Source organism: Pseudophryne corroboree, unplaced genomic scaffold (assembly GCF_028390025.1).
Source record: "Pseudophryne corroboree isolate aPseCor3 unplaced genomic scaffold, aPseCor3.hap2 scaffold_909, whole genome shotgun sequence".
In the NCBI taxonomy this organism is placed as follows: Eukaryota; Metazoa; Chordata; class Amphibia; order Anura; family Myobatrachidae; genus Pseudophryne; species Pseudophryne corroboree.
Genome location: NW_026970489.1, coordinates 13,000 through 79,594, shown reverse-complemented (window position 1 = coordinate 79,594; position 66,595 = coordinate 13,000). Strand labels below are relative to the sequence as shown.

General features: G+C 43.5%; 35 non-coding genes and 4 pseudogenes across 35 annotated transcripts; 29 read left to right on the top strand and 10 right to left on the bottom strand.

The window, feature by feature from the left end:
* Window positions 1-24,722: 24,722 nt before the first annotated feature.
* On the top strand, window positions 24,723-24,886 carry LOC135045496 (U1 spliceosomal RNA). The gene has a single exon (XR_010237937.1). It is a non-coding gene; the product is annotated as a U1 spliceosomal RNA (small nuclear RNA).
* A 152-nt stretch (window positions 24,887-25,038) lies between these two features.
* LOC135045532 (U1 spliceosomal RNA) lies at window positions 25,039-25,201 on the top strand. Its single transcript, XR_010237971.1, has one exon. It is a non-coding gene; the product is annotated as a U1 spliceosomal RNA (small nuclear RNA).
* A 674-nt stretch (window positions 25,202-25,875) lies between these two features.
* LOC135045501 (U1 spliceosomal RNA) lies at window positions 25,876-26,039 on the top strand. The gene has a single exon (XR_010237942.1). It is a non-coding gene; the product is annotated as a U1 spliceosomal RNA (small nuclear RNA).
* Window positions 26,040-26,191: 152 nt separating this feature from the next.
* LOC135045441 (U1 spliceosomal RNA) lies at window positions 26,192-26,354 on the top strand. The gene has a single exon (XR_010237897.1). It is a non-coding gene; the product is annotated as a U1 spliceosomal RNA (small nuclear RNA).
* Window positions 26,355-27,028: 674 nt separating this feature from the next.
* LOC135045457 (U1 spliceosomal RNA) lies at window positions 27,029-27,192 on the top strand. The gene has a single exon (XR_010237913.1). It is a non-coding gene; the product is annotated as a U1 spliceosomal RNA (small nuclear RNA).
* A 152-nt stretch (window positions 27,193-27,344) lies between these two features.
* LOC135045464 (U1 spliceosomal RNA) lies at window positions 27,345-27,480 on the top strand (annotated as a pseudogene).
* Window positions 27,481-28,315: 835 nt separating this feature from the next.
* LOC135045460 (U1 spliceosomal RNA) lies at window positions 28,316-28,479 on the top strand. Its single transcript, XR_010237916.1, has one exon. It is a non-coding gene; the product is annotated as a U1 spliceosomal RNA (small nuclear RNA).
* Window positions 28,480-29,149: 670 nt separating this feature from the next.
* LOC135045507 (U1 spliceosomal RNA) lies at window positions 29,150-29,313 on the top strand. The gene has a single exon (XR_010237947.1). It is a non-coding gene; the product is annotated as a U1 spliceosomal RNA (small nuclear RNA).
* Window positions 29,314-29,465: 152 nt separating this feature from the next.
* On the top strand, window positions 29,466-29,629 carry LOC135045474 (U1 spliceosomal RNA). The gene has a single exon (XR_010237921.1). It is a non-coding gene; the product is annotated as a U1 spliceosomal RNA (small nuclear RNA).
* Window positions 29,630-32,053: 2,424 nt separating this feature from the next.
* LOC135045446 (U1 spliceosomal RNA) lies at window positions 32,054-32,217 on the top strand. Its single transcript, XR_010237902.1, has one exon. It is a non-coding gene; the product is annotated as a U1 spliceosomal RNA (small nuclear RNA).
* Window positions 32,218-32,369: 152 nt separating this feature from the next.
* LOC135045531 (U1 spliceosomal RNA) lies at window positions 32,370-32,532 on the top strand. Its single transcript, XR_010237970.1, has one exon. It is a non-coding gene; the product is annotated as a U1 spliceosomal RNA (small nuclear RNA).
* Window positions 32,533-33,206: 674 nt separating this feature from the next.
* Window positions 33,207-33,370, top strand: LOC135045500 (U1 spliceosomal RNA). The gene has a single exon (XR_010237941.1). It is a non-coding gene; the product is annotated as a U1 spliceosomal RNA (small nuclear RNA).
* Window positions 33,371-33,522: 152 nt separating this feature from the next.
* Window positions 33,523-33,685, top strand: LOC135045535 (U1 spliceosomal RNA). The gene has a single exon (XR_010237974.1). It is a non-coding gene; the product is annotated as a U1 spliceosomal RNA (small nuclear RNA).
* A 674-nt stretch (window positions 33,686-34,359) lies between these two features.
* Window positions 34,360-34,523, top strand: LOC135045530 (U1 spliceosomal RNA). The gene has a single exon (XR_010237969.1). It is a non-coding gene; the product is annotated as a U1 spliceosomal RNA (small nuclear RNA).
* A 152-nt stretch (window positions 34,524-34,675) lies between these two features.
* Window positions 34,676-34,811, top strand: LOC135045463 (U1 spliceosomal RNA; annotated as a pseudogene).
* A 701-nt stretch (window positions 34,812-35,512) lies between these two features.
* LOC135045522 (U1 spliceosomal RNA) lies at window positions 35,513-35,676 on the top strand. Its single transcript, XR_010237961.1, has one exon. It is a non-coding gene; the product is annotated as a U1 spliceosomal RNA (small nuclear RNA).
* A 152-nt stretch (window positions 35,677-35,828) lies between these two features.
* On the top strand, window positions 35,829-35,991 carry LOC135045458 (U1 spliceosomal RNA). The gene has a single exon (XR_010237914.1). It is a non-coding gene; the product is annotated as a U1 spliceosomal RNA (small nuclear RNA).
* Window positions 35,992-36,665: 674 nt separating this feature from the next.
* Window positions 36,666-36,829, top strand: LOC135045521 (U1 spliceosomal RNA). The gene has a single exon (XR_010237960.1). It is a non-coding gene; the product is annotated as a U1 spliceosomal RNA (small nuclear RNA).
* A 151-nt stretch (window positions 36,830-36,980) lies between these two features.
* Window positions 36,981-37,143, top strand: LOC135045523 (U1 spliceosomal RNA). The gene has a single exon (XR_010237962.1). It is a non-coding gene; the product is annotated as a U1 spliceosomal RNA (small nuclear RNA).
* Window positions 37,144-37,817: 674 nt separating this feature from the next.
* Window positions 37,818-37,981, top strand: LOC135045499 (U1 spliceosomal RNA). Its single transcript, XR_010237940.1, has one exon. It is a non-coding gene; the product is annotated as a U1 spliceosomal RNA (small nuclear RNA).
* A 152-nt stretch (window positions 37,982-38,133) lies between these two features.
* LOC135045482 (U1 spliceosomal RNA) lies at window positions 38,134-38,297 on the top strand. The gene has a single exon (XR_010237923.1). It is a non-coding gene; the product is annotated as a U1 spliceosomal RNA (small nuclear RNA).
* Window positions 38,298-38,971: 674 nt separating this feature from the next.
* On the top strand, window positions 38,972-39,135 carry LOC135045492 (U1 spliceosomal RNA). Its single transcript, XR_010237933.1, has one exon. It is a non-coding gene; the product is annotated as a U1 spliceosomal RNA (small nuclear RNA).
* A 152-nt stretch (window positions 39,136-39,287) lies between these two features.
* Window positions 39,288-39,423, top strand: LOC135045469 (U1 spliceosomal RNA; annotated as a pseudogene).
* Window positions 39,424-40,278: 855 nt separating this feature from the next.
* LOC135045526 (U1 spliceosomal RNA) lies at window positions 40,279-40,441 on the bottom strand. Its single transcript, XR_010237965.1, has one exon. It is a non-coding gene; the product is annotated as a U1 spliceosomal RNA (small nuclear RNA).
* A 468-nt stretch (window positions 40,442-40,909) lies between these two features.
* Window positions 40,910-41,072, top strand: LOC135045452 (U1 spliceosomal RNA). Its single transcript, XR_010237908.1, has one exon. It is a non-coding gene; the product is annotated as a U1 spliceosomal RNA (small nuclear RNA).
* A 674-nt stretch (window positions 41,073-41,746) lies between these two features.
* Window positions 41,747-41,910, top strand: LOC135045509 (U1 spliceosomal RNA). The gene has a single exon (XR_010237949.1). It is a non-coding gene; the product is annotated as a U1 spliceosomal RNA (small nuclear RNA).
* A 142-nt stretch (window positions 41,911-42,052) lies between these two features.
* Window positions 42,053-42,215, top strand: LOC135045529 (U1 spliceosomal RNA). The gene has a single exon (XR_010237968.1). It is a non-coding gene; the product is annotated as a U1 spliceosomal RNA (small nuclear RNA).
* A 674-nt stretch (window positions 42,216-42,889) lies between these two features.
* LOC135045440 (U1 spliceosomal RNA) lies at window positions 42,890-43,053 on the top strand. Its single transcript, XR_010237896.1, has one exon. It is a non-coding gene; the product is annotated as a U1 spliceosomal RNA (small nuclear RNA).
* A 152-nt stretch (window positions 43,054-43,205) lies between these two features.
* LOC135045444 (U1 spliceosomal RNA) lies at window positions 43,206-43,368 on the top strand. The gene has a single exon (XR_010237900.1). It is a non-coding gene; the product is annotated as a U1 spliceosomal RNA (small nuclear RNA).
* Window positions 43,369-44,196: 828 nt separating this feature from the next.
* On the bottom strand, window positions 44,197-44,359 carry LOC135045451 (U1 spliceosomal RNA). The gene has a single exon (XR_010237907.1). It is a non-coding gene; the product is annotated as a U1 spliceosomal RNA (small nuclear RNA).
* A 468-nt stretch (window positions 44,360-44,827) lies between these two features.
* LOC135045525 (U1 spliceosomal RNA) lies at window positions 44,828-44,990 on the top strand. Its single transcript, XR_010237964.1, has one exon. It is a non-coding gene; the product is annotated as a U1 spliceosomal RNA (small nuclear RNA).
* Window positions 44,991-45,818: 828 nt separating this feature from the next.
* Window positions 45,819-45,981, bottom strand: LOC135045456 (U1 spliceosomal RNA). The gene has a single exon (XR_010237912.1). It is a non-coding gene; the product is annotated as a U1 spliceosomal RNA (small nuclear RNA).
* A 152-nt stretch (window positions 45,982-46,133) lies between these two features.
* Window positions 46,134-46,297, bottom strand: LOC135045491 (U1 spliceosomal RNA). The gene has a single exon (XR_010237932.1). It is a non-coding gene; the product is annotated as a U1 spliceosomal RNA (small nuclear RNA).
* A 674-nt stretch (window positions 46,298-46,971) lies between these two features.
* LOC135045471 (U1 spliceosomal RNA) lies at window positions 46,972-47,134 on the bottom strand. Its single transcript, XR_010237919.1, has one exon. It is a non-coding gene; the product is annotated as a U1 spliceosomal RNA (small nuclear RNA).
* Window positions 47,135-47,286: 152 nt separating this feature from the next.
* On the bottom strand, window positions 47,287-47,450 carry LOC135045498 (U1 spliceosomal RNA). Its single transcript, XR_010237939.1, has one exon. It is a non-coding gene; the product is annotated as a U1 spliceosomal RNA (small nuclear RNA).
* A 674-nt stretch (window positions 47,451-48,124) lies between these two features.
* Window positions 48,125-48,287, bottom strand: LOC135045528 (U1 spliceosomal RNA). Its single transcript, XR_010237967.1, has one exon. It is a non-coding gene; the product is annotated as a U1 spliceosomal RNA (small nuclear RNA).
* Window positions 48,288-48,438: 151 nt separating this feature from the next.
* LOC135045515 (U1 spliceosomal RNA) lies at window positions 48,439-48,602 on the bottom strand. Its single transcript, XR_010237955.1, has one exon. It is a non-coding gene; the product is annotated as a U1 spliceosomal RNA (small nuclear RNA).
* A 701-nt stretch (window positions 48,603-49,303) lies between these two features.
* LOC135045462 (U1 spliceosomal RNA) lies at window positions 49,304-49,439 on the bottom strand (annotated as a pseudogene).
* A 152-nt stretch (window positions 49,440-49,591) lies between these two features.
* On the bottom strand, window positions 49,592-49,755 carry LOC135045494 (U1 spliceosomal RNA). The gene has a single exon (XR_010237935.1). It is a non-coding gene; the product is annotated as a U1 spliceosomal RNA (small nuclear RNA).
* Window positions 49,756-66,595: the final 16,840 nt, after the last annotated feature.

The window sequence follows — 66,595 nt, the reverse complement described above, 5'->3', positions numbered from 1 at the left end:
TTATAGCCCTGAATTTTCCAATGCCTAGCTCTTTGCAAAAGAGAGATATCGGCAAGGAAAAGCTGTATTGTACCTTTGCATTTTTCTCCCAAACGAAAGACACTAGAATGAAAATTTTAAAGCCTCCTGTTAGTGCTTCATCTACACGTTATAGCCCTGAATTTTCCAATGCCTATCTCTTTGCAAAAGAGAGATATCGGCAAGGAAAAGCTGTATTGTACCTTTGCATTTTTCTCCCAAACGAAGGACACTAGAATGAAAATTTTAAAGCCTCCTATTAGTGCTTCATCTACACGTTATAGCCCTGAATTTTCCAATGCCTATCTCTTTGCAAAAGAGAGATATCGGCAAGGAAAAGCTGCATTGTACTTTTACATTTTTCTCCCAAACGAAAGACACTAGAATGAAAATTTTAAAGCCTCCTGTTAGTGCTTCATCTACACGTTATAGCCCTGAATTTTCCAATGCCTATCTCTTTGCAAAAGAGAGATATCGGCAAGGAAAAGCTGCATTGTACTTTTACATTTTTCTCCCAAACGAAAGACACTAGAATGAAAATTTTAAAGCCTCCTTTTAGTGCTTCATCTACACGTTATAGCCCTGAATTTTCCAATGCCTAGCTCTTTGCAAAAGAGAGATATTGGCAAGGAAAAGCTGTATTGTACCTTTGCATTTTTCTCCCAAACGAAGGACACTAGAATGAAAATTTTAAAGCCTCCTGTTAGTGCTTCATCTACACGTTATAGCCCTGAATTTTCCAATGCCTATCTCTTTGCAAAAGAGAGATATCGGCAAGGAAAAACTGTATTGTACCTTTGCATTTTTCTCCCGAACGAAAGACACTAGAATGAAAATTTTAAAGCCTCCTGTTAGTGCTTCATCTACACGTTATAGCCCTGAATTTTCCAATGCCTAGCTCTTTGCAAAAGAGAGATATCGGCAAGGAAAAGCTGTATTGTACCTTTGCATTTTTCTCCCAAACGAAAGACACTAGAATGAAAATTTTAAAGCCTCCTGTTAGTGCTTCATCTACACGTTATAGCCCTGAATTTTCCAATGCCTATCTCTTTGCAAAAGAGAGATATCGGCAAGGAAAAGCTGTATTGTACCTTTGCATGTTTCTCCCAAACGAAGGACACTAGAATGAAAATTTTAAAGCCTCCTATTAGTGCTTCATCTACACGTTATAGCCCTGAATTTTCCAATGCCTATCTCTTTGCAAAAGAGAGATATCGGCAAGGAAAAGCTGTATTGTACCTTTGCATTTTTCTCCCAAACGAAGGACACTAGAATGAAAATTTTAAAGCCTCCTGTTAGTGCTTCATCTACACGTTATAGCCCTGAATTTTCAAATGCCTATCTCTTTGCAAAAGAGAGATATCGGCAAGGAAAAGCTGTATTGTACCTTTGCATTTTTCTCCCAAACGAAAGACACTAGAATGAAAATTTTAAAGCCTCCTGTTAGTGCTTCATCTACACGTTATAGCCCTGAATTTTCCAATGCCTATCTCTTTGCAAAAGAGAGATATCGGCAAGGAAAAACTGTATTGTACCTTTGCATTTTTCTCCCAAACGAAAGACACTAGAATGAAAATTTTAAAGCCTCCTGTTAGTGCTTCATCTACACGTTATAGCCCTGAATTTTCCAATGCCTATCTCTTTGCAAAAGAGAGATATCGGCAAGGAAAAGCTGTATTGTACCTTTGCATTTTTCTCCCAAACGAAGGACACTAGAATGAAAATTTTAAAGCCTCCTGTTAGTGCTTCATCTACACGTTATAGCCCTGAATTTTCCAATGCCTATCTCTTAGCAAAAGAGAGATATCAGCAAGGAAAAGCTGTATTGTACCTTTGCATTTTTCTCCCAAACGAAAGACACTAGAATGAAAATTTTAAAGCCTCCTGTTAGTGCTTCATATACACTTTATAGCCCTGAATTTTCTCATGCCTATCTCTTTGCAAAAGAGAGATATCGGCAAGGAAAAGCTGCATTGTACTTTTACATTTTTCTCCCAAACGAAAGACACTAGAATGAAAATTTTAAAGCCTCCTGTTAGTGCTTCATCTACACGTTATAGCCCTGAATTTTCCAATGCCTATCTCTTTGCGAAAGAGAGATATCGGCAAGGAAAAGCGGCATTGTACTTTTACATTTTTCTCCCAAACGAAAGACACTAGAATGAAAATTTTAAAGCCTCCTTTTAGTGCTTCATCTACACGTAATAGCCCTGAATTTTCCAATGCCTATCTCTTTGCAAAAGAGAGATATCGGCAAGGAAATGCTGTATTGTACCTTTGCATTTTTCTCCCAAACGAAAGACACTAGAATGAAAATTTTAAAGCCTCCTGTTAGTGCTTCATCTACACGTTATAGCCCTGAATTTTCCAATGCCTAGCTCTTTGCAAAAGAGAGATATTGGCAAGGAAAAGCTGTAATGTACCTTTGCATTTTTCTCCCAAACGAAGGACACTAGAATGAAAATTTTAAAGCCTCCTGTTAGTGCTTCATCTACACGTTATAGCCCTGAATTTTCCAATGCCTATCTCTTTGCAAAAGAGAGATATCGGCAAGGAAAAGCAGCATTGTACTTTTGCATTTTTCTCCCAAACGAAAGACACTAGAATGAAAATTTTAAAGCCTCCTATTAGTGCTTCATCTACACGTTATAGCCCTGAATTTTCCAATGCCTAGCTCTTTGCAAAAGAGAGATATCGGCAAGGAAAAGCTGTATTGTACCTTTGCATTTTTCTCCCAAACGAAAGACACTAGAATGAAAATTTTAAAGCCTCCTGTTAGTGCTTCATCTACACGTTATAGCCCTGAATTTTCCAATGCCTATCTCTTTGCAAAAGAGAGATATCGGCAAGGAAAAGCTGTATTGTACCTTTGCATGTTTCTCCCAAACGAAGGACACTAGAATGAAAATTTTAAAGCCTCCTATTAGTGCTTCATCTACACGTTATAGCCCAGATTTTTCCAATGCCTATCTCTTTGCAAAAGAGAGATATCGGCAAGGAAAAGCTGTATTGTACCTTTGCATTTTTCTCCCAAACGAAGGACACTAGAATGAAAATTTTAAAGCCTCCTGTTAGTGCTTCATCTACACGTTATAGCCCTGAATTTTCAAATGCCTATCTCTTTGCAAAAGAGAGATATCGGCAAGGAAAAGCTGTATTGTACCTTTGCATTTTTCTCCCAAACGAAAGACACTAGAATGAAAATTTTAAAGCCTCCTGTTAGTGCTTCATCTACACGTTATAGCCCTGAATTTTCCAATGCCTATCTCTTTGCAAAAGAGAGATATCGGCAAGGAAAAACTGTATTGTACCTTTGCATTTTTCTCCCAAACGAAAGACACTAGAATGAAAATTTTAAAGCCTCCTGTTAGTGCTTCATCTACACGTTATAGCCCTGAATTTTCCAATGCCTATCTCTTTGCAAAAGAGAGATATCGGCAAGGAAAAGCTGTATTGTACCTTTGCATTTTTCTCCCAAACGAAGGACACTAGAATGAAAATTTTAAAGCCTCCTGTTAGTGCTTCATCTACACGTTATAGCCCTGAATTTTCCAATGCCTATCTCTTAGCAAAAGAGAGATATCAGCAAGGAAAAGCTGTATTGTACCTTTGCATTTTTCTCCCAAACGAAAGACACTAGAATGAAAATTTTAAAGCCTCCTGTTAGTGCTTCATATACACTTTATAGCCCTGAATTTTCTCATGCCTATCTCTTTGCAAAAGAGAGATATCGGCAAGGAAAAGCTGCATTGTACTTTTACATTTTTCTCCCAAACGAAAGACACTAGAATGAAAATTTTAAAGCCTCCTGTTAGTGCTTCATCTACACGTTATAGCCCTGAATTTTCCAATGCCTATCTCTTTGCAAAAGAGAGATATCGGCAAGGAAAAGCGGCATTGTACTTTTACATTTTTCTCCCAAACGAAAGACACTAGAATGAAAATTTTAAAGCCTCCTTTTAGTGCTTCATCTACACGTAATAGCCCTGAATTTTCCAATGCCTATCTCTTTGCAAAAGAGAGATATCGGCAAGGAAATGCTGTATTGTACCTTTGCATTTTTCTCCCAAACGAAAGACACTAGAATGAAAATTTTAAAGCCTCCTGTTAGTGCTTCATCTACACGTTATAGCCCTGAATTTTCCAATGCCTAGCTCTTTGCAAAAGAGAGATATTGGCAAGGAAAAGCTGTAATGTACCTTTGCATTTTTCTCCCAAACGAAGGACACTAGAATGAAAATTTTAAAGCCTCCTGTTAGTGCTTCATCTACACGTTATAGCCCTGAATTTTCCAATGCCTATCTCTTTGCAAAAGAGAGATATCGGCAAGGAAAAGCAGCATTGTACTTTTGCATTTTTCTCCCAAACGAAAGACACTAGAATGAAAATTTTAAAGCCTCCTATTAGTGCTTCATCTACACGTTATAGCCCTGAATTTTCCAATGCCTAGCTCTTTGCAAAAGAGAGATATTGGCAAGGAAAAGCTGTAATGTACCTTTGCATTTTTCTCCCAAACGAAGGACACTAGAATGAAAATTTTAAAGCCTCCTGTTAGTGCTTCATCTACACGTTATAGCCCTGAATTTTCCAATGCCTATCTCTTTGCAAAAGAGAGATATCGGCAAGGAAAAGCTGTATTGTACCTTTGCATTTTTCTCCCAAACGAAGGACACTAGAATGAAAATTTTAAAGCCTCCTGTTAGTGCTTCATCTACACGTTATAGCCCTGAATTTTCAAATGCCTATCTCTTTGCAAAAGAGAGATATCGGCAAGGAAAAGCTGTATTGTACCTTTGCATTTTTCTCCCAAACGAAAGACACTAGAATGAAAATTTTAAAGCCTCCTGTTAGTGCTTCATCTACACGTTATAGCCCTGAATTTTCCAATGCCTATCTCTTTGCAAAAGAGAGATATCGGCAAGGAAAAACTGTATTGTACCTTTGCATTTTTCTCCCAAACGAAAGACACTAGAATGAAAATTTTAAAGCCTCCTGTTAGTGCTTCATCTGCACGTTATAGCCCTGCATTTTCCAATGCCTATCTCTTTGCAAAAGAGAGATATCGGCAAGGAAAAGCAGCATTGTACTTTTGCATTTTTCTCCCAAACGAAAGACACTAGAATGAAAATTTTAAAGCCTCCTGTTAGTGCTTCATCTACACGTTATAGCCCTGAATTTTCCAATGCCTAGCTCTTTGCAAAAGAGAGATATTGGCAAGGAAAAGCTGTATTGTACCTTTGCATTTTTCTCCCAAACGAAAGACACTAGAATGAAAATTTTAAAGTCTACTGTTAGTGCTTCATCTACACGTTATAGCCCTGAATTTTCCAATGCCTAGCTCTTTGCAAAAGAGAGATATCGGCAAGGAAAAGCTGTATTGTACCTTTGCATTTTTCTCCCAAACGAAAGACACTAGAATGAAAATTTTAAAGCCTCCTGTTAGTGCTTCATCTACACGTTATAGCCCTGAATTTTCCAATGCCTATCTCTTTGCAAAAGAGAGATATCGGCAAGGAAAAGCTGTATTGTACCTTTGCATGTTTCTCCCAAACGAAGGACACTAGAATGAAAATTTTAAAGCCTCCTATTAGTGCTTCATCTACACGTTATAGCCCTGAATTTTCCAATGCCTATCTCTTTGCAAAAGAGAGATATCGGCAAGGAAAAGCTGTATTGTACCTTTGCATTTTTCTCCCAAACGAAGGACACTAGAATGAAAATTTTAAAGCCTCCTGTTAGTGCTTCATCTACACGTTATAGCCCTGAATTTTCAAATGCCTATCTCTTTGCAAAAGAGAGATATCGGCAAGGAAAAGCTGTATTGTACCTTTGCATTTTTCTCCCAAACGAAAGACACTAGAATGAAAATTTTAAAGCCTCCTGTTAGTGCTTCATCTACACGTTATAGCCCTGAATTTTCCAATGCCTATCTCTTTGCAAAAGAGAGATATCGGCAAGGAAAAACTGTATTGTACCTTTGCATTTTTCTCCCAAACGAAAGACACTAGAATGAAAATTTTAAAGCCTCCTGTTAGTGCTTCATCTGCACGTTATAGCCCTGCATTTTCCAATGCCTATCTCTTTGCAAAAGAGAGATATCGGCAAGGAAAAGCAGCATTGTACTTTTGCATTTTTCTCCCAAACGAAAGACACTAGAATGAAAATTTTAAAGCCTCCTGTTAGTGCTTCATCTACACGTTATAGCCCTGAATTTTCCAATGCCTAGCTCTTTGCAAAAGAGAGATATTGGCAAGGAAAAGCTGTATTGTACCTTTGCATTTTTCTCCCAAACGAAAGACACTAGAATGAAAATTTTAAAGTCTACTGTTAGTGCTTCATCTACACGTTATAGCCCTGAATTTTCCAATGCCTAGCTCTTTGCAAAAGAGAGATATCGGCAAGGAAAAGCTGTATTGTACCTTTGCATTTTTCTCCCAAACGAAAGACACTAGAATGAAAATTTTAAAGCCTCCTGTTAGTGCTTCATCTACACGTTATAGCCCTGAATTTTCCAATGCCTATCTCTTTGCAAAAGAGAGATATCGGCAAGGAAAAGCTGTATTGTACCTTTGCATTTTTCTCCCAAACGAAGGACACTAGAATGAAAATTTTAAAGCCTCCTGTTAGTGCTTCATCTACACGTTATAGCCCTGAATTTTCCAATGCCTAGCTCTTTGCAAAAGAGAGATATTGGCAAGGAAAAGCTGTAATGTACCTTTGCATTTTTCTCCCAAACGAAGGACACTAGAATGAAAATTTTAAAGCCTCCTGTTAGTGCTTCATCTACACGTTATAGCCCTGAATTTTCCAATGCCTATCTCTTTGCAAAAGAGAGATATCGGCAAGGAAAAGCAGCATTGTACTTTTGCATTTTTCTCCCAAACGAAAGACACTAGAATGAAAATTTTAAAGCCTCCTATTAGTGCTTCATCTACACGTTATAGCCCTGAATTTTCCAATGCCTAGCTCTTTGCTAAAGAGAGATATCGGCAAGGAAAAGCTGTATTGTACCTTTGCATTTTTCTCCCAAACGAAAGACACTAGAATGAAAATTTTAAAGCCTCCTGTTAGTGCTTCATCTACACGTTATAGCCCTGAATTTTCCAATGCCTATCTCTTTGCAAAAGAGAGATATCGGCAAGGAAAAGCTGTATTGTACCTTTGCATGTTTCTCCCAAACGAAGGACACTAGAATGAAAATTTTAAAGCCTCCTATTAGTGCTTCATCTACACGTTATAGCCCTGAATTTTCCAATGCCTATCTCTTTGCAAAAGAGAGATATCGGCAAGGAAAAGCTGTATTGTACCTTTGCATTTTTCTCCCAAACGAAGGACACTAGAATGAAAATTTTAAAGCCTCCTGTTAGTGCTTCATCTACACGTTATAGCCCTGAATTTTCAAATGCCTATCTCTTTGCAAAAGAGAGATATCGGCAAGGAAAAGCTGTATTGTACCTTTGCATTTTTCTCCCAAACGAAAGACACTAGAATGAAAATTTTAAAGCCTCCTGTTAGTGCTTCATCTACACGTTATAGCCCTGAATTTTCCAATGCCTATCTCTTTGCAAAAGAGAGATATCGGCAAGGAAAAACTGTATTGTACCTTTGCATTTTTCTCCCAAACGAAAGACACTAGAATGAAAATTTTAAAGCCTCCTGTTAGTGCTTCATCTACACGTTATAGCCCTGAATTTTCCAATGCCTAGCTCTTTGCAAAAGAGAGATATTGGCAAGGAAAAGCTGTATTGTACCTTTGCATTTTTCTCCCAAACGAAAGACACTAGAATGAAAATTTTAAAGTCTACTGTTAGTGCTTCATCTACACGTTATAGCCCTGAATTTTCCAATGCCTAGCTCTTTGCAAAAGAGAGATATCGGCAAGGAAAAGCTGTATTGTACCTTTGCATTTTTCTCCCAAACGAAAGACACTAGAATGAAAATTTTAAAGCCTCCTGTTAGTGCTTCATCTACACGTTATAGCCCTGAATTTTCCAATGCCTATCTCTTTGCAAAAGAGAGATATCGGCAAGGAAAAGCTGTATTGTACCTTTGCATTTTTCTCCCAAACGAAGGACACTAGAATGAAAATTTTAAAGCCTCCTATTAGTGCTTCATCTACACGTTATAGCCCTGAATTTTCCAATGCCTATCTCTTTGCAAAAGAGAGATATCGGCAAGGAAAAGCTGTATTGTACCTTTGCATTTTTCTCCCAAACGAAGGACACTAGAATGAAAATTTTAAAGCCTCCTTTTAGTGCTTCATCTACACGTTATAGCCCTGAATTTTCCAATGCCTATCTCTTAGCAAAAGAGAGATATCGGCAAGGAAAAGCTGTATTGTACCTTTGCATTTTTCTCCCAAACGAAAGACACTAGAATGAAAATTTTAAAGCCTCCTGTTAGTGCTTCATATACACGTTATAGCCCTGAATTTTCCAATGCCTATCTCTTTGCAAAAGAGAGATATCGGCAAGGAAAAGCTGCATTGTACTTTTACATTTTTCTCCCAAACGAAAGACACTAGAATGAAAATTTTAAAGCCTCCTGTTAGTGCTTCATCTACACGTTATAGCCCTGAATTTTCCAATGCCTATCTCTTTGCAAAAGAGAGATATCGGCAAGGAAAAGCTGCATTGTACTTTTACATTTTTCTCCCAAACGAAAGACACTAGAATGAAAATTTTAAAGCCTCCTTTTAGTGCTTCATCTACACGTTATAGCCCTGAATTTTCCAATGCCTAGCTCTTTGCAAAAGAGAGATATTGGCAAGGAAAAGCTGTATTGTACCTTTGCATTTTTCTCCCAAACGAAGGACACTAGAATGAAAATTTTAAAGCCTCCTGTTAGTGCTTCATCTACACGTTATAGCCCTGAATTTTCCAATGCCTATCTCTTTGCAAAAGAGAGATATCGGCAAGGAAAAACTGTATTGTACCTTTGCATTTTTCTCCCGAACGAAAGACACTAGAATGAAAATTTTAAAGCCTCCTGTTAGTGCTTCATCTACACGTTATAGCCCTGAATTTTCCAATGCCTAGCTCTTTGCAAAAGAGAGATATTGGCAAGGAAAAGCTGTATTGTACCTTTGCATTTTTCTCCCAAACGAAAGACACTAGAATGAAAATTTTAAAGTCTACTGTTAGTGCTTCATCTACACGTTATAGCCCTGAATTTTCCAATGCCTATCTCTTTGCAAAAGAGAGATATCGGCAAGGAAAAGCTGTATTGTACCTTTGCATTTTTCTCCCAAACGAAAGACACTAGAATGAAAATTTTAAAGCCTCCTGTTAGTGCTTCATATACACGTTATAGCCCTGAATTTTCCAATGCCTATCTCTTTGCAAAAGAGAGATATCGGCAAGGAAAAGCTGTATTGTACCTTTGCATTTTTCTCCCAAACGAAAGACACTAGAATGAAAATTTTAAAGCCTCCTGTTAGTGCTTCATCTACACGTTATAGCCCTGAATTTTCCAATGCCTATCTCTTTGCAAAAGAGAGATATCGGCAAGGAAAAGCTGTATTGTACCTTTGCATTTTTCTCCCAAACGAAGGACACTAGAATGAAAATTTTAAAACCTCCTATTAGTGCTTCATCTACACGTTATAGCCCTGAATTTTCCAATGCCTATCTCTTTGCAAAAGAGAGATATCGGCAAGGAAAAGCTGTATTGTACCTTTGCATTTTTCTCCCAAACGAAGTACACTAGAATGAAAATGTTAAAGCCTCCTGTTAGTGCTTCATCTACACGTTATAGCCCTGAATTTTCCAATGCCTATCTCTTTGCAAAAGAGAGATATCGGCAAGGAAAAGCTGTATTGTACCTTTGCATTTTTCTCCCAAACGAAAGACACTAGAATGAAAATTTTAAAGCCTACTGTTAGTGCTTCATCTACACGTTATAGCCCTGAATTTTCCAATGCCTAGCTCTTTGCAAAAGAGAGATATCGGCAAGGAAATGCTGTATTGTACCTTTGCATTTTTCTCCCAAACGAAAGACACTAGAATGAAAATGTTAAAGCCTACTGTTAGTGCTTCATCTACACGTTATAGCCCTGAATTTTCCAATGCCTAGCTCTTTGCAAAAGAGAGATATCGGCAAGGAAAAGCTGTATTGTACCTTTGCATTTTTCTCCCAAACGAAAGACACTAGAATGAAAATTTTAAAGCCTCCTGTTAGTGCTTCATCTACACGTTATAGCCCTGAATTTTCCAATGCCTATCTCTTTGCAAAAGAGAGATATCAGCAAGGAAAAGCTGTATTGTACCTTTGCATTTTTCTCCCAAACGAAGGACACTAGAATGAAAATTTTAAAGCCTCCTATTAGTGCTTCATCTACACGTTATAGCCCTGAATTTTCCAATGCCTATCTCTTTGCAAAAGAGAGATATCGGCAAGGAAAAACTGTATTGTACCTTTGCATTTTTCTCCCAAACGAAAGACACTAAAATGAAAATTTTAAAGCCTCCTGTTAGTGCTTCATCTACACGTTATAGCCCTGAATTTTCCAATGCCTATCTCTTTGCAAAAGAGAGATATCGGCAAGGAAAAGCTGTATTGTACCTTTGCATTTTTCTCCCAAACGAAAGATACTAGAATGAAAATTTTAAATCCTACTGTTAGTGCTTCATCTGCACGTTATAGCCCTGAATTTTCCAATGCCTAGCTCTTTGCAAAAGAGAGATATCGGCAAGGAAAAGCTGTATTGTACCTTTGCATTTTTCTCCCAAACGAAAGACACTAGAATGAAAATTTTAAAGCCTACTGTTAGTGCTTCATCTACACGTTATAGCCCTGAATTTTCCAATGCCTAGCTCTTTGCAAAAGAGAGATATCGGCAAGGAAAAGCTGTATTGTACCTTTGCATTTTTCTCCCAAACGAAAGACACTAGAATGAAAATTTTAAAGCCTCCTGTTAGTGCTTCATCTACACGTTATAGCCCTGAATTTTCCAATGCCTATCTCTTTGCAAAAGAGAGATATCGGCAAGGAAAAGTGTATTGTACTTTTGCATTTTTCTCCCAAACGAAAGACACTAGAATGATAATTTTAGTGCTTCATCTACACGTTATAGCCCTGCATTTTCCAATGCCTATCTCTTTGCAAAAGAGAGATATCGGCAAGGAAAAGCTGCATTGTACTTTTGCATTTTTCTCCCAAACGAAAGACACTAGAATGAAAATTTTAAAGCCTCCTGTTAGTGCTTCATCTACACGTTATAGCCCTGAATTTTCCAATGCCTATCTCTTTGCAAAAGAGAGATATCGGCAAGGAAAAGCTGTATTGTGCCTTTGCATTTTTCTCCCAAACGAAAGACACTAGAATGAAAATGTTAAAGCCTACTGTTAGTGCTTCATCTACACGTTATAGCCCTGAATTTTCCAATGCCTAGCTCTTTGCAAAAGAGAGATATCGGCAAGGAAAAGCTGTATTGTACCTTTGCATTTTTCTCCCAAACGAAAGACACTAGAATGAAAATTTTAAAGCCTCCTGTTAGTGCTTCATCTACACGTTATAGCCCTGAATTTTCCAATGCCTATCTCTTTGCAAAAGAGAGATATCGGCAAGGAAAAGCTGTATTGTACCTTTGCATTTTTCTCCCAAACGAAGGACACTAGAATGAAAATGTTAAAGCCTCCTATTAGTGCTTCATCTACACGTTATAGCCCTGAATTTTCCAATGCCTATCTCTTTGCAAAAGAGAGATATCGGCAAGGAAAAACTGTATTGTACCTTTGCATTTTTCTCCCAAACGAAAGACACTAGAATGAAAATTTTAAAGCCTCCTGTTAGTGCTTCATCTACACGTTATAGCCCTGAATTTTCCAATGCCTATCTCTTTGCAAAAGAGAGATATCGGCAAGGAAAAGCTGTATTGTACCTTTGCATTTTTCTCCCAAACGAAAGACACTAGAATGAAAATTTTAAATCCTACTGTTAGTGCTTCATCTACACGTTATAGCCCTGAATTTTCCAATGCCTAGCTCTTTGCAAAAGAGAGATATCGACAAGGAAAAGCTGTATTGTACCTTTGCATTTTTCTCCCAAACGAAGGACACTAGAATGAAAATTTTAAAGCCTCCTTTTAGTGCTTCATCTACACGTTATAGCCCTGAATTTTCCAATGCCTATCTCTTAGCAAAAGAGAGATATCGGCAAGGAAAAGCTGTATTGTACCTTTGCATTTTTCTCCCAAACGAAAGACACTAGAATGAAAATTTTAAAGCCTCCTGTTAGTGCTTCATATACACGTTATAGCCCTGAATTTTCCAATGCCTATCTCTTTGCAAAAGAGAGATATCGGCAAGGAAAAGCTGCATTGTACTTTTACATTTTTCTCCCAAACGAAAGACACTAGAATGAAAATTTTAAAGCCTCCTGTTAGTGCTTCATCTACACGTTATAGCCCTGAATTTTCCAATGCCTATCTCTTTGCAAAAGAGAGATATCGGCAAGGAAAAGCTGCATTGTACTTTTACATTTTTCTCCCAAACGAAAGACACTAGAATGAAAATTTTAAAGCCTCCTTTTAGTGCTTCATCTACACGTTATAGCCCTGAATTTTCCAATGCCTAGCTCTTTGCAAAAGAGAGATATTGGCAAGGAAAAGCTGTATTGTACCTTTGCATTTTTCTCCCAAACGAAGGACACTAGAATGAAAATTTTAAAGCCTCCTGTTAGTGCTTCATCTACACGTTATAGCCCTGAATTTTCCAATGCCTATCTCTTTGCAAAAGAGAGATATCGGCAAGGAAAAACTGTATTGTACCTTTGCATTTTTCTCCCGAAAGAAAGACACTAGAATGAAAATTTTAAAGCCTCCTGTTAGTGCTTCATCTACACGTTATAGCCCTGAATTTTCCAATGCCTAGCTCTTTGCAAAAGAGAGATATTGGCAAGGAAAAGCTGTATTGTACCTTTGCATTTTTCTCCCAAACGAAAGACACTAGAATGAAAATTTTAAAGTCTACTGTTAGTGCTTCATCTACACGTTATAGCCCTGAATTTTCCAATGCCTATCTCTTTGCAAAAGAGAGATATCGGCAAGGAAAAGCTGTATTGTACCTTTGCATTTTTCTCCCAAACGAAAGACACTAGAATGAAAATTTTAAAGCCTCCTGTTAGTGCTTCATATACACGTTATAGCCCTGAATTTTCCAATGCCTATCTCTTTGCAAAAGAGAGATATCGGCAAGGAAAAGCTGTATTGTACCTTTGCATTTTTCTCCCAAACGAAAGACACTAGAATGAAAATTTTAAAGCCTCCTGTTAGTGCTTCATCTACACGTTATAGCCCTGAATTTTCCAATGCCTATCTCTTTGCAAAAGAGAGATATCGGCAAGGAAAAGCTGTATTGTACCTTTGCATTTTTCTCCCAAACGAAGGACACTAGAATGAAAATTTTAAAACCTCCTATTAGTGCTTCATCTACACGTTATAGCCCTGAATTTTCCAATGCCTATCTCTTTGCAAAAGAGAGATATCGGCAAGGAAAAGCTGTATTGTACCTTTGCATTTTTCTCCCAAACGAAGTACACTAGAATGAAAATGTTAAAGCCTCCTGTTAGTGCTTCATCTACACGTTATAGCCCTGAATTTTCCAATGCCTATCTCTTTGCAAAAGAGAGATATCGGCAAGGAAAAGCTGTATTGTACCTTTGCATTTTTCTCCCAAACGAAAGACACTAGAATGAAAATTTTAAAGCCTACTGTTAGTGCTTCATCTACACGTTATAGCCCTGAATTTTCCAATGCCTAGCTCTTTGCAAAAGAGAGATATCGGCAAGGAAATGCTGTATTGTACCTTTGCATTTTTCTCCCAAACGAAAGACACTAGAATGAAAATGTTAAAGCCTACTGTTAGTGCTTCATCTACACGTTATAGCCCTGAATTTTCCAATGCCTAGCTCTTTGCAAAAGAGAGATATCGGCAAGGAAAAGCTGTATTGTACCTTTGCATTTTTCTCCCAAACGAAAGACACTAGAATGAAAATTTTAAAGCCTCCTGTTAGTGCTTCATCTACACGTTATAGCCCTGAATTTTCCAATGCCTATCTCTTTGCAAAAGAGAGATATCAGCAAGGAAAAGCTGTATTGTACCTTTGCATTTTTCTCCCAAACGAAGGACACTAGAATGAAAATTTTAAAGCCTCCTATTAGTGCTTCATCTACACGTTATAGCCCTGAATTTTCCAATGCCTATCTCTTTGCAAAAGAGAGATATCGGCAAGGAAAAACTGTATTGTACCTTTGCATTTTTCTCCCAAACGAAAGACACTAAAATGAAAATTTTAAAGCCTCCTGTTAGTGCTTCATCTACACGTTATAGCCCTGAATTTTCCAATGCCTATCTCTTTGCAAAAGAGAGATATCGGCAAGGAAAAGCTGTATTGTACCTTTGCATTTTTCTCCCAAACGAAAGATACTAGAATGAAAATTTTAAATCCTACTGTTAGTGCTTCATCTGCACGTTATAGCCCTGAATTTTCCAATGCCTAGCTCTTTGCAAAAGAGAGATATCGGCAAGGAAAAGCTGTATTGTACCTTTGCATTTTTCTCCCAAACGAAAGACACTAGAATGAAAATTTTAAAGCCTACTGTTAGTGCTTCATCTACACGTTATAGCCCTGAATTTTCCAATGCCTAGCTCTTTGCAAAAGAGAGATATCGGCAAGGAAAAGCTGTATTGTACCTTTGCATTTTTCTCCCAAACGAAAGACACTAGAATGAAAATTTTAAAGCCTCCTGTTAGTGCTTCATCTACACGTTATAGCCCTGAATTTTCCAATGCCTATCTCTTTGCAAAAGAGAGATATCGGCAAGGAAAAGTGTATTGTACTTTTGCATTTTTCTCCCAAACGAAAGACACTAGAATGATAATTTTAGTGCTTCATCTACACGTTATAGCCCTGCATTTTCCAATGCCTATCTCTTTGCAAAAGAGAGATATCGGCAAGGAAAAGCTGCATTGTACTTTTGCATTTTTCTCCCAAACGAAAGACACTAGAATGAAAATTTTAAAGCCTCCTGTTAGTGCTTCATCTACACGTTATAGCCCTGAATTTTCCAATGCCTATCTCTTTGCAAAAGAGAGATATCGGCAAGGAAAAGCTGTATTGTACCTTTGCATTTTTCTCCCAAACGAAGGACACTAGAATGAAAATTTTAAAGCCTCCTGTTAGTGCTTCATCTACACGTAATAGCCCTGAATTTTCCAATGCCTATCTCTTTGCAAAAGAGAGATATCGGCAAGGAAATGCTGTATTGTACCTTTGCATTTTTCTCCCAAACGAAAGACACTAGAATGAAAATTTTAAAGCCTCCTGTTAGTGCTTCATCTACACGTTATAGCCCTGCATTTTCCAATGCCTATCTCTTTGCAAAAGAGAGATATCGGCAAGGAAAAGTTGCATTGTACTTTTGCATTTTTCTCCCAAACGAAAGACACTAGAATGAAAATTGTAAAGCCTCCTGTTAGTGCTTCATCTACACGTTATAGCCCTGCATTTTCCAATGCCTATCTCTTTGCAAAAGAGAGATATCGGCAAGGAAAAGCTGTATTGTACCTTTGCATTTTTCTCCCAAACGAAAGACACTAGAATGAAAATGTTAAAGCCTACTGTTAGTGCTTCATCTACACGTTATAGCCCTGAATTTTCCAATGCCTATCTCTTTGCAAAAGAGATATATCGGCAAGGAAAAGCTGTATTGTACCTTTGCATTTTTCTCCCAAACGAAAGACACTAGAATGAAAATTTTAAAGCCTCCTGTTAGTGCTTCATCTACACGTTATAGCCCTGAATTTTCCAATGCCTAGCTCTTTGCAAAAGAGAGATATCGGCAAGGAAAAGCTGTATTGTACCTTTGCATTTTTCTCCCAAAAGAAAGACACTAGAATGAAAATTTTAAAGCCTCCTGTTAGTGCTTCATCTACACGTTATAGCCCTGAATTTTCCAATGCCTATCTCTTTGCAAAAGAGAGATATCGGCAAGGAAAAGCTGTATTGTACCTTTGCATTTTTCTCCCAAACGAAGGACACTAGAATGAAAATTTTAAAGCCTCCTATTAGTGCTTCATCTACACGTTATAGCCCTGAATTTTCCAATGCCTATCTCTTTGCAAAAGAGAGATATCGGCAAGGAAAAGCTGTATTGTACCTTTGCATTTTTCTCCCAAACGAAGTACACTAGAATGAAAATTTTAAAGCCTCCTGTTAGTGCTTCATCTACACGTTATAGCCCTGAATTTTCCAATGCCTATCTCTTTGCAAAAGAGAGATATCGGCAAGGAAATGCTGTATTGTACCTTTGCATTTTTCTCCCAAACGAAAGACACTAGAATGAAAATTTTAAAGCCTCCTGTTAGTGCTTCATCTACACGTTATAGCCCTGCATTTTCCAATGCCTATCTCTTTGCAAAAGAGAGATATCGGCAAGGAAAAGCTGCATTGTACTTTTGCATTTTTCTCCCAAACGAAAGACACTAGAATGAAAATTTTAAAGCCTCCTGTTAGTGCTTCATCTACACGTTATAGCCCTGAATTTTCCAATGCCTAGCTCTTTGCAAAAGAGAGATATTGGCAAGGAAAAGCTGTATTGTACCTTTGCATTTTTCTCCCAAACGAAAGACACTAGAATGAAAATTTTAAAGCCTCCTGTTAGTGCTTCATCTACACGTTATAGCCCTGAATTTTCCAATGCCTATTTCTTTGCAAAAGAGAGATATCGGCAAGGAAAAGCTGTATTGTACCTTTGCATTTTTCTCCCAAACGAAAGACACTAGAATGAAAATTTTAAAGCCTACTGTTAGTGCTTCATCTACACGTTATAGCCCTGAATTTTCCAATGCCTAGCTCTTTGCAAAAGAGAGATATCGGCAAGGAAAAGCTGTATTGTACCTTTGCATTTTTCTCCCAAACGAAAGACACTAGAATGAAAATTTTAAAGCCTCCTGTTAGTGCTTCATCTACACGTTATAGCCCTGAATTTTCCAATGCCTATCTCTTTGCAAAAGAGAGATATCGGCAAGGAAAAGCTGTATTGTACCTTTGCTTTTTTCTCCCAAACGAAAGACACTAGAATGAAAATTTTAAAGCCTCCTATTAGTGCTTCATCTACACGTTATAGCCCTGAATTTTCCAATGCCTATCTCTTTGCAAAAGAGAGATATCGGCAAGGAAAAGCTGTATTGTACCTTTGCATTTTTCTCCCAAACGAAGTACACTAGAATGAAAATTTTAAAGCCTCCTGTTAGTGCTTCATCTACACGTTATAGCCCTGAATTTTCCAATGCCTATCTCTTTGCAAAAGAGAGATATCGGCAAGGAAATGCTGTATTGTACCTTTGCATTTTTCTCCCAAACGAAAGACACTAGAATGAAAATTTTAAAGCCTCCTGTTAGTGCTTCATCTACACGTTATAGCCCTGCATTTTCCAATGCCTATCTCTTTGCAAAAGAGAGATATCGGCAAGGAAAAGCTGCATTGTACTTTTGCATTTTTCTCCCAAACGAAAGACACTAGAATGAAAATTTTAAAGCCTCCTGTTAGTGCTTCATCTACACGTTATAGCCCTGAATTTTCCAATGCCTAGCTCTTTGCAAAAGAGAGATATTGGCAAGGAAAAGCTGTATTGTACCTTTGCATTTTTCTCCCAAACGAAAGACACTAGAATGAAAATTTTAAAGCCTCCTGTTAGTGCTTCATCTACACGTTATAGCCCTGAATTTTCCAATGCCTATTTCTTTGCAAAAGAGAGATATCGGCAAGGAAAAGCTGTATTGTACCTTTGCATTTTTCTCCCAAACGAAAGACACTAGAATGAAAATTTTAAAGCCTACTGTTAGTGCTTCATCTACACGTTATAGCCCTGAATTTTCCAATGCCTAGCTCTTTGCAAAAGAGAGATATCGGCAAGGAAAAGCTGTATTGTACCTTTGCATTTTTCTCCCAAACGAAAGACACTAGAATGAAAATTTTAAAGCCTCCTGTTAGTGCTTCATCTACACGTTATAGCCCTGAATTTTCCAATGCCTATCTCTTTGCAAAAGAGAGATATCGGCAAGGAAAAGCTGTATTGTACCTTTGCTTTTTTCTCCCAAACGAAAGACACTAGAATGAAAATTTTAAAGCCTCCTATTAGTGCTTCATCTACACGTTATAGCCCTGAATTTTCCAATGCCTATCTCTTTGCAAAAGAGAGATATCGGCAAGGAAAAGCTGCATTGTACTTTTGCATTTTTCTCCCAAACGAAAGACACTAGAATGAAAATTTTAAAGCCTCCTGTTAGTGCTTCATCTACACGTTATAGCCCTGAATTTTCCAATGCCTAGCTCTTTGCAAAAGAGAGATATTGGCAAGGAAAAGCTGTATTGTACCTTTGCATTTTTCTCCCAAACGAAAGACACTAGAATGAAAATTTTAAAGCCTCCTGTTAGTGCTTCATGTACGCGGTATAGCCCTGAATTTTCCAATGCCTAGCTCTTTGCAAAAGAGAGATATCGGCAAGGAAAAGCTGTATTGTACCTTTGCATTTTTCTCCCAAACGAAAGACACTAGAATGAAAATTTTAAAGCCTCCTGTTAGTGCTTCATCTACACGTTATAGCCCTGAATTTTCCAATGCCTATCTCTTTGCAAAAGAGAGATATCGGCAAGGAAATGCTGTATTGTACCTTTGCATTTTTCTCCCAAACGAAAGACACTAGAATGAAAATTTTAAAGCCTCCTGTTAGTGCTTCATCTACACGTTATAGCCCTGCATTTTCCAATGCCTATCTCTTTGCAAAAGAGAGATATCGGCAAGGAAAAGCTGCATTGTACTTTTGCATTTTTCTCCCAAACGAAAGACACTAGAATGAAAATTTTAAAGCCTCCTGTTAGTGCTTCATCTACACGTTATTGCCCTGAATTTTCCAATGCCTAGCTCTTTGCAAAAGAGAGATATTGGCAAGGAAAAGCTGTATTGTACCTTTGCATTTTTCTCCCAAACGAAAGACACTAGAATGAAAATTTTAAAGCCTCCTGTTAGTGCTTCATCTACACGTTATAGCCCTGAATTTTCCAATGCCTATCTCTTTGCAAAAGAGAGATATCGGCAAGGAAAAACTGTATTGTACCTTTGCATTTTTCTCCCAAACGAAAGACACTAGAATGAAAATTTTAAAGCCTCCTGTTAGTGCTTCATCTACACGTTATAGCCCTGAATTTTCCAATGCCTATCTCTTTGCAAAAGAGAGATATCGGCAAGGAAAAGCTGTATTGTACCTTTGCATTTTTCTCCCAAACGAAGGACACTAGAATGAAAATTTTAAAGCCTCCTATTAGTGCTTCATCTACACGTTATAGCCCTGAATTTTCCAATGCCTATCTCTTTGCAAAAGAGAGATATCGGCAAGGAAAAGCTGTATTGTACCTTTGCATTTTTCTCCCAAACGAAGTACACTAGAATGAAAATGTTAAAGCCTCCTGTTAGTGCTTCATCTACACGTTATAGCCCTGAATTTTCCAATGCCTATCTCTTTGCAAAAGAGAGATATCGGCAAGGAAATGCTGTATTGTACCTTTGCATTTTTCTCCCAAACGAAAGACACTAGAATGAAAATTTTAAAGCCTCCTGTTAGTGCTTCATCTACACGTTATAGCCCTGCATTTTCCAATGCCTATCTCTTTGCAAAAGAGAGATATCGGCAAGGAAAAGCTGCATTGTACTTTTGCATTTTTCTCCCAAACGAAAGACACTAGAATGAAAATTTTAAAGCCTCCTGTTAGTGCTTCATCTACACGTTATAGCCCTGAATTTTCCAATGCCTATCTCTTTGCAAAAGAGAGATATCGGCAAGGAAAAGCTGTATTGTACCTTTGCATTTTTCTCCCAAACGAAAGACACTAGAATGAAAATGTTAAAGCCTACTGTTAGTGCTTCATCTACACGTTATAGCCCTGAATTTTCCAATGCCTATCTCTTTGCAAAAGAGATATATCGGCAAGGAAAAGCTGTATTGTACCTTTGCATTTTTCTCCCAAACGAAAGACACTAGAATGAAAATTTTAAAGCCTCCTGTTAGTGCTTCATCTACACGTTATAGCCCTGAATTTTCCAATGCCTAGCTCTTTGCAAAAGAGAGATATCGGCAAGGAAAAGCTGTATTGTACCTTTGCATTTTTCTCCCAAAAGAAAGACACTAGAATGAAAATTTTAAAGCCTCCTGTTAGTGCTTCATCTACACGTTATAGCCCTGAATTTTCCAATGCCTATCTCTTTGCAAAAGAGAGATATCGGCAAGGAAAAGCTGTATTGTACCTTTGCATTTTTCTCCCAAACGAAGGACACTAGAATGAAAATTTTAAAGCCTCCTATTAGTGCTTCATCTACACGTTATAGCCCTGAATTTTCCAATGCCTATCTCTTTGCAAAAGAGAGATATCGGCAAGGAAAAGCTGTATTGTACCTTTGCATTTTTCTCCCAAACGAAGTACACTAGAATGAAAATTTTAAAGCCTCCTGTTAGTGCTTCATCTACACGTTATAGCCCTGAATTTTCCAATGCCTATCTCTTTGCAAAAGAGAGATATCGGCAAGGAAATGCTGTATTGTACCTTTGCATTTTTCTCCCAAACGAAAGACACTAGAATGAAAATTTTAAAGCCTCCTGTTAGTGCTTCATCTACACGTTATAGCCCTGCATTTTCCAATGCCTATCTCTTTGCAAAAGAGAGATATCGGCAAGGAAAAGCTGCATTGTACTTTTGCATTTTTCTCCCAAACGAAAGACACTAGAATGAAAATTTTAAAGCCTCCTGTTAGTGCTTCATCTACACGTTATAGCCCTGAATTTTCCAATGCCTAGCTCTTTGCAAAAGAGAGATATTGGCAAGGAAAAGCTGTATTGTACCTTTGCATTTTTCTCCCAAACGAAAGACACTAGAATGAAAATTTTAAAGCCTCCTGTTAGTGCTTCATCTACACGATATAGCCCTGAATTTTCCAATGCCTATCTCTTTGCAAAAGAGAGATATCGGCAAGGAAAAGCTGTATTGTACCTTTGCATTTTTCTCCCAAACGAAGGACACTAGAATGAAAATTTTAAAGCCTCCTGTTAGTGCTTCATCTACACGTTATAGCCCTGAATTTTCCAATGCCTATTTCTTTGCAAAAGAGAGATATCGGCAAGGAAAAGCTGTATTGTACCTTTGCATTTTTCTCCCAAACGAAAGACACTAGAATGAAAATTTTAAAGCCTACTGTTAGTGCTTCATCTACACGTTATAGCCCTGAATTTTCCAATGCCTAGCTCTTTGCAAAAGAGAGATATCGGCAAGGAAAAGCTGTATTGTACCTTTGCATTTTTCTCCCAAACGAAAGACACTAGAATGAAAATTTTAAAGCCTCCTGTTAGTGCTTCATCTACACGTTATAGCCCTGAATTTTCCAATGCCTATCTCTTTGCAAAAGAGAGATATCGGCAAGGAAAAGCTGTATTGTACCTTTGCTTTTTTCTCCCAAACGAAAGACACTAGAATGAAAATTTTAAAGCCTCCTATTAGTGCTTCATCTACACGTTATAGCCCTGAATTTTCCAATGCCTATCTCTTTGCAAAAGAGAGATATCGGCAAGGAAAAGCTGCATTGTACTTTTGCATTTTTCTCCCAAACGAAAGACACTAGAATGAAAATTTTAAAGCCTCCTGTTAGTGCTTCATCTACACGTTATAGCCCTGAATTTTCCAATGCCTAGCTCTTTGCAAAAGAGAGATATTGGCAAGGAAAAGCTGTATTGTACCTTTGCATTTTTCTCCCAAACGAAAGACACTAGAATGAAAATTTTAAAGCCTCCTGTTAGTGCTTCATGTACGCGGTATAGCCCTGAATTTTCCAATGCCTAGCTCTTTGCAAAAGAGAGATATCGGCAAGGAAAAGCTGTATTGTACCTTTGCATTTTTCTCCCAAACGAAAGACACTAGAATGAAAATTTTAAAGCCTCCTGTTAGTGCTTCATCTACACGTTATAGCCCTGAATTTTCCAATGCCTATCTCTTTGCAAAAGAGAGATATCGGCAAGGAAATGCTGTATTGTACCTTTGCATTTTTCTCCCAAACGAAAGACACTAGAATGAAAATTTTAAAGCCTCCTGTTAGTGCTTCATCTACACGTTATAGCCCTGCATTTTCCAATGCCTATCTCTTTGCAAAAGAGAGATATCGGCAAGGAAAAGCTGCATTGTACTTTTGCATTTTTCTCCCAAACGAAAGACACTAGAATGAAAATTTTAAAGCCTCCTGTTAGTGCTTCATCTACACGTTATTGCCCTGAATTTTCCAATGCCTAGCTCTTTGCAAAAGAGAGATATTGGCAAGGAAAAGCTGTATTGTACCTTTGCATTTTTCTCCCAAACGAAAGACACTAGAATGAAAATTTTAAAGCCTCCTGTTAGTGCTTCATCTACACGTTATAGCCCTGAATTTTCCAATGCCTATCTCTTTGCAAAAGAGAGATATCGGCAAGGAAAAACTGTATTGTACCTTTGCATTTTTCTCCCAAACGAAAGACACTAGAATGAAAATTTTAAAGCCTCCTGTTAGTGCTTCATCTACACGTTATAGCCCTGAATTTTCCAATGCCTATCTCTTTGCAAAAGAGAGATATCGGCAAGGAAAAGCTGTATTGTACCTTTGCATTTTTCTCCCAAACGAAGGACACTAGAATGAAAATTTTAAAGCCTCCTATTAGTGCTTCATCTACACGTTATAGCCCTGAATTTTCCAATGCCTATCTCTTTGCAAAAGAGAGATATCGGCAAGGAAAAGCTGTATTGTACCTTTGCATTTTTCTCCCAAACGAAGTACACTAGAATGAAAATGTTAAAGCCTCCTGTTAGTGCTTCATCTACACGTTATAGCCCTGAATTTTCCAATGCCTATCTCTTTGCAAAAGAGAGATATCGGCAAGGAAAAGCTGTATTGTACCTTTGCATTTTTCTCCCAAACGAAAGACACTAGAATGAAAATTTTAAAGCCTCCTGTTAGTGCTTCATCTACACGTTATAGCCCTGAATTTTCCAATGCCTATCTCTTTGCAAAAGAGAGATATCGGCAAGGAAATGCTGTATTGTACCTTTGCATTTTTCTCCCAAACGAAAGACACTAGAATGAAAATTTTAAAGCCTCCTGTTAGTGCTTCATCTACACGTTATAGCCCTGCATTTTCCAATGCCTATCTCTTTGCAAAAGAGAGATATCGGCAAGGAAAAGCTGCATTGTACTTTTGCATTTTTCTCCCAAACGAAAGACACTAGAATGAAAATTTTAAAGCCTCCTGTTAGTGCTTCATCTACACGTTATAGCCCTGAATTTTCCAATGCCTAGCTCTTTGCAAAAGAGAGATATTGGCAAGGAAAAGCTGTATTGTACCTTTGCATTTTTCTCCCAAACGAAAGACACTAGAATGAAAATTTTAAAGCCTACTGTTAGTGCTTCATCTACACGTTATAGCCCTGAATTTTCCAATGCCTAGCTCTTTGCAAAAGAGAGATATCGGCAAGGAAAAGCTGTATTGTACCTTTGCATTTTTCTCCCAAACGAAAGACACTAGAATGAAAATTTTAAAGCCTCCTGTTAGTGCTTCATCTACACGTTATAGCCCTGAATTTTCCAATGCCTATCTCTTTGCAAAAGAGAGATATCGGCAAGGAAAAGCTGTATTGTACCTTTGCTTTTTTCTCCCAAACGAAAGACACTAGAATGAAAATTTTAAAGCCTCCTATTAGTGCTTCATCTACACGTTATAGCCCTGAATTTTCCAATGCCTATCTCTTTGCAAAAGAGAGATATCGGCAAGGAAAAGCTGCATTGTACTTTTGCATTTTTCTCCCAAACGAAAGACACTAGAATGAAAATTTTAAAGCCTCCTGTTAGTGCTTCATCTACACGTTATAGCCCTGAATTTTCCAATGCCTAGCTCTTTGCAAAAGAGAGATATTGGCAAGGAAAAGCTGTATTGTACCTTTGCATTTTTCTCCCAAACGAAAGACACTAGAATGAAAATTTAAAAGCCTCCTGTTAGTGCTTCATCTACACGGTATAGCCCTGAATTTTCCAATGCCTAGCTCTTTGCAAAAGAGAGATATCGGCAAGGAAAAGCTGTATTGTACCTTTGCATTTTTCTCCCAAACGAAAGACACTAGAATGCAAACTACAGGTAGTGCTGCAGGGCCCACACCCTTTTACTTGCCTTACAGAGCAGCTCTGGAGCTGTTACAGTGCCCAGCTGCTGCAAGAAATCAGCTTGAATGCTTCAGGGGATGGGGCATGACCAAAGGAGGGGGGAGGTGTTTAATGCGAACTAGGGGTCATCCAAGCACTGCAAAAGGCCGCCATGCCCTGCATGCCCCTTTTCTCTTTTCATATGCAGATGAGGGTTCCAGTCAACTTTGGCCCACTGCTTGGATAACATCACCGTATGCAAATCCGTCTGCTGCAGACCTTCCCCCAGGAGTGCTTGTACTAGTTGTTGCATATGGTTTGATATTTGATGGTGCTTCAGTATTAGGCAGCCTTCCGCCCTCCCATGTTCATCTGAAAAGATGTGGTCTCCCTGCAGTTGTTGTCCCCAGATGAGAGTTCACTTGTGCTGCCTCAGTTGAATCTCCTTTACTTGACAGAGATGTGCCTGAGCAGCTGCCCTCACCAGCCCTATCCCAAATCATACTTATTTTGCATAGGAGATACCATGGTCATGAAGATTGTTCTCCAAGGGTGAGGTTCATTCATTGCATTCTGGGTATGCTGACCCCTGTGATTTTCCCAAATGTGGGAAACTCGACTGCATTATTTGTGGTAGTGGGGGACTGTGTTTGTGCTTTCCTCTGGTCAGCTCTGGTAAAAGTCAGATTTCTTTGTCTCAGATCTTCCTCTAGCCTTGTTCTTCTTTCGAGAGTTCCCTTGTGCTGCCTCAGTTGGATCTCTTTCACTTGACAGGGGGGTGCCCGAACAGCGACCCTCCCCAGCTCTAGCCCAACTCCTACTTACCTGCCAGGTGAGATACTATGATCATGAAGGTGCTTCTCCCAGGGCAAGGCTCACCCATTGCACTCTGGGTGTGCTGCCCCTGCGATTTCCCCAAATGTGGGAAACTTGACTGCATAATTTGTGTTTCCCCTGGTCGGCTCTCGTATAATTCAGATCTCTTTGTCTCAGGTCTCTCTCCAGCCTAGTTTGCTGTCTGTTTCCACTTCTCTTTTCTTCAACCGCTCCCTTCTATACCCTTGTGCACTATCCTGACTTCTCCTCCCGTCTGCTTACTTTGTGCCTTCCAATGCACAATGCAAACTACAGGTAGTGCTGCAGGGCCCACACCCTTTTACTTGCCTTACAGAGCAGCTCTGGAGCTGTTACAGTGCCCAGCTGCTGCAAGAAATCAGCTTGAATGCTTCAGGGGATGGGGCATGGCCAACATGAGCCCCACACCAAAGGAGGGTGGAGGTGTTTAATGCGAACTAGGGGTCATCCAAGCACCGCAAAAGGCCGCCATGCCCTGCACGCCCCTTTTCTCTTTTCATATGCAGATGAGGGTTGAAGCCAACTTTGACCCACTGCTTGGATGACATCACCGTATGCAAATCCGTCTTCTGCAGAACTTCCCCCAGGAATGCTTGCACTAGTTGTTGCATTTGGTTTGTTGTTTGGGGGTGCTTCAGTATTAGGCAGCCTTCTGCCCTCCCATGTTCATCTGAAAATATGTGTTCTCCCTGCAGTTGTTGTCCCCAGATGAGAGATCCCTTGTGCTGCCTCAGTTGAATCTCCTTTACTTGACAGAGATGTGCATGAGCAGCGGCCCTCCCCAGCCCTATTCCAAATCATACTTATTTTGCATAGGAGATACCATGGTCATGAAGATTGTTCTCCCAGGGTGAGGTTCATTCATTGCATTTTGGGTATGCTGACCCCTGTGATTTCCCCAAATGTGGGAAACTTGACTGCATTATTTGTGGTAGTGGGGGACTGTGTTTGTGCTTTCCTCTGGTCAGCTCTGGTAAAAGTCAGATTTCTTTGTCTCAGATTTTCCTCTAGCCTTGTTCTTCTTTCGAGAGTTCCATTGTGCTGCCTCAGTTGGATCTCCTTCACTTGACAGGGGGGTACCCGAGCAGCGACCCTCCCCAGCTCTAGCCCAACTCCTACTTACCTGCCAGGTGAGATACTATGATCATGAAGGTGCTTCTCCCAGGGCAAGGCTCACCCATTGCACTCTGGGTGTGCTGCCCCTGCGATTTCCCCAAATGTGGGAAACTTGACTGCATAATTTGTGTTTCCCCTGGTCGGCTCTCGTATAATTCAGATCTATTTGTCTCAGGTCTCTCTCCAGCCTAGTTTGCTGTCTGTTTCCACTTCTCTTTTCTTCAGCCGCTCCCTTCTATACCCTTGTGCACTATCCTGACTTCTCCTCCCGTCTGCTTACTTTGTGCCTTCCAATGCACAATGCAAACTACAGGTAGTGCTGCAGGGCCCACACCCTTTTACTTGCCTTACAGAGCAGCTCTGGAGCTGTTACAGTGCCCAGCTGCTGCAAGAAATCAGCTTGAATGCTTCAGGGGATGGGGCATGGCCAACATGAGCCCCACACCAAAGGAGGGGGGAGGTGTTTAATGCGAACTAGGGGTCATCCAAGCACTGCAAAAGGCCGCCATGCCCTGCATGCCCCTTTTCTCTTTTCATATGCAGATGAGGGTTCCAGTCAACTTTGGCCCACTGCTTGGATAACATCACCGTATGCAAATCCGTCTGCTGCAGACCTTCCCCCAGGAGTGCTTGTACTAGTTGTTGCATATGGTTTGATATTTGATGGTGCTTCAGTATTAGGCAGCCTTCCGCCCTCCCATGTTCATCTGAAAAGATGTGGTCTCCCTGCAGTTGTTGTCCCCAGATGAGAGTTCACTTGTGCTGCCTCAGTTGAATCTCCTTTACTTGACAGAGATGTGCCTGAGCAGCTGCCCTCACCAGCCCTATCCCAAATCATACTTATTTTGCATAGGAGATACCATGGTCATGAAGATTGTTCTCCCAGGGTGAGGTTCATTCATTGCATTCTGGGTATGCTGACCCCTGTGATTTTCCCAAATGTGGGAAACTCGACTGCATTATTTGTGGTAGTGGGGGACTGTGTTTGTGCTTTCCTCTGGTCAGCTCTGGTAAAAGTCAGATTTCTTTGTCTCAGATCTTCCTCTAGCCTTGTTCTTCTTTCGAGAGTTCCCTGGTGCTGCCTCAGTTGGATCTCCTTCACTTCACAGGGGGGAACCCGAGCAGCGACCCTCCCCAGCTCTAGCCCAACTCCTACTTACCTGCCAGGTGAGATACTATGATCATGAAGGTGCTTCTCCCAGGGCAAGGCTCAACCATTGCACTCTGGGTGTGCTGCTCCTGCGATTTCCCCAAATGTGGGAAACTTGACTGCATAATTTGTGTTTCCCCTCGTCGGCTCTCGTATAATTCAGATCTCTTTGTCTCAGGTCTCTCTCCAGCCTAGTTTGCTGTCTGTTTCCACTTCTCTTTTCTTCAGCCGCTCCCTTCTATACCCTTGTGCACTATCCTGACTTCTCCTCCCGTCTGCTTACTTTGTGCCTTCCAATGCACAATGCAAACTACAGGTAGTGCTGCAGGGCCCACACCCTTTTACTTGCCTTACAGAGCAGCTCTGGAGCTGTTACAGTGCCCAGCTGCTGCAAGAAATCAGCTTGAATGCTTCAGGGGCTGGGGCATAGCCAACATGAGCCCCACACCAAAGGAGGGTGGAGGTGTTTAATGCAAACTAGGGGTCAGCCAAGCGCCGCAAAAGGCCACCATGCCCTGCACGCCCCTTTTCTCTTTTCATATGCAGACGAGGGTTGAAGCCAACTTTGACCCACTGCTTGGATGACATCACCATATGCAAATCCATCTGCGGCAGGCCTTCCCCCAGGAATGCTTGCACTAGTTGTTGCATTTGGTTTGTTGTTTGGGGGTGCTTCAGTATTAGGCAGCCTTCTGCCCTCCCATGTTCATCTTCAGGGGATGGGGCATGGCCAACATGAGCCCCACACCAAAGGAGGGTGGAGGTGTTTAATGCGAACTAGGGGTCATCCAAGCACCGCAAAAGGCCGCCATGCCCTGCACGCCCCTTTTCTCTTTTCATATGCAGATGAAGGTTGAAGCCAACTTTGACCCACTGCTTGGATGACATCACCGTATGCAAATCCGTCTTCTGCAGAACTTCACTTGACAGGGGGGTGCCCGAGCAGCGACCCTCCCCATCTCTAGCCCAACTCCTACTTACCTGCCAGGTGAGATACTATGATCAGGAAGGTGCTTCTCCCAGGGCAAGGCTCACCCATTGCACTCTGGGTGTGCTGCTCCTACGATTTCCCCAAATGTGGGACACTTGACTGCATAATTTGTGTTTCCTCTAGTCGGCTACTCGTATAATTCAGATCTCTTTGTCTCAGGTCTCTCTCCAGCCTAGTTTGCTGTCTGTTTCCACTTCTCTTTTCTTGAGCCGCTGCCTTCTATGCCCTTGTGCACTCTCCTGACTTCTCCTGTCTGCTTACTTTGTGCCTTCCAACGCACAATGCAAACTACAGGTAGTGCTGCAGGGCCCACACCCTTTTACTTGCCTTTCAGAGCAGCTCTGGAGCTGTTACAGTGCCCAGCTGCTGCAAGAAATCAGCTTGAATGCTTCAGGGGCTGGGGCATAGCCAACATGAGCCCCACACCGACGGAGGGTGGAGGTGTTTAATGCGAACTAAGGGTCATCCAAGCGCCGCAAAAGGCCGCCATGCCCTGCATACCCCTTTTCTCTTTTCATATGCAGATGAGGGTTCCAGCCAACTTTGGCCCACTGCTTGGATGACATCACCGTATGCAAATCCGTCTTCTGCAGACCTTCCCCCAGGAATGCTTGTACTAGTTGTTGCATTTGGTTTGTTGTTTGGGGTGCTTCAGTATTAGGCAGCCTTCAGCTCTCCCATGTTCATCTGAAAATATGTGTTCTCCCTGCAGTTGTTGTCCCCAGATGAGAGTTCCCTTGTGCTGCCTCAGTTGAATCTCCTTTACTTGAAAGAGATGTGCCTGAGCAGCGGCCCTCCCCAGCCCTATCCCAAATCATACTTATTTTGCATAGGAGATACCATGGTCATGAAGATTGTTCTCCCAGGGTGAGGTTCATTCATTGCATTCTGGGTATGCTGACCCCTGTGATTTCCCCAAATGTGGGAAACTCGACTGCATTATTTGTGGTAGTGGGGGACTGTGTTTGTGCTTTCCTCTGGTCAGCTCTGGTAAAAGTCAGATTTCTTTGTCTCAGATCTTCCTCTAGCCTTGTTCTTTTTTTGAGAGTTTCCTTGTGCTGCCTCAGTTGGATCTCCTTCACTTGACAGGGGGGTGCCCGAGCAGCGACCCTCCCCAGCTCAAGCCCAACTCCTACTTACCTGCCAAGTGAGATACTATGATCAGGAAGGTGCTTCTACCAGGGCAAGGCTCACCCATTGCACTCTGGGTGTGCTGCTCCTACGATTTCCCCAAATGTGGGACACTTGACTGCATAATTTGTGTTTCCTCTGGTCGGCTACTCGTATAATTCAGATCTCTTTGTCTCAGGTCTCTCTCCAGCCTAGTTTGCTGTCTGTTTCCACTTCTCTTTTCTTGAGCCCCTGCCTTCTATGCCCTTGTGCACTCTCCTGACTTCTCCTGTCTGCTTACTTTGTGCCTTCCAATGCACAATGCAAACTACAGGTAGTGCTGCAGGGCCAACACCCTTTTACTTGCCTTACAGAGCAGCTCTGGAGCTGTTACAGTGCCCAGCTGCTGCAAGAAATCAGCTTGAATGCTTCAGGGGCTGGGGCATAGCCAACATGAGCAGCAAGATGCAGCACTGGACTATTAGTAATGTACTGTTGTATGCTGAGCACCACAATGCAGCACAAGACAATGAGCAGTGATACTGAGCACTGATGAGGATACTACTGAGAACTGACACTGAGCAGGAGAGACACACTACTAGTATTACTGAGCAGCAATAAGTAACCACTGATACTGGGCACTGATATTGAGATTTCCACTGAGAGAACATAGCCACGTCCTCTCCGCTCTCTCTTCAATGCACGAGTAAAAATGGCGGCAACGCGCAGCTCTTTATATGGAATCCGAATCTCGCGAGAATCCGACAGCGGGATGATGACATTTTCCCTTGTTCAGGTTTTCCGAGTCAGGCGGGAACAACCGAGCCTGCCACGGACCAGTGTAAACCACGTGGAGTTCGTCGGGAATTCGGTTCTCGGAGTACCGAACCCGCTCCTCTATATATACTATATTACTATGTTACTGTAGTATACAGAACACCACAATGCAATGAGCAGTGATAGTGAGCACTGATGAGGATACTAGAACTGACACTGAGCAGCAAGATGCAGCACTGGACTATTAGTAATGTACTGTAGTATGCTGAGCACCACAATGCAGCACAAGACAATGAGCAGTGATACTGAGCACTGATGAGGATACTACTGAGAACTGACACTGAGCAGGAGAGACACACTACTAGTATTACTGAGCAGCAATAAGTAACCACTGATACTGAGCACTGATATTGAGATTTCCACTGAGAGAACATAGCCACGTCCTCTCCGCTCTCTCTTCAATGCACGAGTAAAAATGGCAGCAACGCACAGCTCTTTATATGGAATCCGAATCTCGCAAGAATCCGACAGCGGGATGATGACATTTTCCCTTGTTCAGGTTTTCCGAGTCAGGCGGGAACAACCGAGCCTGCCTCGGACCAGTGTAAACCACGTGGAGTTCGTGGGGAATTCGGTTCTCGGAGAACCGAACCCGCTCCTCTCTACCTTATACCCATCAATTTTTTTATTTTCAATCTAAGCCCCTGCAGTTTTCTGTAAGCATCTGCTTCGCTATGATGATCAACAAGTCACAAGGGCAAACACTCAGGGCTTGAGGCGTAGATCTTAGGACCAGCTGCTACAAGCATGGCAGAGGTGTCACTATCACTGGTGACACCCAGAAAGGTGGCGAGGGAGATTGTAATGCAGTGCGCGCAGATAAACAGCGCAATGGTAAAAAGGAGGCATGGTTTCATAGGTAGGGGCGTGGCCTGGTGGCCTGAATCTACATTTTGTTGCTCCGGGTGTCCCGGGGGTTGGGGGCTGCACCCGGGGACTAGTGTGTGAGCTGTGCTGGCTCCTGCACAGTGACAGGGCATGGCCACCCAGCATGACGCCTCCCTTCTTGACCATGCTGTAATTGCAGTCGCACTGCAGTTCAGCGTGATCATAAAAAATGGTGTAGGCTCCTGCTGGTGCAGGCTGTAGAGAAAAGCTGCTGTGACCACGCCCCCTGTGTCTCCTCCGTTGCAGACCCCATTTTGAAGCCTTGCCCCCGGACTAAGAGAAAAGTATGCCCTTGCGCACTATCCTGACTTCTCCTCCCGTCTGCTTAATTTGTGCCTTCCAACGCACAATGCGAACAACAGGTGGTGCTGCAGGGCCCACACCCTTTTACTTGCCTTACAGAACAGCTCTGGAGCTGTTACAGTGCCCAGCTGCTGCAAGAAATCAGCTTGAATGCTTCAGGGGATGGGGCATGGCCAACATGAGCCCCACACCAAAGGAGGGTGGGGGTGTTTAATGCGAACTAGGGGTCATCCAAGCACTGCAAAAGGCCGCCATGCCCTGCATGCCCCTTTTCTCTTTTCATATGCAGATGAGGGTTCCAGTCAACTTTGGCCCACTGCTTGGATAACATCACCGTATGCAAATCCGTCTGCTGCAGACCTTCCCCAAGGAGTGCTTGTACTAGTTGTTGCATATGGTTTGATATTTGATGGTGCTTCAGTATTAGGCAGCCTTCCGCCCTCCCATGTTCATCTGAAAAGATGTGGTCTCCCTGCAGTTGTTGTCCCCAGATGAGAGTTCCCTTGTGCTGCCTCAGTTGAATCTCCTTTACTTGACAGAGATGTGCCTGAGCAGCGGCCCTCACCAGCCCTATCCCAAATCATACTTATTTTGCATAGGAGATACCATGGTCATGAAGATTGTTCTCCCAGGGTGAGGTTCATTCATTGCATTCTGGGTATGCTGACCCCTGTGATTTTCCCAAATGTGGGAAACTCGACTGCATTATTTGTGGTAGTGGGGGACTGTGTTTGTGCTTTCCTCTGGTCAGCTCTGGTAAAAGTCAGATTTCTTTGTCTCAGATCTTCCTCTAGCCTTGTTCTTCTTTCGAGAGTTCCCTTGTGCTGCCTCAGTTGGATCTCTTTCACTTGACAGGGGGGTGCCCGAACAGCGACCCTCCCCAGCTCTAGCCCAACTCCTACTTACCTGCCAGGTGAGATACTATGATCATGAAGGTGCTTCTCCCAGGGCAAGGCTCACCCATTGCACTCTGGGTGTGCTGCCCCTGCGATTTCCCCAAATGTGGGAAACTTGACTGCATAATTTGTGTTTCCCCTGGTCGGCTCTCGTATAATTCAGATCTCTTTGTCTCAGGTCTCTCTCCAGCCTAGTTTGCTGTCTGTTTCCACTTCTCTTTTCTTCAACCGCTCCCTTCTATACCCTTGTGCACTATCCTGACTTCTCCTCCCGTCTGCTTACTTTGTGCCTTCCAATGCACAATGCAAACTACAGGTAGTGCTGCAGGGCCCACACCCTTTTACTTGCCTTACAGAGCAGCTCTGGAGCTGTTACAGTGCCCAGCTGCTGCAAGAAATCAGCTTGAATGCTTCAGGGGATGGGGCATGGCCAACATGAGCCCCACACCAAAGGAGGGTGGAGGTGTTTAATGCGAACTAGGGGTCATCCAAGCACCGCAAAAGGCCGCCATGCCCTGCACGCCCCTTTTCTCTTTTCATATGCAGATGAGGGTTGAAGCCAACTTTGACCCACTGCTTGGATGACATCACCGTATGCAAATCCGTCTTCTGCAGAACTTCCCCCAGGAATGCTTGCACTAGTTGTTGCATTTGGTTTGTTGTTTGGGGGTGCTTCAGTATTAGGCAGCCTTCTGCCCTCCCATGTTCATCTGAAAATATGTGTTCTCCCTGCAGTTGTTGTCCCCAGATGAGAGTTCCCTTGTGCTGCCTCAGTTGAATCTCCTTTACTTGACAGAGATGTGCATGAGCAGCGGCCCTCCCCAGCCCTATTCCAAATCATACTTATTTTGCATAGGAGATACCATGGTCATGAAGATTGTTCTCCCAGGGTGAGGTTCATTCATTGCATTTTGGGTATGCTGACCCCTGTGATTTCCCCAAATGTGGGAAACTTGACTGCATTATTTGTGGTAGTGGGGGACTGTGTTTGTGCTTTCCTCTGGTCAGCTCTGGTAAAAGTCAGATTTCTTTGTCTCAGATTTTCCTCTAGCCTTGTTCTTCTTTCGAGAGTTCCATTGTGCTGCCTCAGTTGGATCTCCTTCACTTTACAGGGGGGTACCCGAGCAGCGACCCTCCCCAGCTCTAGCCCAACTCCTACTTACCTGCCAGGTGAGATACTATGATCATGAAGGTGCTTCTCCCAGGGCAAGGCTCACCCATTGCACTCTGGGTGTGCTGCCCCTGCGATTTCCCCAAATGTGGGAAACTTGACTGCATAATTTGTGTTTCCCCTGGTCGGCTCTCGTATAATTCAGATCTATTTGTCTCAGGTCTCTCTCCAGCCTAGTTTGCTGTCTGTTTCCACTTCTCTTTTCTTCAGCCGCTCCCTTCTATACCCTTGTGCACTATCCTGACTTCTCCTCCCGTCTGCTTACTTTGTGCCTTCCAATGCACAATGCAAACTACAGGTAGTGCTGCAGGGCCCACACCCTTTTACTTGCCTTACAGAGCAGCTCTGGAGCTGTTACAGTGCCCAGCTGCTGCAAGAAATCAGCTTGAATGCTTCAGGGGATGGGGCATGGCCAACATGAGCCCCACACCAAAGGAGGGGGGAGGTGTTTAATGCGAACTAGGGGTCATCCAAGCACTGCAAAAGGCCGCCATGCCCTGCATGCCCCTTTTCTCTTTTCATATGCAGATGAGGGTTCCAGTCAACTTTGGCCCACTGCTTGGATAACATCACCGTATGCAAATCCGTCTGCTGCAGACCTTCCCCCAGGAGTGCTTGTACTAGTTGTTGCATATGGTTTGATATTTGATGGTGCTTCAGTATTAGGCAGCCTTCCGCCCTCCCATGTTCATCTGAAAAGATGTGGTCTCCCTGCAGTTGTTGTCCCCAGATGAGAGTTCACTTGTGCTGCCTCAGTTGAATCTCCTTTACTTGACAGAGATGTGCCTGAGCAGCTGCCCTCACCAGCCCTATCCCAAATCATACTTATTTTGCATAGGAGATACCATGGTCATGAAGATTGTTCTCCCAGGGTGAGGTTCATTCATTGCATTCTGGGTATGCTGACCCCTGTGATTTTCCCAAATGTGGGAAACTCGACTGCATTATTTGTGGTAGTGGGGGACTGTGTTTGTGCTTTCCTCTGGTCAGCTCTGGTAAAAGTCAGATTTCTTTGTCTCAGATCTTCCTCTAGCCTTGTTCTTCTTTCGAGAGTTCCCTGGTGCTGCCTCAGTTGGATCTCCTTCACTTCACAGGGGGGAACCCGAGCAGCGACCCTCCCCAGCTCTAGCCCAACTCCTACTTACCTGCCAGGTGAGATACTATGATCATGAAGGTGCTTCTCCCAGGGCAAGGCTCAACCATTGCACTCTGGGTGTGCTGCTCCTGCGATTTCCCCAAATGTGGGAAACTTGACTGCATAATTTGTGTTTCCCCTCGTCGGCTCTCGTATAATTCAGATCTCTTTGTCTCAGGTCTCTCTCCAGCCTAGTTTGCTGTCTGTTTCCACTTCTCTTTTCTTCAGCCGCTCCCTTCTATACCCTTGTGCACTATCCTGACTTCTCCTCCCGTCTGCTTACTTTGTGCCTTCCAATGCACAATGCAAACTACAGGTAGTGCTGCAGGGCCCACACCCTTTTACTTGCCTTACAGAGCAGCTCTGGAGCTGTTACAGTGCCCAGCTGCTGCAAGAAATCAGCTTGAATGCTTCAGGGGCTGGGGCATAGCCAACATGAGCCCCACACCAAAGGAGGGTGGAGGTGTTTAATGCAAACTAGGGGTCAGCCAAGCGCCGCAAAAGGCCACCATGCCCTGCACGCCCCTTTTCTCTTTTCATATGCAGACGAGGGTTGAAGCCAACTTTGACCCACTGCTTGGATGACATCACCATATGCAAATCCATCTGCGGCAGGCCTTCCCCCAGGAATGCTTGCACTAGTTGTTGCATTTGGTTTGTTGTTTGGGGGTGCTTCAGTATTAGGCAGCCTTCTGCCCTCCCATGTTCATCTGAAAATATATGTTCTCCCTGCAGTTGTTGTCCCAAGATGAGAGTTCCCTTGTGCTGCCTCAGTTGAATCTCCTTTACTTGACAGAGATGTGCATGAGCAGCGGCCCTCCCCAGCCCTATTCCAAATCATACTTATTTTGCATAGGAGATACCATGGTCATGAAGATTTTTCTCCCAGGGTGAGGTTCATTCATTGCATTTTGGGTATGCTGACCCCTGTGATTTCCCCAAATGTGGGAAACTTGACTGCAATATTTGTGGTAGTGGGAGACTGTGTTTGTGCTTTCCTCTGGTCAGCTCTGGTAAAAGTCAGATTTCTTTGTCTCAGATTTTCCTTTAGCCTTGTTCTTTTTTCGAGAGTTCCCTTGTGCTGCCTCAGTTGGATCTCCTTCACTTTACAGGGGGGTACCCGAGCAGCGACCCTCCCCAGCTCTAGCCCAACTCCTACTTACCTGCCAGGTGAGATACTATGATCATGAAGGTGCTTCTCCCAGGGCAAGGCTCACCCATTGTACTCTGGGTGTGCTGCTCCTGTGATTTCCCCAAATGTGGGAAACTTGACTGCATAATTTGTGTTTCCCCTGGTCGGCTCTCGTATAATTCAGATCTCTTTGTCTCAGGTCTCTCTCCAGCCTAGTTTGCTGTCTGTTTCCACTTCTCTTTTCTTCAGCCGCTCCCTTCTATACCCTTGTGCACTATCCTGACTTCTCCTCCCGTCTGCTTACTTTGTGCCTTCCAATGCACAATGCAAACTACAGGTAGTGCTGCAGGGCCCACACCCTTTTACTTGCCTTACAGAGCAGCTCTGGAGCTGTTACAGTGCCCAGCTGCTGCAAGAAATCAGCTTGAATGCTTCAGGGGATGGGGCATGGCCAACATGAGCCCCACACCAAAGGAGGGTGGAGGTGTTTAATGCGAACTAGGGGTCATCCAAGCACCGCAAAAGGCCGCCATGCCCTGCACGCCCCTTTTCTCTTTTCATATGCAGATGAGGGTTGAAGCCAACTTTGACCCACTGCTTGGATGACATCACCGTATGCAAATCCGTCTTCTGCAGAACTTCCCCCAGGAATGCTTGCACTAGTTGTTGCATTTGGTTTGTTGTTTGGGGGTGCTTCAGTATTAGGCAGCCTTCTGCCCTCCCATGTTCATCTGAAAATATGTGTTCTCCCTGCAGTTGTTGTCCCCAGATGAGAGTTCCCTTGTGCTGCCTCAGTTGAATCTCCTTTACTTGACAGAGATGTGCATGAGCAGCGGCCCTCCCCAGCCCTATTCCAAATCATACTTATTTTGCATAGGAGATACCATGGTCATGAAGATTATTCTCCCAGGGTGAGGTTCATTCATTGCATTATGGGTATGCTGACCCCTGTGATTTCCCCAAATGTGGGAAACTCGCCTGCTTTATTTGTGGTAGTGGGGGACTGTGTTTGTGTTTTCCTCTGGTCAGCTCTGGTAAAAGTCAGATTTCTTTGTTCAGATCTTCCTCTAGCCTTGTTCTTCTTTCGAGAGTTCCCTTGTGCTGCCTCAGTTGGATCTCCTTCACTTGACAGGGGGGTGCCCAAGCAGAGACCCTCCCCAGCTCTAGCCCAACTCCTACTTACCTGCCAGGTGAGATACTATGATCATGAAGGTGCTTCTCCCAGGGCAAGGCTCACCCATTGCACTCTGGGTGTGCTGCCCCTGCGATTTCCCCAAATGTGGGAAACTTGACTGCATAATTTGTGTTTCCCCTGGTCGGCTCTCGTGTAATTCAGATCTCTTTGTCTCAGGTCTCTCTCCAACCTAGTTTGCTGTCTGTTTCCACTTCTCTTTTCTTCAGCCGCTCCCTTCTATACCCTTGTGCACTATCCTGACTTCTCCTCCCGTCTGCTTACTTTGTGCCTTCCAATGCACAATGCAAACTACAGGTAGTGCTGCAGGGCCCACACCCTTTTACTTGCCTTACAGAGCAGCTCTGGAGATGTTACAGTGCCCAGCTGCTGCAAGAAATCAGCTTGAATGCTTCAGGGGATGGGGCATGGCCAACATGAGCCCCACACCAAAGGAGGGTGGAGGTGTTTAATGCGAACTAGGGGTCATCCAAGCACCGCAAAAGGCCGCCATGCCCTGCACGCTCCTTTTCTCTTTTCATATGCAGATGAGGGTTGAAGCCAACTTTGACCCACTGCTTGGATGACATCACCGTATGCAAATCCGTCTTCTGCAGAACTTCCCCCAGGAATGCTTGCACTAGTTGTTGCATTTGGTTTGTTGTTTGGGGGTGCTTCAGTATTAGGCAGCCTTCTGCCCTCCCATGTTCATCTGAAAATATGTGTTCTCCCTGCAGTTGTTGTCCCCAGATGAGAGTTCCCTTGTGCTGCCTCAGTTGAATCTCCTTTACTTGACAGAGATGTGCATGAGCAGCGGCCCTCCCCAGCCCTATTCCAAATCATACTTATTTTGCATAGGAGATACCATGGTCATGAAGATTGTTCTCCCAGGGTGAGGTTCATTCATTGCATTTTGGGTATGCTGACCCCTGTGATTTCCCCAAATGTGGGAAACTTGACTGCATTATTTGTGGTAGTGGGGGACTGTGTTTGTGCTTTCCTCTGGTCAGCTCTGGTAAAAGTCAGATTTCTTTGTCTCAGATTTTCCTCTAGCCTTGTTCTTCTTTCGAGAGTTCCCTTGTGCTGCCTCAGTTGGATCTCCTTCAGTTTACAGGGGGGTACCCGAGCAGCGATCCTCCCCAGCTCTAGCCCAACTCCTACTTACCTGCCAAGGTGAGATACTATGATCATGAAGGTGCTTCTCCCAGGGCAAGGCTCACCCATTGCACTCTAGGTGTGCTGCTCCTGCGATTTCCCCAAATGTGGGAAACTTGACTGCATAATTTGTGTTTCCCCTGGTCGGCTCTCGTATAATTCAGATCTCTTTGTCTCAGGTCTCTCTCCAGCCTAGTTTGCTGTTTGTTTCCACTTCTCTTTTCTTGAGCCGCTCCCTTCTATGCCCTTGCGCACTATCCTGACTTCTCCTCCTGTCTGCTTACTTTGTGCCTTCCAACGCACAATGCGAACTACAGGTAGTGCTGCAGGGCCCACACCCTTTTACTTGCCTTACAGAGCAGCTCTGGAGCTGTTACAGTGCCCAGCTGCTGCAAGAAATCAGCTTGAATGCTTCAGGGGCTGGGGCATAGCCAACATGAGCCCCACACCAAAGGAGGGTGGAGGTGTTTAATGCAAACTAGGGGTCAGCCAAGTGCCGCAAAAGGCCACCATGCCCTGCACGCCCCTTTTCTCTTTTCATATGCAGACGAGGGTTGAAGCCAACTTTGACCCACTGCTTGGATGACATCACCATATGCAAATCCATCTGCGGCAGGCCTTCCCCCAGGAATGCTTGCACTAGTTGTTGCATTTGGTTTGTTGTTTGGGGGTGCTTCAGTATTAGGCAGCTTTCTGCCCTCCCATGTTCATCTGAAAATATATGTTCTCCCTGCAGTTGTTGTCCCCAGATGAGAGTTCCCTTGTGCTGCCTCAGTTGAATCTCCTTTACTTGACAGAGATGTGCATGAGCAGCGGCCCTCCCCAGCCCTATTCCAAATCATACTTATTTTGCATAGGAGATACCATGGTCATGAAGATTTTTCTCCCAGGGTGAGGTTCATTCATTGCATTTTGGGTATGCTGACCCCTGTGATTTCCCCAAATGTGGGAAACTCAACTGCATTATTTGTGGTAGTGGGGGACTGTGTTTGTGCTTTCCTCTGGTCAGCTCTAGTAAAAGTCAGATTTCTTTGTCTCACATTTTCCTCTAGCCTTGTTCTTCTTTCGAGAGTTCCCTTGTGCTGCCTTTGTTGGATCTCCTTCACTTTACAGGGGGGTACCCGAGCAGCGACCCTCCCCAGCTCTAGCCCAACTCCTACTTACCTGCCAGGTGAGATACTATGATCATTAAGGTGCTTCTCCCAGGGCAAGGCTCACCCATTGTACTCTGGGTGTGCTGCTCCTGCGATTTCCCCAAATGTGGGAAACTTGACTGCATAATTTGTGTTTCCCCTCGTCGGCTCTCGTATAATTCAGATCTCTTTGTCTCAGGTCTCTCTCCAGCCTAGTTTGCTGTCTGTTTCCACTTCTCTTTTCTTCAGCCGCTCCCTTCTATACCCTTGTGCACTATCCTGACTTCTCCTCCCGTCTGCTTACTTTGTGCCTTCCAATGCACAATGCAAACTACAGGTAGTGCTGCAGGGCCCACACCCTTTTACTTGCCTTACAGAGCAGCTCTGGAGCTGTTACAGTGCCCAGCTGCTGCAAGAAATCAGCTTGAATGCTTCAGGGGCTGGGGCATAGCCAACATCAGCCCCACACCGAAGGAGGGTGGAGGTGTTTAATGCAAACTAGGGGTCAGTCAAGCGCCGCAAAAGGCCACCATGCCCTGCACGCCCCTTTTCTGTTTTCATATGCAGATGAGGGTTGAAGCCAACTTTGACCCACTGCTTGGATGACATCACCATATGCAAATCCATCTGCGGCAGGCCTTCCCCCAGGAATGCTTGCACTAGTTGTTGCATTTGGTTTGTTGTTTGGGGGTGCTTCAGTATTAGGCAGCCTTCTGCTGCACCCTGCTTTGGTGTGGGGCTCATGTTGGCCATGCCCCATCCCCTGAAGCTTTCAAGCAGATTTCTTGCAGCAGCTGGGCACTGTAACAGCTCAAGAGCTGCTCTGTAAGGCAAGTAAAAGGGTGTGGGCCCTGCAGCACTACCTGTAGTTTGCATTGTGCATTGGAAGGCACAAAGTAAGCAGACGGGAGGAGAAGTCAGGATAGTGCACAAGGGTATAGAAGGGAGCGGCTGAAGAAAAGAGAAGTGGAAACAGACAGCAAACTAGGCTGGAGAGAGATCTGAGACAAAGAGATCTGAATTATACGATAGCCGACCAGGGGAAACACAAATTATGCAGTCAAGTTTCCCACATTTGGGGAAATCGCAGGGGCAGCACACCCAGAGTGCAATGGGTGAGCCTTGCCCTGGGAGAAGCACCTTCATGATCATAGTATCTCACCTGGCAGGTAAGTATGAGTTGGGCTAGAGCTGGGGAGGGTCGCTGCTCGGGCACCCCCCTGTTAAGTGAAGGAGATCCAACTGAGGCAGCACAAGGGAACTCTCAAAAGAAGAACAAGGCTAGAGGAAGATCTGAAACAAAGAAATCTGACTTTTACCAGAGCTGACCAGAAGAAAACACAAACACAGTCCCCCACTACCACAAATAAAGCAGTCGAGGTGAGGTTCATTCATTGCATTTTGGGTATGCTGACCCCTGTGATTTCCCCAAATGTGGGAAACTCGACTGCTTTATTTGTGGTAGTGGGGGACTGTGTTTGTGTTTTCTTCTGGTCAGCTCTGGTAAAAGTCAGATTTCTTTGTTTCAGATCTTCCTCTAGCCTTGTTCTTCTTTTGAGAGTTCCCTTGTGCTGCCTCAGTTGGATCTCCTTCACTTAACAGGGGGGTGCCCGAGCAGCGACCCTCCCCAGCTCTAGCCCAACTCCTACTTACCTGCCAGGTGAGATACTATGATCATGAAGGTGCTTCTCCCAGGGCAAGGCTCACCCATTGCACTCTGGGTGTGCAGCCCCTGCGATTTCCCCAAATGTGGGAAACTTGACTGCATAATTTGTGTTTCCCCTGGTCGGCTCTCGTATAATTCAGATCTCTTTGTCTCAGATCTCTCTCCAGCCTAGTTTGCTGTCTGTTTCCACTTCTCTTTTCTTCAGCCGCTCCCTTCTATACCCTTGTGCACTATCCTGACTTCTCCTCCCGTCTGCTTACTTTGTGCCTTCCAATGCACAATGCAAACTACAGGTAGTGCTGCAGGGCCCACACCCTTTTACTTGCCTTACAGAGCAGCTCTGGAGCTGTTGCAGTGCCAAGCTGCTGCAAGAAATCAGCTTGAATGCTTCAGGGGCTGGGGCATAGCCAACATGAGCCCCACACCGAAGAAGGGTGGAGGTGTTTAATGCAAACTAGGGGTCAGACAAGCGCAGCAAAAGGCCACCATGCCCTGCACGCCCCTTTTCTGTTTTCATATGCAGACGAGGGTTGAAGCCAACTTTGACCCACTGCTTGGATGACATCACCATATGCAAATCCATCTGCGGCAGGCCTTCCCCCAGGAATGCTTGCACTAGTTGTTGCATTTGGTTTGTTGTTTGGGGGTGCTTCAGTATTAGGCAGCCGTCTGCCCTCCCATGTTCATCTGAAAATATGTGTTCTCCCTGCAGTTGTTGTCCCTAGATGAGAGTTCCCTTGTGCTGCCTCAGTTGAATCTCCTTAACTTGACAGAGATGTGCCTGAGCAGCGGCCCTCCCCAGCTCTATCCCAAATCATACTTATTTTGCATAGGAGATACCATGGTCATGAAGATTATTCTCCCAGGGTGAGGTTCATTCATTGCATTCTGGGTATGCTGACCCCTGTGATTTCCCCAAATGTGGGAAACTCGACTGCTTTATTTGTGGTAGTGGGGGACTGTGTTTGTGTTTTCCTCTGGTCAGCTCTGGTAAAAGTCAGATTTCTTTGTTTCAGAGCCTTGTTCTTCTTTTGAGAGTTCCCTTGTGCTGCCTCAGTTGGATCTCCTTCACTTGACAGGGGGGTGCCCGAGCAGAGACCCTCCCCAGCTCTAGCCCAACTCCTACTTACCTGCCAGGTGAGATACTATGATCATGAAGGTGCTTCTCCCAGGGCAAGGCTCACCCATTGCACTCTGGGTGTGCTGCCCCTGCGATTTCCCCAAATGTGGGAAACTTGACTGCATAATTTGTGTTTCCCCTGGTCGGCTCTCGTATAATTCAGATCTCTTTGTCTCAGGTCTCTCTCCAGCCTAGTTTGCTGTCTGTTTCCACTTCTCTTTTCTTCAGCCGCTCCCTTCTATACCCTTGTGCACTATCCTGACTTCTCCTCCCGTCTGCTTACTTTGTGCCTTCCAATGCACAATGCAAACTACAGGTAGTGCTGCAGGGCCCACACCCTTTTACTTGCCTTACAGAGCAGCTCTGGAGCTGTTACAGTGCCCAGCTGCTGCAAGAAATCTGCTTGAATGCTTCAGGGGATGGGGCATGGCCAACATGAGCCCCACACCAAAGGAGGGTGGAGGTGTTTAATGCGAACTAGGGGTCATCCAAGCACCGCAAAAGGCCGCCATGCCCTGCACGCCCCTTTTCTCTTTTCATATGCAGATGAGGGTTGAAGCCAACTTTGACCCACTGCTTGTATGACATCACCGTATGCAAATCCGTCTTCTGCAGAACTTCCCCCAGGAATGCTTGCACTAGTTGTTGCATTTGGTTTGTTGTTTGGGGGTGCTTCAGTATTAGGCAGCCTTCTGCCCTCCCATGTTCATCTGAAAATATGTGTTCTCCCTGCAGTTGTTGTCCCCAGATGAGAGTTCCCTTGTGCTGCCTCAGTTGAATCTCCTTTACTTGACAGAGATGTGCATGAGCAGCGGCCCTCCCCAGCCCTATTCCAAATCATACTTATTTTGCATAGGAGATACCATGGTCATGAAGATTGTTCTCCCAGGGTGAGGTTCATTCATTGCATTTTGGGTATGCTGACCCCTGTGATTTCCCCAAATGTGGGAAACTCAACTGCATTATTTGTGGTAGTGGGGGACTGTGTTTGTGCTTTCCTCTGGTCAGCTCTGGTAAAAGTCAGATTTCTTTGTCTCAGATTTTCCTCTTGCCTTGTTCTTCTTTCGAGAGTTCCCTTGTGCTGCCTCAGTTGGATCTCCTTCACTTGACAGGGGGGTACCCGAGCAGCGACCCTCCCCAGCTCTAGCCCAACTCCTACTTACCTGCCAGGTGAGATACTATGATCATGAAGGTGCTTCTCCCAGGGCAAGGCTCACCCATTGCACTCTGGGTGTGCTGCTCCTGCGATTTCCCCAAATGTGGGAAACTTGACTGCATAATTTGTGTTTCCCCTGGTCGGCTCTCGTATAATTCAGATCTCTTTGTCTCAGGTCTCTCTCCAGCCTAGTTTGCTGTCTGTTTCCACTTCTCTTTTCTTCAGCCGCTCCCTTCTATACCCTTGTGCACTATCCTGACTTCTCCTCCCGTCTGCTTACTTTGTGCCTTCCAATGCACAATGCAAACTACAGGTAGTGCTGCAGGGCCCACACCCTTTTACTTGCCTTACAGAGCAGCTCTGGAGCTGTTAAAGTGCCCAGCTGCTGCAAGAAATCAGCTTGAATGCTTCAGGGGCTGGGGCATAGCCAACATGAGCCCCACACCGAAGGAGGGTGGAGGTGTTTAATGCAAACTAGGGGTCGGTCAAGCGCCGCAAAAGGCCACCATGCCCTGCACGCCCCTTTTCTGTTTTCATATGCAGACGAGGGTTGAAGCCAACTTTGACCCACTGCTTGGATGACATCACCATATGCAAATCCATCTGCGGCAGGCCTTCCCCCAGGAATGCTTGCACTAGTTGTTGCATTTGTTTTGTTGTTTGGGGGTGCTTCAGTATTAGTCAGCCTTCTGCTCCACCCTCCTTTGGTGTGGGGCTCATGTTGGCCATGTCCCATCCCCTGAAGCATTCAAGCAGATTTCTTGCAGCAGCTGGGCACTGTAACAGCTCCAGAGCTGCTCTGTAAGGCAAGTAAAAGGGTGTGGGCCCTGCAGCACTACCTGTAGTTTGCATTGTGCATTGGAAGGCACAAAGTAAGCAGACGGGAGGAGAAGTCAGGATAGTGCACAAGGGTATAGAAGGGAGCGGCTGAAGAAAAGAGAAGTGGAAACAGACAGCAAACTAGGCTGGAGAGAGATCTGAGACAAAGAGATCTGAATTATACGAGAGCCGACCAGGGGAAACACAAATTATGCAGTCAAGTTTCCCACATTTGGGGAAATCGCAGGGGCTGCACACCCAGAGTGCAATGGGTGAGCCTTGCCCTGGGAGAAGCACCTTCATGATCATAGTATCTCACCTGGCAGGTAAGTAGGAGTTGGGCTAGAGCTGGGGAGGGTCGCTGCTCGGGCACCCCCCTGTTAAGTGAAGGAGATCCAACTGAGGCAGCACAAGGGAACTCTCAAAAGAAGAACAAGGCTAGAGGAAGATCTGAAACAAAGAAATCTGACTTTTACCAGAGCTGACCAGAAGAAAACACAAACACAGTCCCCCACTACCACAAATAAAGCAGTCGAGTTTCCCACATTTGGGGAAATCACAGGGGTCAGCATACCCAAAATGCAATGAATGAACCTCACCTCGACTGCTTTATTTGTGGTAGTGGGGGACTGTGTTTGTGTTTTCTTCTGGTCAGCTCTGGTAAAAGTCAGATTTCTTTGTTTCAGATCTTCCTCTAGCCTTGTTCTTCTTTTGAGAGTTCCCTTGTGCTGCCTCAGTTGGATCTCCTTCACTTAACAGGGGGGTGCCCGAGCAGCGACCCTCCCCAGCTCTAGCCCAACTCATACTTACCTGCCAGGTGAGATACTATGATCATGAAGGTGCTTCTCCCAGGGCAAGGCTCACCCATTGCACTCTGGGTGTGCTGCCCCTGCGATTTCCCCAAATGTGGGAAACTTGACTGCATAATTTGTGTTTCCCCTGGTCGGCTATCGTATAATTCAGATCTCTTTGTCTCAGATCTCTCTCCAGCCTAGTTTGCTGTCTGTTTCCACTTCTCTTTTCTTCAGCCGCTCCCTTCTATACCCTTGTGCACTATCCTGACTTCTCCTCCCGTCTGCTTACTTTGTGCCTTCCAATGCACAATGCAAACTACAGGTAGTGCTGCAGGGCCCACACCCTTTTACTTGCCTTACAGAGCAGCTCTTGAGCTGTTACAGTGCCCAGCTGCTGCAAGAAATCTGCTTGAAAGCTTCAGGGGATGGGGCATGGCCAACATGAGCCCCACACCAAAGCAGGGTGCAGCAGAAGGCTGCCTAATACTGAAGCACCCCCAAACAACAAACCAAATGCAACAACTAGTGCAAGCATTCCTGGGGGAAGGCCTGCCGCAGATGGATTTGCATATGGTGATGTCATCCAAGCAGTGGGTCAAAGTTGGCTTCAACCCTCATCTGCATATGAAAACAGAAAAGGGGCGTGCAGGGCATGGTGGCCTTTTGCGGCGCTTGACTGACCCCTAGTTTGCATTAAACACCTCCACCCTCCTTCGGTGTGGGGCTGATGTTGGCTATGCCCCAGCCCCTGAAGCATTCAAGCTGATTTCTTGCAGCAGCTGGGCACTGTAACAGCTCCAGAGCTGCTCTGTAAGGCAAGTAAAAGGGTGTGGGCCCTGCAGCACTACCTGTAGTTTGCATTGTGCATTGGAAGGCACAAAGTAAGCAGACGGGAGGAGAAGTCAGGATAGTGCACAAGGGTATAGAAGGGAGCGGCTGAAGAAAAGAGAAGTGGAAACAGACAGCAAACTAGGCTGGAGAGAGACCTGAGACAAAGAGATCTGAATTATACGAGAGCCGACCAGGGGAAACACAAATTATGCAGTCAAGTTTCCCACATTTGGGGAAATCGCAGGAGCAGCACACCCAGAGTACAATGGGTGAGCCTTGCCCTGGGAGAAGCACCTTAATGATCATAGTATCTCACCTGGCAGGTAAGTAGGAGTTGGGCTAGAGCTGGGGAGGGTCGCTGCTCGGGTACCCCCCTGTAAAGTGAAGGAGATCCAACAAAGGCAGCACAAGGGAACTCTCGAAAGAAGAACAAGGCTAGAGGAAAATGTGAGACAAAGAAATCTGACTTTTACTAGAGCTGACCAGAGGAAAGCACAAACACAGTCCCCCACTACCACAAATAATGCAGTTGAGTTTCCCACATTTGGGGAAATCACAGGGGTCAGCATACCCAAAATGCAATGAATGAACCTCACCCTGGGAGAAAAATCTTCATGACCATGGTATCTCCTATGCAAAATAAGTATGATTTGGAATAGGGCTGGGGAGGGCCGCTGCTCATGCACATCTCTGTCAAGTAAAGGAGATTCAACTGAGGCAGCACAAGGGAACTCTCATCTGGGGACAACAACTGCAGGGAGAACATATATTTTCAGATGAACATGGGAGGGCAGAAAGCTGCCTAATACTGAAGCACCCCCAAACAACAAACCAAATGCAACAACTAGTGCAAGCATTCCTGGGGGAAGGCCTGCCGCAGATGGATTTGCATATGGTGATGTCATCCAAGCAGTGGGTCAAAGTTGGCTTCAACCCTCGTCTGCATATGAAAAGAGAAAAGGGGCGTGCAGGGCATGGTGGCCTTTTGCGGCACTTGGCTGACCCCTAGTTTGCATTAAACACCTCCACCCTCCTTTGGTGTGGGGCTCATGTTGGCTATGCCCCAGCCCCTGAAGCATTCAAGCTGATTTCTTGCAGCAGCTGGGCACTGTAACAGCTCCAGAGCTGCTCTGTAAGGCAAGTAAAAGGGTGTGGGCCCTGCAGCACTACCTGTAGTTCGCATTGTGCGTTGGAAGGCACAAAGTAAGCAGACAGGAGGAGAAGTCAGGATAGTGCGCAAGGGCATAGAAGGGAGCGGCTCAAGAAAAGAGAAGTGGAAACAGACAGCAAACTAGGCTGGAGAGAGACCTGAGACAAAGAGATCTGAATTATACGAGAGCCGACCAGGGGAAACACAAATTATGCAGTCAAGTTTCCCACATTTGGGGAAATCGCAGGAGCAGCACACCTAGAGTGCAATGGGTGAGCCTTGCCCTGGGAGAAGCACCTTCATGATCATAGTATCTCACCTGGCAGGTAAGTAGGAGTTGGGCTAGAGCTGGGGAGGATCGCTGCTCGGGTACCCCCCTGTAAACTGAAGGAGATCCAACTGAGGCAGCACAAGGGAACTCTCGAAAGAAGAACAAGGCTAGAGGAAAATCTGAGACAAAGAAATCTGACTTTTACCAGAGCTGACCAGAGGAAAGCACAAACACAGTCCCCCACTACCACAAATAATGCAGTCAAGTTTCCCACATTTGGGGAAATCACAGGGGTCAGCATACCCAAAATGCAATGAATGAACCTCACCCTGGGAGAACAATCTTCATGACCATGGTATCTCCTATGCAAAATAAGTATGATTTGGAATAGGGCTGGGGAGGGCCGCTGCTCATGCACATCTCTGTCAAGTAAAGGAGATTCAACTGAGGCAGCACAAGGGAACTCTCATCTGGGGACAACAACTGCAGGGAGAACACATATTTTCAGATGAACATGGGAGGGCAGAAGGCTGCCTAATACTGAAGCACCCCCAAACAACAAACCAAATGCAACAACTAGTGCAAGCATTCCTGGGGGAAGTTCTGCAGAAGACGGATTTGCATACGGTGATGTCATCCAAGCAGTGGGTCAAAGTTGGCTTCAACCCTCATCTGCATATGAAAAGAGAAAAGGAGCGTGCAGGGCATGGCGGCCTTTTGCGGTGCTTGGATGACCCCTAGTTCGCATTAAACACCTCCACCCTCCTTTGGTGTGGGGCTCATGTTGGCCATGCCCCATCCCCTGAAGCATTCAAGCTGATTTCTTGCAGCAGCTGGGCACTGTAACATCTCCAGAGCTGCTCTGTAAGGCAAGTAAAAGGGTGTGGGCCCTGCAGCACTACCTGTAGTTTGCATTGTGCATTGGAAGGCACAAAGTAAGCAGACGGGAGGAGAAGTCAGGATAGTGCACAAGGGTATAGAAGGGAGCGGCTGAAGAAAAGAGAAGTGGAAACAGACAGCAAACTAGGTTGGAGAGAGACCTGAGACAAAGAGATCTGAATTACACGAGAGCCGACCAGGGGAAACACAAATTATGCAGTCAAGTTTCCCACATTTGGGGAAATCGCAGGGGCAGCACAGCCAGAGTGCAATGGGTGAGCCTTGCCCTGGGAGAAGCACCTTCATGATCATAGTATCTCACCTGGCAGGTAAGTAGGAGTTGGGCTAGAGCTGGGGAGGGTCTCTGCTTGGGCACCCCCCTGTCAAGTGAAGGAGATCCAACTGAGGCAGCACAAGGGAACTCTCGAAAGAAGAACAAGGCTAGAGGAAGATCTGAACAAAGAAATCTGACTTTTACCAGAGCTGACCAGAGGAAAGCACAAACACAGTCTCCCACTACCACAAATAATGCAGTCAAGTTTCCCACATTTGGGGAAATCACAGGGGTCAGCATACCCAAAATGCAATGAATGAACCTCACCCTGGGAGAAAAATCTTCATGACCATGGTATCTCCTATGCAAAATAAGTATGATTTGGAATAGGGCTGGGGAGGGCCGCTGCTCATGCACATCTCTGTCAAGTAAAGGAGATTCAACTGAGGCAGCACAAGGGAACTCTCATCTTGGGACAACAACTGCAGGGAGAACATATATTTTCAGATGAACATGGGAGGGCAGAAGGCTGCCTAATACTGAAGCACCCCCAAACAACAAACCAAATGCAACAACTAGTGCAAGCATTCCTGGGGGAAGGCCTGCCGCAGATGGATTTGCATATGGTGATGTCATCCAAGCAGTGGGTCAAAGTTGGCTTCAACCCTCATCTGCATATGAAAAGAGAAAAGGGGCGTGCAGGGCATGGTGGCCTTTTGCGGCGCTTGGCTGACCCCTAGTTTGCATTAAACACCTCCACCCTCCTTTGGTGTGGGGCTCATGTTGGCTATGCCCCAGCCCCTGAAGCATTCAAGCTGATTTCTTGCAGCAGCTGGGCACTGTAACAGCTCCAGAGCTGCTCTGTAAGGCAAGTAAAAGGGTGTGGGCCCTGCAGCACTACCTGTAGTTTGCATTGTGCATTGGAAGGCACAAAGTAAGCAGACGGGAGGAGAAGTCAGGATAGTGCACAAGGGTATAGAAGGGAGCGGCTGAAGAAAAGAGAAGTGGAAACAGACAGCAAACTAGGCTGGAGAGAGACCTGAGACAAAGAGATCTGAATTATACGAGAGCCGACGAGGGGAAACACAAATTATGCAGTCAAGTTTCCCACATTTGGGGAAATCGCAGGAGCAGCACACCCAGAGTGCAATGGTTGAGCCTTGCCCTGGGAGAAGCACCTTCATGATCATAGTATCTCACCTGGCAGGTAAGTAGGAGTTGGGCTAGAGCTGGGGAGGGTCGCTGTTCGGGCACCCCCCTGTCAAGTGAAAGAGATCCAACTGAGGCAGCACAAGGGAACTCTCGAAAGAAGAACAAGGCTAGAGGAAGATCTGAGACAAAGAAATCTGACTTTTACCAGAGCTGACCAGAGGAAAGCACAAACACAGTCCCCCACTACCACAAATAATGCAGTCGAGTTTCCCACATTTGGGAAAATCACAGGGGTCAGCATACCCAGAATGCAATGAATGAACCTCACCCTTGGAGAACAATCTTCATGACCATGGTATCTCCTATGCAAAATAAGTATGATTTGGGATAGGGCTGGTGAGGGCAGCTGCTCAGGCACATCTCTGTCAAGTAAAGGAGATTCAACTGAGGCAGCACAAGTGAACTCTCATCTGGGGACAACAACTGCAGGGAGACCACATCTTTTCAGATGAACATGGGAGGGCGGAAGGCTGCCTAATACTGAAGCACCATCAAATATCAAACCATATGCAACAACTAGTACAAGCACTCCTGGGGGAAGGTCTGCAGTAGACGGATTTGCATACGGTGATGTTATCCAAGCAGTGGGCCAAAGTTGACTGGAACCCTCATCTGCATATGAAAAGAGAAAAGGGGCATGCAGGGCATGGCGGCCTTTTGCAGTGCTTGGATGACCCCTAGTTCGCATTAAACACCTCCCCCCTCCTTTGGTGTGGGGCTCATGTTGGCCATGCCCCATCCCCTGAAGCATTCAAGCTGATTTCTTGCAGCAGCTGGGCACTGTAACAGCTCCAGAGCTGCTCTGTAAGGCAAGTAAAAGGGTGTGGGCCCTGCAGCACTACCTGTAGTTTGCATTCTAGTGTCTTTCGTTTGGGAGAAAAATGCAAAGGTACAATACAGCTTTTCCTTGCCAATATCTCTCTTTTGCAAAGAGCTAGGCATTGGAAAATTCAGGGCTATACCGTGTAGATGAAGCACTAACAGGAGGCTTTTAAATTTTCATTCTAGTGTCTTTCGTTTGGGAGAAAAATGCAAAGGTACAATACAGCTTTTCCTTGCCAATATCTCTCTTTTGTAAAGAGCTAGGCATTGGAAAATTCAGGGCTATACCGTGTAGATGAAGCACTAACAGGAGGCTTTTAAATTTTCATTCTAGTGTCTTTCGTTTGGGAGAAAAATGCAAAGGTACAATACAGCTTTTCCTTGCCAATATCTCTCTTTCTCTATCGTCCTAAGTGGATGCTGGGGTTCCTGAAAGGACCATGGGGAATAGCGGCTCCGCAGGAGACAGGGCACAAAAAAGTAAAGCTTTTACCAGATCAGGTGGTGTGCACTGGCTCCTCCCCCTATGACCCTCCTCCAGACTCCAGTTAGATTTTGTGCCCGAACGAGAAGGGTGCAATCTAGGTGGCTCTCCTAAAGAGCTGCTTAGAGAAAGTTTAGCTTAGGTTTTTTACTTTACAGTGAGTCCTGCTGGCAACAGGATCACTGCAACGAGGGACTTAGGGGAGAAGTAGTGAACTCACCTGCGTGCAGAGTGGATTTGCTGCTTGGCTACTGGACACTAGCTCCAGAGGGACGATCACAGGTACAGCCTGGATGGTCACCGGAGCCGCGCCGCCGGCCCCCTTGCAGACGCTGAAGAGAGAAGAGGTCCAAAATCGGCGGCTGAAGACTCCTGAGTCTTCATAAAGGTAGCGCACAGCACTGCAGCTGTGCGCCATTTTCCTCTCAGCACACTTCACACAACAGTCACTGAGGGTGCAGAGCGCTGGGGGGGGCGCTCTGAGAGGCAAATAAAAACCTTATTAGAGGCAAAAAATACCTCACATATAGCCCACAGAGGCTATATGGAGATATTTAACCCCTGCCTAACTTCAAAAATAGCGGGAGACGAGCCCGCCGTAAAAGGGGCGGGGCCTATCTCCTCAGCACACAGCGCCATTTTCTCTCACAGAAAAGCTGGAGAGAAGGCTCCCAGGCTCTCCCCTGCACTGCACTACAGAAACAGGGTTAAAACAGAGAGGGGGGGCACTGATTTTGGCGATATTGTATATATATAAAAGATGCTATAAGGGAGAAACACTTATATAAGGTTGTCCCTATATAATTATAGCGTTTTTGGTGTGTGCTGGCAGACTCTCCCTCTGTCTCCCCAAAGGGCTAGTGGGTCCTGTCCTCTGTCAGAGCATTCCCGGTGTGTGTGCTGTGTGTCGGTACGTGTGTGTCGACATGTATGAGGACGATGTTGGTGAGGAGGCGGAGAAATTGCCTGTAATGGTGATGTCACTCTCTAGGGAGTCGACACCGGAATGGATGGCTTATTTAGAGAATTACGTGAGAATGTCAACACGCTGCAAGGTCGGTTGACGACATGAGACGGCCGACTATCTATTAGGACCGGTCCAGGCGTCTCAGAAACACCGTCAGGGGTTTTAAAAAACGCCCATTTACCTCAGTCGGTCGACACAGACACAGACACGGACACTGAATACAGTGTCGACGGTGAATAAACAAACGTATTTCTCATTAGGGCCACACGTTAAGGGCAATGAAGGAGGTGTTACGTGTTTCTGATACTACAAGTACCACAAGAAAGGGTATTATGTGGGAGTGGAAAAAACTACCTGTAGTTTTTCCTGAATCAGATAAAATAAAATGAAGTGTGTGATGATGCGTAGGGTTACCCCGATAGCAAATATTGGCGTTATACCCTTTCCCGCCAGAAATTAGGGTACGTTGGGAAACACCCCTTAGGGTGATAAGGCGCTCACACGCTTATCAAGTGGCGTTACCGTCTCCAGATACGGCCGCCCTCAAGGAGCCAGCTGATAGGAAGCTGGAAAAATATCCTAAAAAGTATATACACACATACGGTGGTTATACTGCGACCAGCGATCGCCATCAGCCTGGAGATGCAGTGCTGGGTTGGCTTGGTCGGATTCCCTGACTGAAAATATTTTATTCATGTAGAGCATTTAATAGGATGCATTCTATATATATGTATGTGAGATGCACAGAGGGATATTTGCTCTCTGGCATCAAGATAAGTGCGTTGTCCATATCTCCCAGAAGATGTCAGGGACACGACAGTGGTCAGGTGATACAGATCCCATACGGCAGATGGAAGTATTGCTGTATAAAGGGAAGGAGTTATTTGGGGGTCGGTCCATCGGACCTGGGGACCACAGCAACAGCTGGGAAATCCAACCTTTTTTACCCCAAGTTACATCTCAGCTAAAAAAGACACCGTCTTTTCAGCCTCAATCTTTCCTTTCCCATGAGGGCATGCAGGCAAAAGGCCAGTCATATCTGCCCAGACATAGAGGTAAGGGAAGTAGACTGCAGCAGGCAGCCCTTTCCCAGGAAAAGAAGCCCTCCACCGCGTCTGCCAAGTCCTCAGCATGACGCTGGGGCCGTGCAAGCGGACTCAAGGTGGGGGGGTAGTCTCAAGAGTCTCAGGGCGCAGTGGGATCACTCGCAAGTTGACCCCTAGATCGTACGAGTATTATCCTAGGGGTAAAGATTGGAGAGTCGAGACATCTTCTCCTCGCAGGTTCCTGAAGTCTGCTTTACCAACGGCTCCCTCCGACAGGGAGGCAGCATTGGAAACAATTCACAAGCTGTATATCCAGCAGGTGATAATCAAAGTACCCCTCCTACGACAAGGAAAAGGGTATTATTTTTCCACACTATATTGTGGTACTGAAGCCAGACGGCTTGGTGACACATAGTCTAAATCTAAAATGTTTTGAACACTTACATAAAAGGTTCAAATCGAGATAAAGTCACTCAGAGCAGTGATAGCGAACCGGAAAAAAGGGGACTATATGGTGTCCCTGGACATCAAGGATTACCTCCATGTCCAAATTTTGTCCTTCTCATCAAGGGTACCTCTGGTTCGTGGTACAGAACTGTCAATATCAGTTTCAGACGATGCCGTTTGAATTATCCACGGCACCCCGGGCCTTTTTACCAAGGTAATGGCCGAAAAGATGTTTCTTCAAAGAAAAAAGGCATCTAAATTATCCCTTACTTGCACGACCTAAAAAGGGCAAGTTCCAGAGAACAGTTGGAGGTCGGAAGAGCACTATCTAAAGTAGTTCTTCGACGGCACGACTGGATTCTAAATATTCCAAGAATCGCAGCTGTTTTCCGACGATACGTCTGCTGTTCCTAGGGATGATTCTGGACACGGTTCAGAAAAAGGTTTTTCTTCCCGAGGAAAAAGCCAAGGAGTTATCCGACCTGTCAGGAACCTCCTAAAACCAGGAAAGGTGTCTGTACATCAATGCACAAGAGTCCTGGGAAAAATGGTGGCTTTTTACGAAGCAATTCCATTCGGCAGATTCCATGCAAGAATTTTCCAAAGGGATCTGTTGGACAAATGGTCAGGGTCGCATCCTCAGATGCACCTGCGAATAACCCTGTCGCCAAGGACAAGGGTATATCTTCTGTGGTGGTTGCAAAAGGCTCATCTATTGGAGGGCCGCAGATTCGGCATACAGGATTTGATCCTGGTGACCACGGACGCCAGCCTGAGAGGTTGGGGAGCAGTCACACAAGGAAGAAACTTCCAGGGGGTATGGACGAACCTGGAAAAGTCTCTTCACATAAACATTCTGGTACTAAGAGCAATCTAAAATGCTCTAAGCCAGGCGGAACCACTCCTGCAAGGAAAACCGGTGTTGATTCAGTCGGACAACATCACGGCGGTCGCCCATGTAAACAGACAGGGCGGCACAAGAAGCAGGAGTGCAATGGCAGAAGCTGCCAAGATTCTTCGCTGGGCGGAGAATCACGTAATAGCACTGTCAGCAGTGTTCTTCCCGGGCGTGGACAACTGGGAAGCAGACTTCCTCAGCAGACACGATATTCACCCGGGAGAGGGGGGTCTTCATCCAGAAGTCTTCCACATGCTAATAAACTGTTGGGAAAGACCAATGGTAGACATGATGGCGTCTCGCCTCAACAAGAAACTGGACAAGTATTGCGCCAGGTCAAGAGATCCACAGGCAATAGCTGTGGACGCACTGGTAACACCTTGGGTGTACAAATCAGTATATGTGTTTCCTCCTCTGCCTCTCATACCAAAGGTATTGAAGATTATACGGTGAGGAGGAGTAAGAACAATACTAGTGGCTCCGGATTGGCCAAGAAGGACTTGGTACCCGGAACTTCAAGAGTTGGTCACGGACGACCCGTGCCCTCTACTTCTGAGAAGGGACCTGCTACAACAGGGTCCCTGTCTCTTTCAAGACTTACCGCGGCTGCGTTTGACGGCATGGCGGTTGAACGCCAGATCCTAAAAGGGAAAGGCATTCCAGAAGAAGTCATTCCTACCTTGATTAAGGCAAGGAAGGAAGTCACCGCGAAACATTATCACCGCATTTGGCGAAAATATGTCGCGTGGTGCGAGGATCGGAGTGTTCCGACGGAGGAATTTCAACTGGGTCGTTTCCTACATTTCCTACAATCAGGATTGTCTATGGGTCTCAAATTGAGATCTATTAAGGTTCAAATTTCGGCCCTGTCAATATTCTTCCAAAAAGAATTGGCCTCAGTTCCTGAGGTACAGACTTTTGTTAAAGGAGTACTGCATATACAGCCTCCTGTGGTGCCTCCGGTGGCACCGTGGGATCTAAATGTAGTTTTAGATTTCCTCAAATCCCATTGGTTTGAACCATTGAAAAAGGTGGATTTTAAATATCTCACATGGAAAGTGACTATGTTACTGGCCCTGGCTTCCGCCAGGAGAGTATCTGAATTGGCGGCTTTATCTTATAAAAGCCCTTATCTAATCTTCCATTCGGATAGGGCAGAACTGAGGACTCGTCCGCATTTTCTCCCTAAGGTGGTATCAGCGTTTCACCTGAACCAACCTATTGTGGTGCCTGCGGCCACTGGCGACTTGGAGGACTCCAAGTTGTTGGACGTTGTCAGAGCCTTAAAAATATACATTTCAAGGACGGCTGAAGTCAGAAAATCTGACTCGCTGTTGATACTATATGCACCCAACAAGTTGGGTGCCCCTGCTTCTAAGCAGACGATTGCTCGTTGGATTTGTAACACAATTCAACTTGCTCATTCTGTGGCAGGCCTGCCACAGCCTAAATCTGTTAAGGCCCATTCCACAAGGAAGGTGGGCTCATCTTGGGCGGCTGCCCGAGGGGTCTCGGCATTACAATTCTGTCGAGCAGCTACGTGGTCGGGGGAAAACACGTTTGTAAAATTCTACAAATTTGATACCCTGGCAAAAGAGGACTTGGAATTCTCTCATTCGGTGCTGCAGAGTCATCCGCACTCTCCCGCCCGTTTGGGAGCTTTGGTAAAATCCCCATGGTCCTTTCAGGAACCCCAGCATCCACTTAGGACGATAGAGAAAATAAGAATTTACTTACCGATAATTCTATTTCTCGGAGTCCGTAGTGGATGCTGGGCGCCCATCCCAAGTGCGGATTATCTGCAATACTGTACATAGTTATTGTTAACAAATTCGGGTTATATTGTTAAGGAGCCATCTTTAAGAGGCTCTTTCTGTTATCATACTGTTAACTGGGTTTAGATCACAAGTTGTACGGTGTGATTGGTGTGGCTGGTATGAGTCTTACCCGGGATTCAAATTGCCTCCCTTATTGTGTACGCTCGTCCGGGCACAGTACCTAACTGGAGTCTGGAGGAGGGTCATAGGGGGAGGAGCCAGTGCACACCACCTGATCTGGTAAAAGCTTTACTTTTTTGTGCCCTGTCTCCTGCGGAGCCGCTATTCCCCATGGTCCTTTCAGGAACCCCAGCATCCACTACGGACTCCGAGAAATAGAATTATCGGTAAGTAAATTCTTATTTTTGCAAAGAGCTAGGCATTGGAAAATTCAGGGCTATAACGTGTAGATGAAGCACTAGCAGGAGGCTTTAACATTTTCATTCTAGTGTCTTTCGTTTGGGAGAAAAATGCAAAAGTACAATGCAGCTTTTCCTTGCCGATATCTCTCTTTTGCAAAGAGATAGGCATTGGAAAATTCAGGGCTATAACGTGTAGATGAAGCACTAATAGGAGGCTTTAAAATTTTCATTCTAGTGTCTTTCGTTTGGGAGAAAAAAGCAAAGGTACAATACAGCTTTTCCTTGCCGATATCTCTCTTTTGCAAAGAGATAGGCATTGGAAAATTCAGGGCTATAACGTGTAGATGAAGCACTAACAGGAGGCTTTAAAATTTTCATTCTAGTGTCTTTCGTTTGGGAGAAAAATGCAAAGGTACAATACAGCTTTTCCTTGCCGATATCTCTCTTTTGCAAAGAGCTAGGCATTGGAAAATTCAGGGCTATAACGTGTAGATGAAGCACTAACAGTAGGCTTTAAAATTTTCATTCTAGTGTCTTTCGTTTGGGAGAAAAATGCAAAGGTACAATACAGCTTTTCCTTGCCAATATCTCTCTTTTGCAAAGAGCTAGGCATTGGAAAATTCAGGGCTATAACGTGTAGATGAAGCACTAACAGGAGGCTTTAAAATTTTCATTCTAGTGTCTTTCGTTTGGGAGAAAAATGCAAAAGTACAATGCAGCTTTTCCTTGCCGATATCTCTCTTTTGCAAAGAGATAGGCATTGGAAAATGCAGGGCTATAACGTGTAGATGAAGCACTAACAGGAGGCTTTAAAATTTTCATTCTAGTGTCTTTCGTTTGGGAGAAAAATGCAAAGGTACAATACAGCATTTCCTTGCCGATATCTCTCTTTTGCAAAGAGATAGGCATTGGAAAATTCAGGGCTATAACGTGTAGATGAAGCACTAACAGGAGGCTTTAAAATTTTCATTCTAGTGTCTTTCGTTTGGGAGAAAAATGCAAAGGTACAATACAGCTTTTCCTTGCCGATATCTCTCTTTTGCAAAGAGATAGGCATTGGAAAATTCAGGGCTATAACGTGTAGATGAAGCACTAACAGGAGGCTTTAACATTTTCATTCTAGTGTACTTCGTTTGGGAGAAAAATGCAAAGGTACAATACAGCTTTTCCTTGCCGATATCTCTCTTTTGCAAAGAGATAGGCATTGGAAAATTCAGGGCTATAACGTGTAGATGAAGCACTAATAGGAGGCTTTAAAATTTTCATTCTAGTGTCCTTCGTTTGGGAGAAAAATGCAAAGGTACAATACTGCTTTTCCTTGCCGATATCTCTCTTTTGCAAAGAGATAGGCATTGGAAAATTCAGGGCTATAACGTGTAGATGAAGCACTAACAGGAGGCTTTAAAATTTTCATTCTAGTGTCTTTCGTTTGGGAGAAAAATGCAAAGGTACAATACAGTTTTTCCTTGCCGATATCTCTCTTTTGCAAAGAGATAGGCATTGGAAAATTCAGGGCTATAACGTGTAGATGAAGCACTAACAGGAGGCTTTAAAATTTTCATTCTAGTGTCTTTCGTTTGGGAGAAAAATGCAAAAGTACAATGCAGCTTTTCCTTGCCGATATCTCTCTTTTGCAAAGAGATAGGCATTGGAAAATGCAGGGCTATAACGTGTAGATGAAGCACTAACAGGAGGCTTTAAAATTTTCATTCTAGTGTCTTTCGTTTGGGAGAAAAATGCAAAGGTACAATACAGCATTTCCTTGCCGATATCTCTCTTTTGCAAAGAGATAGGCATTGGAAAATTCAGGGCTATAACGTGTAGATGAAGCACTAACAGGAGGCTTTAAAATTTTCATTCTAGTGTCTTTCGTTTGGGAGAAAAATGCAAAGGTACAATACAGCTTTTCCTTGCCGATATCTCTCTTTTGCAAAGAGCTAGGCATTGGAAAATTCAGGGCTATACCGCGTACATGAAGCACTAACAGGAGGCTTTTAAATTTTCATTCTAGTGTCTTTCGTTTGGGAGAAAAATGCAAAGGTACAATACAGCTTTTCCTTGCCAATATCTCTCTTTTGCAAAGAGCTAGGCATTGGAAAATTCAGGGCTATAACGTGTAGATGAAGCACTAACAGGAGGCTTTAAAATTTTCATTCTAGTGTCTTTCGTTTGGGAGAAAAATGCAAAAGTACAATGCAGCTTTTCCTTGCCGATATCTCTCTTTTGCAAAGAGATAGGCATTGGAAAATTCAGGGCTATAACGTGTAGATGAAGCACTAATAGGAGGCTTTAAAATTTTCATTCTAGTGTCTTTCGTTTGGGAGAAAAAAGCAAAGGTACAATACAGCTTTTCCTTGCCGATATCTCTCTTTTGCAAAGAGATAGGCATTGGAAAATTCAGGGCTATAACGTGTAGATGAAGCACTAACAGGAGGCTTTAAAATTTTCATTCTAGTGTCTTTCGTTTGGGAGAAAAATGCAAAGGTACAATACAGCTTTTCCTTGCCAATATCTCTCTTTTGCAAAGAGCTAGGCATTGGAAAATTCAGGGCTATAACGTGTAGATGAAGCACTAACAGGAGGCTTTAAAATTTTCATTCTAGTGTCTTTCGTTTGGGAGAAAAATGCAAAAGTACAATGCAGCTTTTCCTTGCCGATATCTCTCTTTTGCAAAGAGATAGGCATTGGAAAATGCAGGGCTATAACGTGTAGATGAAGCACTAACAGGAGGCTTTAAAATTTTCATTCTAGTGTCTTTCGTTTGGGAGAAAAATGCAAAGGTACAATACAGCATTTCCTTGCCGATATCTCTCTTTTGCAAAGAGATAGGCATTGGAAAATTCAGGGCTATAACGTGTAGATGAAGCACTAACAGGAGGCTTTAAAATTTTCATTCTAGTGTACTTCGTTTGGGAGAAAAATGCAAAGGTACAATACAGCTTTTCCTTGCCGATATCTCTCTTTTGCAAAGAGCTAGGCATTGGAAAATTCAGGGCTATAACGTGTAGATGAAGCACTAACAGTAGGCTTTAACATTTTCATTCTAGTGTCTTTCGTTTGGGAGAAAAATGCAAAGGCACAATACAGCTTTTCCTTGCCGATATCTCTCTTTTGCAAAGAGATAGGCATTGGAAAATTCAGGGCTATAACGTGTAGATGAAGCACTAACAGGAGACTTTAAAATTTTCATTCTAGTGTCTTTCGTTTGGGAGAAAAATGCAAAAGTACAATGCAGCTTTTCCTTGCCGATATCTCTCTTTTGCAAAGAGATAGGCATTGGAAAATGCAGGGCTATAACGTGTAGATGAAGCACTAACAGGAGGCTTTAAAATTATCATTCTAGTGTCTTTCGTTTGGGAGAAAAATGCAAAAGTACAATACACTTTTCCTTGCCGATATCTCTCTTTTGCAAAGAGATAGGCATTGGAAAATTCAGGGCTATAACGTGTAGATGAAGCACTAATAGGAGGCTTTAACATTTTCATTCTAGTATCCTTCGTTTGGGAAAAAAATGCAAAGGTACAATACATCTTTTCCTTGCCGATATCTCTCTTTTGAAAAGAGATAGGCATTGGAAAATTCAGGGCTATAACGTGTAGATGAAGCACTAACAGGAGGCTTTAAAATTTTCATTCTAGTGTCTTTCGTTTGGGAGAAAAATGCAAAGGTACAATACAGCTTTTCCTTGCCGATATCTCTCTTTTGCAAAGAGCTAGGCATTGGAAAATTCAGGGCTATAACGTGTAGATGAAGCACTAACAGTAGGCTTTAAAATTTTCATTCTAGTGTCTTTCGTTTGGGAGAAAAATGCAAAGGTACAATACAGCTTTTCCTTGCCGATATCTCTCTTTTGCAAAGAGCTAGGCATTGGAAAATTCAGGGCTATAACGTGCAGATGAAGCACTAACAGTAGGATTTAAAATTTTCATTCTAGTATCTTTCGTTTGGGAGAAAAATGCAAAGGTACAATACAGCTTTTCCTTGCCGATATCTCTCTTTTGCAAAGAGATAGGCATTGGAAAATTCAGGGCTATAACGTGTAGATGAAGCACTAACAGGAGGCTTTAAAATTTTCATTTTAGTGTCTTTCGTTTGGGAGAAAAATGCAAAGGTACAATACAGTTTTTCCTTGCCGATATCTCTCTTTTGCAAAGAGATAGGCATTGGAAAATTCAGGGCTATAACGTGTAGATGAAGCACTAATAGGAGGCTTTAAAATTTTCATTCTAGTGTCCTTCGTTTGGGAGAAAAATGCAAAGGTACAATACAGCTTTTCCTTGCTGATATCTCTCTTTTGCAAAGAGATAGGCATTGGAAAATTCAGGGCTATAACGTGTAGATGAAGCACTAACAGGAGGCTTTAAAATTTTCATTCTAGTGTCTTTCGTTTGGGAGAAAAATGCAAAGGTACAATACAGTTTTTCCTTGCCGATATCTCTCTTTTGCAAAGAGCTAGGCATTGGAAAATTCAGGGCTATAACGTGTAGATGAAGCACTAACAGTAGGCTTTAACATTTTCATTCTAGTGTCTTTCGTTTGGGAGAAAAATGCAAAGGTACAATACAGCATTTCCTTGCCGATATCTCTCTTTTGCAAAGAGCTAGGCATTGGAAAATTCAGGGCTATAACGTGTAGATGAAGCACTAACAGTAGGCTTTAAAATTTTCATTCTAGTGTCTTTCGTTTGGGAGAAAAATGCAAAGGTATAATACAGCTTTTCCTTGCCGATATCTCTCTTTTGCAAAGAGATAGGCATTGGAAAATTCAGGGCTATAACGTGTAGATGAAGCACTAACAGGAGGCTTTAAATTTTTCATTCTAGTGTCCTTCGTTTGGGAGAAAAATGCAAAGGTACAATACAGCTTTTCCTTGCCGATATCTCTCTTTTGCAAAGAGATAGGCATTGGAAAATTCAGGGCTATAACGTATAGATGAAGCACTAACAGGAGGCTTTAAAATTTTCATTCTAGTGTCTTTCGTTTGGGAGAAAAATGCAAAAGTACAATGCAGCTTTTCCTTGCCGATATCTCTCTTTTGCAAAGAGATAGGCATTGGAAAATGCAGGGCTATAACGTGTAGATGAAGCACTAACAGGAGTCTTTAAAATTTTCATTCTAGTGTCTTTCGTTTGGGAGAAAAATGCAAAGGTACAATACAGCTTTTCCTTGCCGATATCTCTCTTTTGCAAAGAGATAGGCATTGGAAAATTCAGGGCTATAACGTGTAGATGAAGCACTAACAGGAGGCTTTAACATTTTCATTCTAGTGTACTTCGTTTGGGAGAAAAATGCAAAGGTACAATACAGCTTTTCCTTGCCGATATCTCTCTTTTGCAAAGAGATAGGCATTGGAAAATTCAGGGCTATAACGTGTAGATGAAGCACTAATAGGAGGTTTTAAAATTTTCATTCTAGTGTCCTTCGTTTGGGAGAAAAATGCAAAGGTACAATACAGCTTTTCCTTGCCGATATCTCTCTTTTGCAAAGAGATAGGCATTGGAAAATTCAGGGCTATAACGTGTAGATGAAGCACTAACAGTAGGCTTTAAAATTTTCATTCTAGTGTCTTTCGTTTGGGAGAAAAATGCAAAGGTATAATACAGCTTTTCCTTGCCGATATCTCTCTTTTGCAAAGAGATAGGCATTGGAAAATTCAGGGCTATAACGTGTAGATGAAGCACTAACAGGAGGCTTTAAATTTTTCATTCTAGTGTCCTTCGTTTGGGAGAAAAATGCAAAGGTACAATACAGCTTTTCCTTGCCGATATCTCTCTTTTGCAAAGAGATAGGCATTGGAAAATTCAGGGCTATAACGTATAGATGAAGCACTAACAGGAGGCTTTAAAATTTTCATTCTAGTGTCTTTCGTTTGGGAGAAAAATGCAAAAGTACAATGCAGCTTTTCCTTGCCGATATCTCTCTTTTGCAAAGAGATAGGCATTGGAAAATGCAGGGCTATAACGTGTAGATGAAGCACTAACAGGAGTCTTTAAAATTTTCATTCTAGTGTCTTTCGTTTGGGAGAAAAATGCAAAGGTACAATACAGCTTTTCCTTGCCGATATCTCTCTTTTGCAAAGAGATAGGCATTGGAAAATTCAGGGCTATAACGTGTAGATGAAGCACTAACAGGAGGCTTTAACATTTTCATTCTAGTGTACTTCGTTTGGGAGAAAAATGCAAAGGTACAATACAGCTTTTCCTTGCCGATATCTCTCTTTTGCAAAGAGATAGGCATTGGAAAATTCAGGGCTATAACGTGTAGATGAAGCACTAATAGGAGGTTTTAAAATTTTCATTCTAGTGTCCTTCGTTTGGGAGAAAAATGCAAAGGTACAATACAGCTTTTCCTTGCCGATATCTCTCTTTTGCAAAGAGATAGGCATTGGAAAATTCAGGGCTATAACGTGTAGATGAAGCACTAACAGGAGGCTTTAAAATTTTCATTCTAGTGTCTTTCGTTTGGGAGAAAAATGCAAAGGTACAATACAGCTTTTCCTTGCCGATATCTCTCTTTTGCAAAGAGCTAGGCATTGGAAAATTCAGGGCTATAACGTGTAGATGAAGCACTAACAGGAGGCTTTAAAATTTTCATTCTAGTGTCTTTCGTTTGGGAGAAAAATGCAAAGGTACTATACAGCTTTTCCTTGCCGATATCTCTCTTTTGCAAAGAGATAGGCATTGGAAAATTCAGGGCTATAACGTGTATATGAAGCACTAACAGGAGGCTTTAAAATTTTCATTCTAGTGTCTTTCGTTTGGGAGAAAAATGCAAAGGTACAATACAGCTTTTCCTTGCCGATATCTCTCTTTTGCAAAGAGATAGGCATTGGAAAATTCAGGGCTATAACGTGTAGATGAAGCACTAACAGTAGACTTTAAAATTTTCATTCTAGTGTCTTTCGTTTGGGAGAAAAATGCAAAGGTACAATACAGCTTTTCCTTGCCAATATCTCTCTTTTGCAAAGAGCTAGGCATTGGAAAATTCAGGGCTATAACGTGTAGATGAAGCACTAACAGGAGGCTTTAAAATTTTCATTCTAGTGTCTTTCGTTCGGGAGAAAAATGCAAAGGTACAATACAGTTTTTCCTTGCCGATATCTCTCTTTTGCAAAGAGATAGGCATTGGAAAATTCAGGGCTATAACGTGTAGATGAAGCACTAACAGGAGGCTTTAAAATTTTCATTCTAGTGTCCTTCGTTTGGGAGAAAAATGCAAAGGTACAATACAGCTTTTCCTTGCCAATATCTCTCTTTTGCAAAGAGCTAGGCATTGGAAAATTCAGGGCTATAACGTGTAGATGAAGCACTAAAAGGAGGCTTTAAAATTTTCATTCTAGTGTCTTTCGTTTGGGAGAAAAATGTAAAAGTACAATGCAGCTTTTCCTTGCCGATATCTCTCTTTTGCAAAGAGATAGGCATTGGAAAATTCAGGGCTATAACGTGTAGATGAAGCACTAACAGGAGGCTTTAAAATTTTCATTCTAGTGTCCTTCGTTTGGGAGAAAAATGCAAAGGTACAATACAGCTTTTCCTTGCCGATATCTCTCTTTTGCAAAGAGATAGGCATTGGAAAATTCAGGGCTATAACGTGTAGATGAAGCACTAACAGGAGGCTTTAAAATTTTCATTCTAGTGTCTTTCGTTTGGGAGAAAAATGCAAAGGTACAATACAGCTTTTCCTTGCCGATATCTCTCTTTTGCAAAGAGCTAGGCATTGGAAAATTCAGGGCTATAACGTGTAGATGAAGCACTAACAGTAGACTTTAAAATTTTCATTCTAGTGTCTTTCGTTTGGGAGAAAAATACAGCTTTTCCTTGCCAATATCTCTCTTTTGCAAAGAGCTAGGCATTGGAAAATTCAGGGCTATAACGTGTAGATGAAGCACTAACAGGAGGCTTTAAAATTTTCATTCTAGTGTCTTTCGTTTGGGAGAAAAATGCAAATGTACAATACAGTTTTTCCTTGCCGATATCTCTCTTTTGCAAAGAGATAGGCATTGGAAAATTCAGGGCTATAACGTGTAGATGAAGCACTAACAGGAGGCTTTAAAATTTTCATTCTAGTGTCTTTCGTTTGGGAGAAAAATGCAAAGGTACAATACAGCTTTTCCTTGCCGATATCTCTCTTTTGCAAAGAGATAGGCATTTGAAAATTCAGGGCTATAACGTGTAGATGAAGCACTAACAGGAGGCTTTAAAATTTTCATTCTAGTGTCCTTCGTTTGGGAGAAAAATGCAAAGGTACAATACAGCTTTTCCTTGCCGATATCTCTCTTTTGCAAAGAGATAGGCATTGGAAAATTCAGGGCTATAACGTGTAGATGAAGCACTAATAGGAGGTTTTAAAATTTTCATTCTAGTGTCCTTCGTTTGGGAGAAAAATGCAAAGGTACAATACAGCTTTTCCTTGCCGATATCTCTCTTTTGCAAAGAGATAGGCATTGGAAAATTCAGGGCTATAACGTGTAGATGAAGCACTAACAGTAGGCTTTAAAATTTTCATTCTAGTGTCTTTCGTTTGGGAGAAAAATGCAAAGGTATAATACAGCTTTTCCTTGCCGATATCTCTCTTTTGCAAAGAGATAGGCATTGGAAAATTCAGGGCTATAACGTGTAGATGAAGCACTAACAGGAGGCTTTAAATTTTTCATTCTAGTGTCCTTCGTTTGGGAGAAAAATGCAAAGGTACAATACAGCTTTTCCTTGCCGATATCTCTCTTTTGCAAAGAGATAGGCATTGGAAAATTCAGGGCTATAACGTATAGATGAAGCACTAACAGGAGGCTTTAAAATTTTCATTCTAGTGTCTTTCGTTTGGGAGAAAAATGCAAAAGTACAATGCAGCTTTTCCTTGCCGATATCTCTCTTTTGCAAAGAGATAGGCATTGGAAAATGCAGGGCTATAACGTGTAGATGAAGCACTAACAGGAGTCTTTAAAATTTTCATTCTAGTGTCTTTCGTTTGGGAGAAAAATGCAAAGGTACAATACAGCTTTTCCTTGCCGATATCTCTCTTTTGCAAAGAGATAGGCATTGGAAAATTCAGGGCTATAACGTGTAGATGAAGCACTAACAGGAGGCTTTAACATTTTCATTCTAGTGTACTTCGTTTGGGAGAAAAATGCAAAGGTACAATACAGCTTTTCCTTGCCGATATCTCTCTTTTGCAAAGAGATAGGCATTGGAAAATTCAGGGCTATAACGTGTAGATGAAGCACTAATAGGAGGTTTTAAAATTTTCATTCTAGTGTCCTTCGTTTGGGAGAAAAATGCAAAGGTACAATACAGCTTTTCCTTGCCGATATCTCTCTTTTGCAAAGAGATAGGCATTGGAAAATTCAGGGCTATAACGTGTAGATGAAGCACTAACAGGAGGCTTTAAAATTTTCATTCTAGTGTCTTTCGTTTGGGAGAAAAATGCAAAGGTACAATACAGCTTTTCCTTGCCGATATCTCTCTTTTGCAAAGAGATAGGCATTGGAAAATTCAGGGCTATAACGTGTAGATGAAGCACTAACAGGAGGCTTTAAAATTTTCATTCTAGTGTCCTTCGTTTGGGAGAAAAATGCAAAGGTACAATACAGCTTTTCCTTGCCAATATCTCTCTTTTGCAAAGAGCTAGGCATTGGAAAATTCAGGGCTATAACGTGTAGATGAAGCACTAAAAGGAGGCTTTAAAATTTTCATTCTAGTGTCTTTCGTTTGGGAGAAAAATGTAAAAGTACAATGCAGCTTTTCCTTGCCGATATCTCTCTTTTGCAAAGAGATAGGCATTGGAAAATTCAGGGCTATAACGTGTAGATGAAGCACTAACAGGAGGCTTTAAAATTTTCATTCTAGTGTCCTTCGTTTGGGAGAAAAATGCAAAGGTACAATACAGCTTTTCCTTGCCGATATCTCTCTTTTGCAAAGAGATAGGCATTGGAAAATTCAGGGCTATAACGTGTAGATGAAGCACTAACAGGAGGCTTTAAAATTTTCATTCTAGTGTCTTTCGTTTGGGAGAAAAATGCAAAGGTACAATACAGCTTTTCCTTGCCGATATCTCTCTTTTGCAAAGAGCTAGGCATTGGAAAATTCAGGGCTATAACGTGTAGATGAAGCACTAACAGTAGACTTTAAAATTTTCATTCTAGTGTCTTTCGTTTGGGAGAAAAATACAGCTTTTCCTTGCCAATATCTCTCTTTTGCAAAGAGCTAGGCATTGGAAAATTCAGGGCTATAACGTGTAGATGAAGCACTAACAGGAGGCTTTAAAATTTTCATTCTAGTGTCTTTCGTTTGGGAGAAAAATGCAAATGTACAATACAGTTTT